Source organism: Somniosus microcephalus, chromosome 2 (assembly GCF_052327205.1).
Source record: "Somniosus microcephalus isolate GS21.2 chromosome 2, FLI_Smic_1.0, whole genome shotgun sequence".
Lineage (NCBI taxonomy): Eukaryota > Metazoa > Chordata > Chondrichthyes > Squaliformes > Somniosidae > Somniosus > Somniosus microcephalus.
Genome location: NC_140988.1, coordinates 245972265 through 246044353, shown reverse-complemented (window position 1 = coordinate 246044353; position 72089 = coordinate 245972265).

The following is a 72089-nucleotide window of genomic DNA, read 5'->3' as shown; positions in this document are numbered from 1 at the left end:
TTGTTGTGCCACTTGAACCTCGGCCCTGGGTTTGAAACAGAAACTGCTATCACCGACCGAACACCACTCGTGTTGTCCATATCGGTACTGAGGCGCTGCAGTGGTGACGCAGTATGTCCCACCCCCGATATATGCTACCTGTGGGGGCACATGGTCCTCTGCCATTGCCTCCATGGTGCAATTCACCGGCTTCGCGCTAGCGGTTCTGAACCCGCACTGTGGTTTCAAAAAGGCATTCAAGTGCTGGGGACACAGGATGATGTGTGCTCCCCGGCTCCGACATCCCGAGAGGTCGGTGCCTGTCATCGTACGCTCCCATCTGATGACGTAAGGCGGGACCACTGCGTAACGAATGTGTGCGCCCCCCTGAATGACTCCAATGTTCTCTACTCTGTATACCGGGGCGGGCTTTGCTGCGGGACCCAACACCGGCATTCTTACTACTATTCCCATAATAGTGTGATTCGAATGTCCGCAGTCCACTGGAACTGGGTATGCTTCTGCGGCTAGCCTGAGCTGGCACGGGCTTAATGCATTCTCAAAAGGGTGGAGCGCTTGCAAGTGCTTGTTGCTGATCCAGGACGGGACCAAACCCTGTTTTAAATCCTCAAGATTACTGCGGCCCTCGCCCAGTAACCATGCCCCGTACAGCACACAGGCCTCGTTTTGCGCAGCTTGATCGGACGCATTCCGATCCTCCTTAATGAGTGCATTTACCGTTCTCGCGTGTTTCTCCAGCTCAGCAATTATGTCCTTAAAGTGTAGTGTCATGGCCTGGTCCTCATGCAACTCAGAACCCACGGCCTTGTTTTCGTCTGTCAATATGTTCCTTAACTGGGCTTTTAAACCGTTGATCTGTGTCTGCAGCTCCACGTTATCCAGAGCGTTGACAACAGATGTCCCGGTATTAAAAGCAGTGAATATGTCATTTACAGTACCCCTTCTTTGCCTCCCGACTCGATCCAAAACTTCTGGCGGTGTGGTGTATAATTTGTCTCTGTCGATGTCGGCAAAGTCAAATTCGTAAAATTGTCTAAACATACGGGTTAACAGGACCTGGTATAATTGTTCCGTTTCTTTGGGACACCACTCCGGCAATCTTACCTCAGTGAGATTTAAAATCACTGAGGCCACCGCGTAGTGTACCCCTTGGTACAGCACCTGACCGGTGGGTACCAATACTAAACCGTTCCCGGGTCCCTTGGTGGTGGTTGGGCACCCTCCTTTCTGGGCTAGTGCTATCGGAAGCGTGGGCAGGGGCTTGCGTGGGCGGATGATGAGTTCAGTGGCGTTCACAGGAATAGGGGAGTATGGGGCTCCGCACGCTCGAGTGCTAACACCCCATCTCATCCCCTTCCCTTCATCCTGCCACTGCCTCTGGAAGAAGATGGACACGCCCTTGGGGCAGACGCGTCTCGAACCCCACATACAGACATATATTCCCTCATCCGGTTCCCACCATTTGTCCCAACACACACGTAATTGTCCGTGAGTTCCCGTAATAGTCCGATGGGTATTATTACCCAGTCGCTCCCACTCGACCGTAGAGTTTCTCATGTCCTTTCCCAGCTTTCGTAGCCACCACCATCGCCTTGGTGGTACGTTCCCATTGCACACCAGACAAATCCTCTTTCCCACGGTGACGCTGACTCTGGGCGCTAGGATCCTCACTCGAGGGCACGTTAATGAAGTCTCTTGGTAGGCAAAACCGAAATTGCTGGAATATTCCATAGAATTCGTTCCCAGCCAACCTGGCCATCTCCCTTGGTGGAAGTAGGTGGCGGTTTCCTCTACCTCTCGCTCCCCCGTCCCATCCGTTGCGATGGGGGCCGTGTCCCCGGAGCACCCGAAAATGATGACGTCCTTGGTGCGGCCTCGGTAGGCCCACCCGCACCCGATCGCCATGAACGCGACGACAATCCTTTCCATCGTATCCCAGGTTTCTGTAACCAACAAAATGATGTAGCCGGGCTCCCGATAGGTGCTGGCCTAAATTAATTGGACGCGCGGGTTCCTGGACCCCGCTCCCTAACAAACACACATACCGGGCAGACCTCAAAATTGTACTCTTAACACCATATACTTTACATTCCTTAAACTATGACCATAATTACCTATCTTAACTTATGTACAGCGCTGCCCTCCGTGGGGCGGCTTTCCGAATCCCTGTGAGGTCTGTCGTGTGCCACACCCTGCGGTGGGGCTGCATTGATCTTTGGCTTTGATCCCCCGCAGCCTGTCGCTGCTGAACGGGGATCATGTCTTCCTGGGGCTGCTTTAAACCATGGTTGGGGAGGATGGGGAGAATGTGGCCAAAATTTTCTGGGCTGGGGCGCTCGAGCCGACCTACGAGGGGCTGCTTTGGGTTGGGCTCCCGGGGCCGATGGACCTGGGGTCGTGACTGTTACCGTTACAGCCTGTGGTTCCTCCACAGCTGCCGGCTCCAGCTCCCCTCCCTCAGGCTCCGCCCCCCCGGGGTCGGGATCTGTGGCTTCCGACTCCACCTCACCTGTCCCTACAGGTAACGAGTCTCCACCCCCACTCCCTACCTCCCCCAAGCTTGAGTCGAGGGCGGGACTGCCGTCCTCTGACTCTTCCTCCTCCGTGATTGGGTCTAAAGCGAGGTTGAGCTGTTCGGGCTCTCCCCTGCCTAAATCCCATTCAAAAGATGAGACCTCCCACTCCAATGGGATGGCCTCTCCCTTCACGCAGGCTACTGCTCCAGCCTGTGTGGTCTGTGACTCTGTTACAGGCTGAGGATCTTTGTTCTCAGACCTGGTCCCCTTTGGTGGCCCTTGTGTACCCGGTTTAAACAGTTTACACTGGTTGATGTGAAACCAATTGGTACGTCGGGGCGTCTTCACTGCATAAACCATGGGGCTGGCTTTGTCTACAATGCTGTATGGCCCCATGTACAGTGGTTCAAAACTCCCTACCCTGGCGTAGTTTCGGACCATGACCTGGTCCCCGACTACCCACTCTTGTTGTTTCCGAGGTTCCAACAACAGTTTATTTCCCTGGTGCTGTCTTCCCATGTTCCCAGCCGCCTGCCCATAAATCTGTCTCAGGCGCTCCAAGAGGGTTTGGGCGAATTTGTCCCGTTTCACCTCTCGGAGCTGGCCCTCAGTGAGCACCGGGGCTAGCACATGGGTGGGTGTTCGCATGATCCTTCCAGTCATTAACTCGTGCGGGGAATACCCCGTGCTTTTGGACTGGCTGGCTCGGATCCCCATGAGGACTAAAGGCAGGAACTCCGCCCATTTCTGGGGCGAGCCCATTGTCTCTTTCCTCAGCTTTTCCTTGAGGGTCCGATTCATACGCTCAACAATCCCGGATGACTGGGGATTGTATGCTACGTGCCACTTTCCCTCAATGCCCAAGAGCATGAGGGCGTTCTGCATTACTTGACCGGTGAACTGACTCCCTTGGTCGGACTCTACAAAACGGGGGAGTCCCCACCGTGAGAACACTTCCCGAATCAAGATCTTAGCAGTACCCAGTGCCGTAGCTGTTCTGCACGGGAAGGCTTCTACCCATTTGGTGAACACATCTACCAGGACAAGGCAGTACTTATAGCCTCCCTGGGCGGCGGGCAGGGGCCCTATGTAGTCGACCTGAATCGACTGCCATGGTCCCTCTACCCTCCTGATGTGCCCCATGGGCACCTTCCTTTTGTGGGGGTCTGGGTTGTTAGCAGCACACACAAGACAGCTTGCGCAGAACTCGCGGACTTCGTCCCGAAGTCCCGGCCACCATCCCGCCTGCTCCACCCGTTGCCAGGTGACCTCAGGTCCGGGGTGTCCCGCTCCTGGACCCTCGTGGGCCAATTGCAGGAATTCCCTTCGGTGCTGCTGCGGCACAACCCACTGCTCCTCTTGGAACAGCATACCTTCTTTGACTGTGAGGGCTGCCGTACTGTACGGACCTTCTACCTGTTTGCCCTCTGTGATGGCTTTTAGGACTGCTTTTAGGGCGGGATCCAGGGTTTGGACGGTCTTTAGGTCTGGGGGCGGTGTCACCCCTGTGTTCCCGGGAATTCCCTCCCTGCCTTGGATCGCCGCCACGGGTCCGGGTTCGTATGGGTCCCAGAGAATGCCGTTGCGGGCACCCTCCCTGGCTAGCGCATCCGCTTGCTGGTTGCCCTGACTGCGGGGTTCTGTAGTGGAGTGAGCCTTCACCTTATGGATGAACACCTCTGCTTTCTCCCCCACAGCTGCTAGGATCTTCTCCAGCAAGGGCTTAACTGTTAAAGGCCGCCCGTCCGCGGAGGTGTACCCGCGTCGGGACCAGATGGCGAGGTACTCTGTACACGAATTGCACGTGAACATGCTGTCTGAGCAAATCGTGTATGGGGTTGGGAAAATCTCGGGGTGGGTAACCACGTACGCCACCGCGGACAGTTCAGCCTGCTGCGCGCTCATAGTGCTGGGGAGCTTAATTGCCAGGGCAATGTTTGCCGCAGGGTCATAAACTCCACACCCTGTGAGTCGCTTGCCGTCAGCTACAGTGCTAGAACCGTCTACGTAGGTCTCGCGGCCCGTGGGATGTATCCCGGCCCGTAAACCTATGTTAACTTCCCATACCCCTTCTACGGAACATTGATGGGCTGTCCCGGGATATGCCATATTGGCTGCGAGCCTTGGCGCGCAGAGGCCTTTAACTTTGAGATCCATCTGGGAAAGGAGGAGGGTCCAGCGCGCAATCCGAGCGCTGCTTACGGTCCCATCCTTAATCCTCCCGTCCAGAAGCATCTTCGTGGGGGTGTGATGGGTGAGGAGCGTAATGGGAGAGGTCCCTGTGAAGATCACTGATCTGTTCACAGCCCAATGCGTGGCCAGGAGATGCCGTTCGCAATTGGAGAAACTCCTCTCCACATCCGTGAGCACCCTGGAGGAATAAACTACTGGTCTTAGCTTGCCGTGCCGCTCTTGGAGCAGCACTGCGCTCAGGCTGTCCCCACTAGCGGCTACCTCCAGAAAGAACTCCTCTCCCCCATCTATGGCCCCTAGGGCTGGCGCGGTCTGCAGATCTCTTTTCAACTTCTCGAATGCTGCCTGCACCCCTCGTCCCAATACCACTCGACTCCCTTGTGTAAGAGTCGAAGTAGCGGGGCCGCTGTGGCAGCATAGTCCTCGATGAAATCTCTGCAGTACCCGGTCAATCCCAAAAAGGACCTTACACCCGTTACTGTGTTGGGAATCGGCAGATCTTGTATAGATTCCCGTCTGGCCTTATCTATGGCTCTTTCCCCAGCGCGGATGGCCAGACCCAGGAATTTAACTTCCTGCTGGCCGATCTGGGCTTTCTTTGGGTTTACTTTGAAACCCTTCCTTTCTAACAGTTCCAACAATTCGGCTAACAGTGGGCCGTGCTGCTCCCTTGTATCTGTGAACAGGAGTAAGTCGTCCACATACTGCACTATCTGGTTGGGCTGGCTGAACTCTTTCAAACTCCCTGCCATGCACTGATGGAAAATGCTGGGGCTGTTGTGAAAACCCTGTGGTAAGCAGTTCCAAGTGTACTGTTGCCCTTTGAAAGTAAAGGCAAACTTGTACTGGTCCTCCCGCCGCAGCGGAATGGACCAAAAACCGTTCGAGATGTCCAGCACCGTGAATGTGGTCGCCGATGCTGGAATACTCCCTATTAAGTCTGCAACTGCTGCTACCGTGGGCGCGCAGGCTGGGATATTACTATTGAGGACTCTATAGTGCACCGTGGCTCTCCACGAATTGTCCGGTTTCTTTACCGGCCATAATGGGGAGTTCACGTGGGTGGCTATCGTCCTCAACACGCCCTGCTGTACCAATGAAGATATTGCTGTCTCCATGTCGGGTTCTGCCTCCTTGGGGAAATTATACTGCTTTTGGGGTCGGATCATGGGGTCCCCGTCTACGCTGACTTCGAACCCAGTGATTCTCCCGCAGTCGTGCTTGTGGGTGGCGAACGCGGTCAGATTTTCTGACACACGCGCCTGCAAGTCCGTTGGGACGTTTGTTATCATGAGCTTGAGATCGTAACCTCCTGACGGCTTCATAGTGCACAGGGCCCCCTTTTCTTCCTTCCCCGGGATTACGACTACCTTACCTAAACCGCCCTCGGCTCCCCAGAGACAGTGATTTCTCAGGTCCACGAGGATCCCGTATTCCACCAAGAAATCAGCCCCGAGGATGCCTTTCCCCCCCCCCTCTTTCCACTTCAATAGGATGCACGTCCATGTGGTGTGGAGCGCTCCCAACTGAATGGAGAGCGGGAGGGAGTGCGCGCCAGCCTGTGCTCTACCTGTGAAACCCGCTACTAAATATGGAGCCTGGGCGGACAGAGGTGAGGCAAAAGGTTTGTCCGTGTGGATCACGGTACACGAAGCTCCCGTATCCAACAGGTAACTACCCCTTTGTTTCTCCACCTCCATCTCCACCACAGGTCTTCTCCAAGCGTCATAGCGGAGCGGACACAAGTAGATGGGCTGCGCGGGCGTCAGTCATTTAGGGGTTTCGGCTGGGGTCTCGGGGGCGATAGGGCTGTTAGCAACCGCTACCTTCCCCTGCCAGGTCATCAGAGACCGCATAGTCTCCAAGACTGACTCGATCGCAGCGGGGTCCACAACCGCACCACCCCCTTTATTCGGGGCAGAGGCTACGGTTGGGTTCTGGACTGGTGTTGGGGCAGCGGCCTGCACTTGTGGTTGTGCTGGTGTTGGGTAAACTCTCGGGCCGTTGGCGACTCGGGCTTGGGCTTGATCTTGGGCTGCGGCGAACGCTCTCTCCCTCTTATCCTTCCAAGGATTCCTACAGTCCTTGCGCCAATGACCCTCCTTCCCACACCCGTAACAACTGCTATTTGCTTGGGGATGGCGATTTCCCTCCTGACGCCATTCCTTTTTAGCAGAGGCTGCGGGTCTCACCTCATGCACCTTTCCTTTCACAACAGGCGTTTTCTTGCCCTTGTTGTTTCTATAACTGATCGTGAGCTGATCTAGTACTACTTCCTCCGTGGAGCGGGCGTTAGTGGGGTCAAACCATGCTTTGGCCTGTTCCTTCACTACTGGCAGGCAACCTGCTACCAGGCACCGAAGCCAGTGAGCCCTTTGTTCGCCATCCAGCCCGGCCCGGGCCGGCCCGCCCGGGCAGCTGCGCCGATACACTGGCCACAACCTGTCGGCGAAAACCCGTGGGGGTTCTTCCTCTAGCTGCACTGTCTTTTCTAAATGGAGGAACGGAGTTCCGTCCCCCTCTCCCATGATCTCCAGAATCTCATCCCGTAGCAACTCATAGTCCCTGTGTCCTCTCTTGCTCTCGTCAGGGAGACACTGGAGGAGCGAACTGTCCAGGGAGAACAGCAGCATTTTAGACTGTTCAACCCCATCGCAGTCATTGACTGCTGCGGTCTGCTCCACGTCCCTGAAATGCACGGAGGGATCTCCTGACTCGGAGAGTTTTGGGATGTGACTTATCATCTCTCTTAGCTGTCGTGCGCTATGAGGCATTATGATCTGACTCTCAAGGGGTCCGTCATCGCCATTTTCTTCATTTGGACCGATCCTCCGGTGTCTCGTTGGACACATTGGCGCCGACCCCGACTCTACTGTCTGGGGTTGCTCTACCTCAGGGCTCTCTTCCTCTACCGTCTCCGTCTCCTGTCCCGGAGTCCAAGACTCCTCATAGGCAGGAGGCGCAGAAGGTTCGGGGGTTGGTACCCCAACTGCCTCTTGTGGAATCGGTCTTTTGGATTCCTTGGCTAGCAACAGCTGACTCGCTGGTGGATTTATGAGACACACCAACCCGTTTGCCTTCGCTAGGGCCTTTCTCAGGTCCTCTAGCTCCCGGCGGCAAGTGCTGTGGTCGGTGTTCTCAGATCTATCCTCCATGGCCATCTTATATGCTGCCCTGGCTCCCAGGAGCTTTTCCTCTTGGGCATCTACTTGTTTGGCTAGACGGGAACACCTCTCTCTCATTCTACCTTCACTGGCCTTGGCCTCAACAACCTGACATTTTAAATATTCTACCCGGGTTTCGTGGCAGCGAATTACAGAGCGGCGTTCCTGGTTCAGCGCGTCAAGCGATTCAATCAGTTTTTGACCTCCCGCAACCTTTTCCTCTATGCCTTTAAGCAAGCCGTTGATCTGGACTGTCTGTGCTGCAACTACCTGGTCCAAAAGCTGGACTTGCTTCTTGTAGCACATCAGCCAGACCGCCTTTTCTACAGATTTCTTATGCTCTCTACCCGCTGTCCACTTGATGGCTGCGTCTAGCGGGCGCCTATCCCTTAGTAGATCAGATATCCATTGTTTTGTGAGGTTGACTTTTCCAAAAACATAATCTGCTATTCTTTCATCCATCACATTTCGTTTATTCAGATCTTGATCTAACACACTACTTTCCTGCTGCCAAGGTCCTGCCGCGGTCGCCATTTCTGTAGGGGGTTTTTCCTGCTCTCTTGCCCGTTCTGGCCCCCTGCCAGGCTTCGTGCAAGAATTACCCTTGAGTGGTTCGACCCACCCCCCCCCTACGGTTCTAGACCTTGGACTTAGATGCAGAGAACAGTAGTGCAGAGAAGAGGACTCAATAGACCAGGCTGAATAGCACGAAATGGATGCTTTTATTTTTGAACAGTTTGAAGCATTACAAAATACATGTCATAGGCACAGATTAAAGTAACTACAATCATGCACAAATTTATGAACTTGACTCTATGGAAATGGGGAACACACGGCACATCGTAAAAGGGGAAACACATTACAATTTCCCTTAACTCCCTCCCCTATACCTAAACCAAGTTTCGACCTGGGAAACTTAGGATCATGCTCACCACTCTCGAAATCGCGAAAAGGGGTTCGCAGACTTTTGACACCGCTTCCCGTCGTCACGTGGATTGGAAGCTTCTGGCGCAGTCGATATTCTCTCCTCCCTCGAGGCGGTGGGGTAGACCCAGCCTCGATGAGCGCTCGTCAAGGTTGAGATCCACTATCGTGGATTTTTGTTCATGGAGCAGACCTAGATGCAGGTTATGCACATGGGAGAATCTTGTGGCATCGATCGCCGGTTCTCCAGAGGGTTCCTTCTCCGTCGGCCTGGGTCGTCGATGATCTCCCGACCCCAGTACCCGGGCCACCCTTGTCGTCTTCTCGTCGTGGCCGAGCCTTGTTTGGCTGAACACCGGCCACGTTGTCCTTTTTCCGAAACCGTCCGTCTTTAAAAAGACGAAAACGTTTTCATCGATTCTGCATCTGCCGAAGTGGAAGAGGCGCCGATCCTGGCCCCGTCCGAAGAAGTTGAAGTCGTCCAAGAAGAAGAAGCAGCCGCCGTCCAGTCAAGTGAAGTTGTTCAAGTAACCCGAAGTCCGAAGTTTTTTAGGTGGACTTTCAATCCATAGTTATACTCTTTTGGGACAGTCTTATTTCCCGCCAAATCATAGTCCTGTCTTTGTATTAATTTTGGCGGGCAGAAATCTCTGCAGGGGCGCTTTGTCTTGTAACGGAGCCGGTGATAACTTAAACTGGCCTTCCTGGCCGATAATGTCTGTTAATGTCCTTTGCATTGTCACCGCGGCTTGGTTCGCATATTGATCGGTCCGGACATTTTCCTTGATGGCTGCTAAACGGTTTTTCCTTTGTACGATAAATGGGTATAAGTGTTTTTACATTGTCCGCCCATATCTTGATGGGCCCCATCCTGTACTTATAATCCATTGAATATGTATGCTGTTGCTCTGAGTTTTGGTTCCCAGATACTGGCTTTCGTGGGCTCACTGTCTTCAATCCACAAGCCTGTCTGGCTTGCAGTAACAGAAATAAAATGGTTCATAAACTGATCACGGGGCCTGGCGGCCATTTTGTATGCCCTTTTTATCAAAGGTTTTTCTGTGCAAGCTTACTTTGGTCAATAAACAGTCTTATTTTATCCAGTTTTCTTGCGTGATTTTTGCTGAAAATTGTGAATCTTACAGAGCGACTGGGGGGGAAGAGAGAGAGCAACTGGGGGGGAAGAGAGAGAGCGACTGGGGGGAAGAGAGTGCGACTGGGGGGGAAGAGAGAGAGCGACTGGGGGGAAGAGAGAGAGCGACTGGGGGGGAGGAGAGAGAGCGACTGGGGGGAAGAGCTAGAGCGACTGGGGGGGAAGAGAGAGAGCGCCTGGGGGGGAAGAGAGAGAGCGACTGGGGGGGAAGAGAGAGAGCGACTGGGGGGGAAGAGAGAGAGCGACTGGGGGGGAAGAGAGAGCGACTGGGGGGAAGAGAGAGAGCGACTGGGGGGGAAGAGAGTGAGCGACTGGGGGGGAAGAGAGAGAGCGACTGGGGGGGAAGAGAGAGCGACTGCGGGGGAAGAGAGAGAGCGACTGGGGGCGAAGAGAGAGAGCGACTGGGGGGGAAGAGAGCGAGCGACTGGGGGGGAAGAGAGAGAGCGACTGGGGGGGGAAGAGAGAGAGTGACTTGGGTGGAAGAGAGAGAGCGACTGGGGGGAAGAGAGAGAGCGACTGGGGGGGAAGAGAGAGAGCGACTGGGGGGAAGAGAGAGAGCGACTGGGGGGGAAGAGAGAGAGCGACGGGGGAAGAGAGAGAGCGACTGGGGGGAAGAGAGAGCGATGGGGGAAGAGAGAGAGCGACTGGGGGGAAGAGAGAGAGCGACTGGGGGGAAGAGAGTGAGCGACTGGGGGGGAAGAGATAGAGCGACTGGGGGGGAAGAGAGAAAGCGACTGGGGGGGAAGAGAGCGAGCGACTGCGGGGGGACGATAGAGAACGACTGGTGGGGAAGAGAGAGAGCGACTGGGGGGAAGAGAGAGAGCGACTGGGGGGGAAGAGAGAGAGCGACTGGGGGTAAGAGAGAGAGCGACTGGTGGGGGATGAGAGAGAGCGACTGGGGGGAAGAGAGAGAGCGACTGCGGGGGGGAAGAGAGCGAGCGACTGGGGGGGAATAGAGAGAGCGACTGGGGGGAAGCGAGAGAGCGACGGGGGTGGAGAGAGAGCGACTGCGGGGGAAGAGAGAGTGCGACGTGGGGGAAGAGTGAGCACGACTGGGGGGGCAAAGAGAGAGCGACTGGGGGGGAAGAGAGAGAGCGACTGGGGGGGGAAGAGAGAGAGCGACTGGGGGGTAGAGAGAGCGACTGGGGGGGAGGAGAGAGAGCGACTGTGGGGGGGAAGAGAGAGAGCGACTGGGGGGAAGAGAGAGAGAGAGCAACTGGGGGGGAAGAGAGAGAGCGACTGGGTGGAAGAGGGAGAGCGACGGGGGGGAAGAGAGAGAGCGACGGGGGGGGAAGAGGGAGAGCGACGGGGGGGATGAGAGAGAGCGCGACTGGGGGGGAAGAGAGAGAGAGCAACTGGGGTGGAAGAGAGAGAGAGAGCGACTGGGGGGAAGAGAGAGAGCGACGGGGGTGGAGTGGAGGGGGAGGGGGGCGAGGGGGGAGTGGAGGGGGGAGGGGGCTGAGGGGGGAGTGGAGGGGGGCAGGGGGCTGAGGGGGGTAGTGGAGGGGGGCAGGGGGAGGGGATGGGGAGAAGGAGTGGGGGGAGGGGAAGGGGGAGGAGTGGGGGAAGGGGAGGAGATGGGGAGAGGGAGGGGGAGTGGGGAAAGGGGGGGAGTGGGGGAAAGGGAAGGGGGAGGAGTGGGGGAAGGGGAGGGGAGGGAGGAGGGGGAAGGGGGAGGGAGGGGGGAAGGGGAAGGGGAGGGGTGGATGTGGGGAGGGGGGAGGGGAGGGGAGGAGGGGAGGGGGGAAGGAGGGAAGGGGAAGGGACGGAGGGAAGGGGAGGGAGGGAAGGGGAGGGGGAAGGGGAGGTGGGGGAGTGGAAGGGGGGAGGGGTAGGAGGGGGGAGTGGAAGGGGGGAGGGGCAGGGGACGGGAGGGGGAGGTAAGGGGGAAGGGGAGGGGGGAAAGGGGGTGGGGAGGGGGATGGGGGAGGGGGGAAGGGGGTGGGGAGGGGGGAAGTGGGGTGCGGAGTGGGTGTGGGGAGGGGGGTCGGGGGGGTGCGGGGGAAGGGGTGTGATGGGGAGGGGGGAGGGGGGGAAGGGTGTGTGGTGGGGGTGTGGGGGGGAGAAGGGGGGTGGGGGGGAAGGGAGTGTGGGGGTGTGGGGTGTGTGGAGGGGGGGTGAGGGGGGAAGGGGGTGTGGGGGGGTTGTGGTGGCTGTGGCGGGGAGGGGGCTGTGGGGGGTGGAAAGGGAGGGCGGGAGATAAACTTAAAGTACAGGAAACTTTGTGCTATCCGGCACCCACCGTCTCCAGAGTTAATGTTAAGAGGTACGGAGATTCTTATCTCCGTATTTGACAACAAACACTGTTGCTTAGCAACAGCTTCTAAACACTGGGTGTTGCCCGAAAGCTCTCTAGCTAAAGCTGTTGCTATAGCTACAGACCTTGCACAGCTTGACTGTTCAAACAAAGCAAAAAAAAAGAATAAAAAATGGCTGCTGATTTTTGCTGCTGGCTCCAGATTGCCGGATAGCTCACCTCCGGATAGCACAAAGTTTCCTGTACTTATAAAACATTTTTGGTAAATCTTTCTATAACATACACTTTACAACCTCACCAATCTTTTTATTAAAAAAGGGGTGCTCACCTCTGTGTTTTATCACAAACAATGGCCGCCGCTTGCTTTTCAGTTGGAAAGATTAGGCCCCGCCCACACAGTCGATTGTCTGTCACAGACACAGATTTGGAGCACAGAAGCCCCACCCACTCTCTGTTCCTGTACTAAGATGGCCACGCATGCACTCTGTTACACACTGAATCAAAATGGTGTCGCACTGAAACTTTTTGCCCTCCTTGACAAGGATGGCTGCCATTAACCTGGGACTGTCAGCAGAAGAAATTTCCTCAGCTGCAAACACAGGATCTTCAGATTATTATTCGGGGCTTGCGACCTACCCCAGTTGCTTATGAAGCCTCCCCACCTACTGACCCCGGGAATGGAGCTGAGGCAGCACACCCTCTCCCCTCTGCCAGTGTTTGTCTCTGTCTAGGCTGGGAGCCTGGGTCTGGAGTTGCACTGCTGGCAGTTGGAGAAGCCTAGGCCCCGGGCCTGGAAAAACGGTGAAAGGTAGGAGAATTACAGAGGTTAGAGAAAAGATTTACAAATTAATTAACTTTTTTTTAAAGCAATTTGTGTTTTAAAAGCAACTTTTTTTTTGCTGGAAATGTAGATTTGAAAAGAAACACGCAGAAAGCAGGAAAAATAAATGAAAAGTTTGGAATCAAGATGGCGGCGACTCACCTCGGTTCAGAACGATAAGGCCCGCCCACACAGGCACCGATTGGTCGACCGTTAGGTCACCGAAGCGTAGGATTGGTCAATCGTCTCGTCACTCGACCGTAGGAGGGCCCGGCCGCACGCGCCAGGACCCCGGCGTACGATTGGTCGACCTCGAGGTCACGCTACAAAAGGCCCCAGAGACCAGGTAAGGCCTACCAATCTCCAGTCTGGGAGCTCGGAGGGAAGGAGAGAGGCAAAAAGTAATCCAAGTGTGATGTCACCAGAAAGCGGGTAAGTGATTGGTTGGTGAGTATTTCTCCCTTTTAAGCTTAAATCTCTTTGGTTTATAGGCCTAGAAATTCAGTTGGCGCCGCGCCAGGGCTTTAGCACCGGAAAGTTAGCGCCGGCGCTAAGTCCCCCTGCGCGCGCCAAAAATTCAGTAGCGCCGCGCCCAAACAGCTGCCGGCGCTACTGAAGGGTGTTTGCGCCTAAAAATGGGCGCTACCTGCCGCATTGCGGTGCTATTCCGGCGCTGCGGCGCCCGATGTGGTGCGGCAGGCTCGGGAAGTGCAGGCCTCCTCCTTCAGTTAAGGAGGAGCTGCCTGCACCCGCCCGCTGGCCGGTAAAATCTTCACAAAAATGAGCCCGGCACCTCGGGGAAGTGTCGGGCTCGCAGCCCAGAAGCATCTGTTCCGCGGGGGGGGGGTGGAGGAGTCCGGGGAGGGAGGTGCGGGCAGGCGGCCGGCGGGAAAGCGGCCGGCCGCCGCGCGACCTTAATGCGCCGGCGCAAACTCCTGTAAGACTCGGTTGCCAGAGTCTTAGTTGCGGCTGTCACGGGCGAGGCGGCCGCAACTCAATTTCGGCGCTGGGGCCCGTCACCACGGCAACCGGGACGCTGCGCACACCGATGACGTCATCGGTGCCGGCGCAGCGCAACCGGTCTACCGCCGATGGTAGGGCCCCAGGGAATTTCTGAACCGGCTGTAAGTCCAGCGCAATGACCTCTAGCGCCGCAAAATGGGCGCAAAGCCCACTCAATTTCTAGGCCATAGTTTCTAAGGTGTGATATTCACCATCTAGAATCGGGGCAGAGGGTATTTAAGAATAATATTAATAAATTTAATTAATTACATAGAATGGGAGATCAGGTGATGTGTTACTGCTGCAATATGTGGGAGCTGGTGGACACCATTGATGCTCATGGTGATCACATTTGCAGTAAGTGTTGGCTGCTCGAGGAACTCCGGCTCCGTGTTGAAGAGCTGGAGTCCGAGCTTCAAACACTGAGACACATCAGGGAGGGGGAGAGTTACCTGGACTCTGTGTATCACGAGGTATTCACACCAATTAGATTAATAAATTCAGATGTAGTCCGTGGCCAGGGTCAGGATGGTGTGACTAGAAGTGAGGCAGGTACAGGGATCCAGGAGGTAGTGTTGGAGGAGCCGCAGCCCTTGCACTTGTCCAACAGGTTCGAGGCTCTTACTCCCTGTGAGGATGGGAACAGGGACTGCGGGGAGGATGAGCAACCTGGCCACAGCACCGTGGAGCGGGGGGCCATTCAAGTGGGGGGAGTTAAAAGAAATGTTGTAGTGGTAGGGGATAGTATCGTTACGGGGATAGATAGAGTTCTTTGCAGCCGAGAGCGAGAGTCCCGAAGGCTGTGTTGCCTGCCCGGTGCCAGGGTTAAGGACATCTCCTCTGGACTGGAGAGAAACTTGGAGTGGGAGGAGGAGGATCCAGTTGTCGTGGTCCATGTTGGTACCAATGACATAGATAGGACAAGGAAGGAGGTTCTGCTGAGGGAGTTTGAGCAGCTAGGGGTCAAATTAAAAAGCAGAACCACAAAGGTAATAATCTCTGGATTATTACCTGAGCCACGAGCGAATTTGGCTAGGACAAATAAAATTAGAGAGTTAAATGCGTGGCTCAAAGACTGGTGTGGGAGAAATGGGTTTTGCTTCCTGGGACACTGGCACCAGTACTGGGGCAGGAGGGAGCTGTTCCGTTGGGATGGGCTTCACTTGGCCAGTGTTGGGACTAGAGTCCTGGCGGATCATAAAACTAGGGCTGCAGAGAGGGCTTTAAACTAACTAGTGGGGGGGAGGTTCCTAGAGAGCAAATAATAAAAATGACAACAGAGAAGGTCATAGACTTAGGTAGCAGTGGGGAAATTAAAAACCAGAGCATGTCAGGAAGGGGCAGAAGGTATGGAGTAAAAGGTAAAGTAATAAAAAGGGCAAAAGCAGGAACTAAGTGTCACAAAATATCTTTGAAAGTTCTCTATCTGAATGCACGTAGCATTCGTAACAAAATAGACGAGTTACTGGCGCAAATAATTACATATGGGTATGATCTTGTGGCCATTACAGAAACATGGCTGCAGGGTGACAATGCCTGGGAATTAAACATACCAGGTTATTTAACGATCAGGAAGGACAGGCAGGAAGGAAGGGGAGGTGGGGTGGCTATGTTAATAAAGGAAGGAATCACTGTAATACAGAGAAATGATATTGGGTCAAAAGATCAGGATAATGAAACAGTTTGGGTGGAGGTAAGGAATAATAAGGGGAAAAAAACACTAGTGGGCGTAGTCTATAGGCCTTCGAACAGTGGCAACTCTGTTGGACGGAGTATCAATTAGGAAATAGTTGAGGCTTGTAATAAGGGAACATCGATAATTATGGGGGATTTTAACTATCATATTAATTGGACAAATCAAATTGGGCAGGGCTGCCTTGAGGATGAGTTCATTGAGTGTATTAGGGATGGGTTTCTTGAGCAGTATGTAACTGAACCGACCAGGGGGCAAGCAACCTTAGATCTGGTCCTGTGTAACGAGACAGGATTAATTAAAAATGTCCTAGTAAAGGATACCCTTGGAATGATTGACCATAACATGGTTGAATTCCATATTCAATTAGAGGGTGAGAAGGTTGGATCTCAAACAAGCGTGCTAAGCTTGAATAAAGCAGACTATGAAGGTATGAGAGCGGAATTGAGTAGAGTGGATTGGGAAAATAGATTAAAGGGTAAGACGATACATGATCAGTGGTGTACATTTAAGGAGTTATTTTGCAACTTCGTAAAAAAATATATTCCACTGAGAAGAAAAGGGTGTAAAAGAAAAGACAGCCATCCATGGCTAAGTAAAGAAATTAAGGATAGTATTCGACTAAAAACAAGGGCATACAAGGTAGCCAAATCTAGTGGGAGGATAGAGGATTGGGAAAACTTTAAAAGACAGCAAAAAATAACAAAAAGATTGATTAAGAAAGGGAAGCTAGATTATGAAAGTAAATTAGCTAAAAATATAAAAACAGATAGTAAGAGTTTTTATAGTTATATAAAAAGAAAAAGGGTGGCTAAAGTAAATGTTGGTCCCTTAGAGGATGAGACCGGGAAATTTATGGTGGGAAATATGGAGATGGCAAAAACACTGAATGAATATTTTATATCAGTCGTTACAGTAGAAGACACTAAGAATATCCCAACACTGGACAAACAGGGGGCTGTAGGGGGGGAGGAGCTAAACACGATCAAAATCACGAAGGAAGTGGTACTCGGTAAAATAATGGGACTCAAGGCGGATAAATCACCTGGACCTGATGGCTTACATCCTAGGGTCTTGAGGGAAGTGGCGGTAGGGATTGTGGATGCATTGGTAATAATTTTCCAAAACTCCCTGGACTTGGCAAAGGTCCCGGCAGACTGGAAAACTGCTAATGTAACCCCCTTATTTAAAAAGGGCAGTAGACAGAAGGCTGGAAACTATAGACCGGTTAGCCTAACATCTGTGGTAGGTAAAATTTTGGAGTCCATTATTAAGGAGACAGTAACAGGACATTTGGATAATCATAATTTAATAGGACAAAGTCAGCATGGTTTTATGAAGGGGAAGTCATGTTTGACAAATTTGCTGGAGTTCTTTGAGGAAGTAACATATAGGGTGGATAAAGGGGAACCAGTGGACGTAGTGTATTTAGACTTCCAAAAGGCATTGACCAGGTGCCACACAAAAGATTACTGCTTAAGATAAAAAATCACGGGATTGGGGGTAATATTCTGGCATGGATAGAGAATTGGCTATCTAACAGAAGGCAGAGAGTTGGGATAAATGGTTCATTCTCAGACTGGCAATCAGTAACTAGTGGTGTTCCGCAGGGGTCAGTGCTGGGTCCCTAACTCTTTACAATCTATATTAACGATTTGGAGGAGGGGACCGAGTGTAACATATCAAAGTTTGCAGATGATACTAAGATGGGAGGGAAAGTAGTGAGTGAGGAGGACATAAAAAACCTGCAAGGGGACATTGACAGGCTAAGTAAGTGGGCAGAGATTTGGCAGATGGAATACAATACTGGAAAGTGTGAGGTTATGCACTTTGGCAGGAAAAATCGTAGAGCAAGTTATTATCTTAATGGCAAGAAACTGGAAAGTACTGAAGTACAAAGGGATCTGGGGGTCCTGGTGCACGAAACTCAAAAGGTTAGTATGCAGGTGCAGCAAGTGATTAAGAAGGCCAATGGAATGTTGGCTTTCATTGCTAGGGGGATAGAATATAAAAATAGGGAGGTATTGCTTCAGTTGTACAAGGTATTGGTGAGACCGTACTTGGAATACTACGTACAGTTTTGGTGTCCATACTTAAGAAAGGACATACTTGCTCGCGAGTCAGTACAAAGAAGGTTCACTCGGTTAATCCCGGGGATGAGGGGATGGACATATGAGGAGAGGTTGAGTAGATTGGGACTCTACTCATTGGAGTTCAGAAGAATGAGAGGCGATCTTATTGAAACATATAAGATTGTGAAGGGGTTGGATCGGGTGGATGCGGGGAAGATGTTCCCGATGATGGGTGAAACTAGAACTAGGGGGCATAGTCTTAGAATAAGGGGCTGCTCTTTCAAAACTGAGATGAGGAGGAACTACTTCACTCAGAGGGTGGTAGGTCCATGGAATATGCTGCCCCAAAAATCTGTAGAAGCTAAATCATTACATAAATTTAAAACAGAAATAGACAGTTTCCTAGAAGTAAAGGGAATTAAGGGTTACGGGGAGCGGGCAGGAATTTGGACATGAGTCTAGGTTCGGATCGGTCATGGCCCTGTGGGTAGCGGAGCGGGCCCAGGGGCCGTGTAGCCTGATCCTGCTCCTATTTCGTGTGTCTAATTCTGTTAGATTCAGGAGATGGTTCTGTGATAGTGGATTGGCGGTTAGGATCAGATCAGCCATGATCTTATTGAATGGCGGAGCAGGCTCGAGGGGCCGATTGGCCTACTCCTGCTCCTATTTCTTATGTTCTTATGTTCTTATGTTCTATCGCTAATGAGCGGATAATGAGATGCTAATAAGCGGAATTTTGAATGTTTTTCGGATACCGCGGGCGCGATTTTCGTCCGGCCGAAACGTCAATATGCTTACGACCATTTCGGAACGGTAAGCTTTCTTTCGACGTAACGCACGCGTAGGTACGCTCTATAACTTTCGAGCGCATAGCCGGACAGACGCACACGTGAGGACAGACAGACAGACAGACAGACAGACAGACAGACAGAACGACCCGTTTATATATATAGATAAGCTGGGGTCCAAGGTCCGATCCCTGCGGTACCCCACTGCCTGCCACTCGGAAAAAGACCCGTTTATTCCAACTCTTTGCTTTCTGTTTGCCAACCTGTTCTCTATCCAAGTCAATACCTTGCCACCAATCCCATGTGCCTTAACTTTACATGCTAATCTCTTATGCGGGACCTCATCGAAAGCCTTCTGAAAGTCCAAATACACCACATCCACTGGTTCTCCCTTATCTATTTTACCTGTTACATCCTCAAAAAATTCCCGTAGATTAGTCAAGCACGAATTACCTTTTGTAAATCCATGTTGACTTTGTCCGATCCTGTCACTGTTTTCCAAGTGCTCTGCTATTACATCTTTTATAATGGACTCTAGCATTTTCCCCATTACCGATGTCAGGCTTACCGGTCTGTAATTCCCCGTTTTCTCGCTAGCACCTTTTTTGAATAGTGGGGTAACATTAGCTACCCTCCAATCCATGGGTGCTGTTACAGATTCCATCGAATGTTGCAAGATGATCAGCAATGCATCTACTATTTCTAGGGCCACTTCCTTAAGTACCCTAGGATGTAGATTATCAGGCCCTGATCTACATACAGGTTGGGCTAACCAGTTTGTAACAATAATGTGGAGGGGGAATTCCTAGAGTGTATACGGGATGGTTTCCTGAACCAATATGTCGAGGAACCAACTCGAGATCAGGTCATCTTAGACTGGGTATTATGTAAAAAGAAAGGATTAATTAGCAATATTGTTGTGCAAGGCCCCTTGGGGAGGAGCGATCATGATATGATGGAATTCTTCAATAAGATGGAGAGTGAAGTAATTGATTCAGAGACTAGGGTCCTGAATTTAAATAAAGGAAACTACGATGGTATGAGGCACGAGTTGGGTAGGATGGATTGGGGAATGTTACTTAAAGGGGTGACATAGAAACATAGAAGATAGGAGCAGGAGTAGGACATTCGGCCCCTCGAGCCCGCTCTGCCATTTAATGACATCATGGCTGATCATCCAAATTCAGTGCCCTATCCCTGCTTTCTCCCCATATCCCTTGATTCCTTTAGCCTCAAGAAATATATCCAATTACTTCCTCAATATATTTAATGAACTGGCCTCAACTGCCCTGCGTGGCAGAGAATTCCACAGGTTCACCACTCTCTGGGTGAAGAAATTCCTCTTCCTCTCAGTCCTAAATGGCTTACCCCTTATCCTTAGACTGTGACGCCTGGGTCTGGACTCCCCCACCATCGGGAACATCCTTCCTGCATCTAGTCAGTCTAGTCCTGTTAGAATTTTATAAGTTTCAATGAGATCCCCTCTCATTCTTCTAAACTCTAGTGAATATAAGCCTAATCGACCCAATCTCTCCTCATACGTCATTCCTGCCATCCCAGGTATCAGTCTGGTGAATCTTCGCTGCACTCTCTCCATGGCAAGAACATCCTTCCTCAGATAAGGCGAACAAAACTGCACACAATACTCAAGGTGTGGTCTCACCAAGGCCCTGTACAACTGCAGCAAGACATCCTTGGTCCTTTACTCAAATCCTCTCGCTATGAAGGCCAACATACCATTTGCCTTCTTAACCGCCTGCTGCACCTGCATGCTTACCTTCAGCGACTGGTGCACAAGGACGCCCAGGTCTCATTGCACGTCCCCTTTTCCCAATTTATTGCCATTCAGATAATAATCTGTCTTCCTTTTTTTGCCACCGAAGTGGATAACCTCACATTTATCCACATTATACTGCATTTGCCATGCATCTGCCCAATCACCCAAAATGTCCAAATCATACTGGAGTTTCTCTGCATCCTCCTCACAGCACACACGCCCACCCAGCTTTGTGTCATCTGCAAACTTGGAGATATTACATCTAGTTCCCTCGTCTAGATCATTTATATATATTGTGAATAGCTGGGGTCCTAGCACTGCCTTCCACTCGGAAAAAGACCCGTTTATTCCAACTCTTTGCTTTCTGTCTGCCAACCAGTTCTCTATCCAAGACAGTACCTTACCCCCAATCCCATGTGCTTTAACTTTACATGCTAATCTCTTATGCGGGAACTTATCGAAAGCCTTCTGAAAGTCCAAATACACCACATCCACTGGCTCTCCCTTATCTATTCTACCAGTTACATCCTCAAAAAATTGCAGTAGATTAGTTGACGGTGGCTAGGCAATGGCAAACATTTAAAGATCGTCTGGATGAACTACAGAATTTGTTCATCCCTGTTTGGCATAAAAATAAAAAAAAAAGGTGACTCAACCATGGCTAACAAGGGAAATTAGGGATAGCACTAGATCCAAGGAGAGGACATATAACTTGTCCAGAAAAAGCAGCAAACCTGAGGATTGGGAGCTGTTTAGGATTCAGCAAAGGAGGACAAAGGGATTAATTAAAAGGGGGAAAACAGATTCTGAGAGTAAGCTTTCAGGGAACATAAAAACTGACTGTAAAAACTTCTGTAGATATGTGAAGAGAAAACGATTGGTGAAGTGAAGCGTAGGTCCCTTGCAGTCAGAATCAGGGGAATTTATAATGGGGAACAAAGAAAAGGCAGTCCAATTAAATACATACTGTGGTTCTGTCTTCACAAAGGGGTACACAAATAAACTCCCAGAGATGTCGGGGAACATAGGGTCTAAAGAGAGGGAGGAACTGAATGAAATCGGTATTTGTAGGGAAATTTTGTTAGGGCAATTAACGGGATTGAAGGACGATAAATCCTCAGGGCCTGATAATCTACACCTAGGGTACTTAAGGAGGTGGCCCTAGAAATAGTAGATGCTTTGCAGGTCATCTTCCAAAATTCTATAGACTCTGGAACAGTTCCCATTGATTGGAGGTTAGCTAATGTAACCCCACTTTTTAAAAAAGGTGGTAGAGAGAAAATGAGGAATTATAGACCGGTAAGCCTGACATCAGTAGTGGGGAAAATGCTAGGGTCCATTATGAAAGATGTAATAGCACAGCACTTGCAAAACAGTGACAGGATCAGACAAAGTCAACATGGATTTACAAAAGGTAAATCATGCTTGACTAATCCATTGGAATTCTTTGAGGATGTAACTGGTAGAATAGATAAGGGAGAACCAGTGGATGTGGTATATTTGGACTTTCGGAAGGCTTTCGATAAGGTCCCGCATAAGAGATTAGCGTGTAAATTTAAAGCACATGGGACTGGGGGTAAGGTACTGAATTGGATAGAGAACTGGTTGGCAGACAGGAAGCAAAGTGTTGGAATAAACAGATCTTTTTCCGAGTGGCAGGCAGTGACTAGTGGGGTACCACAGGGATCGGTGCTAGGACCCCAGCTATTCACGATATATATTAATGATCTAGACGAGAGAACTAAATATCTCCAAGTTTGCAGACAACACAAAGCTGGGTGGGCGTGTGTGCTGTGAGATGGATGCAGAGAAACTCCAGTACGATTTGGACAGGGTGGGTGTTGGGCAGAAGCATGGCAGATGCACTATAATGTGGATAAATGTGAGGTTATCCAATTCGGTGGCAAAAACAGGAAGACAGATTATTATCTTAATGGCAATAGATTGGGAAAAGGGGAAGTGCAATGAGACCTGGGTTTCCTTGTGCGCCAGTTGCTGAAGGTAAGCATGTAGGTGCAGCAGGCGGTTAAGAAGGCAAATGGTATGTTGGCCTTCATAGCGAGAGGATTCGAGTACAGTATCAAGGATGTCTTGCTGCAGTTGTACAGGGCCTTGGTGAGATCACACCTTGAGTATTGTGTGCAGTTTTGGTCACCTTATCTGAGGAAGTATGTTCTTGCCATGGAGAGAGTGCAGCGAAGATTCACCAGGCTGATACCTGGGATGGCAGGAATGACATATGAGGAGAGATTGGGTCGATTAAGCTTATATTCACTAGAGTTTAGAAGAATGAGAGGGGATCTCATTGAAACGTAAAACATTCTAACAGGACTAGGCAGACTAGATGCAGGAAGGATGTTCCCGATGGTGGGGGAGTCCAGAACCAGGGGTCACAGTCTAAAGATAAGGGGTAAGCCATTTAGGACTGAGATGAGGAGGAATTTCTTCACCTAGAGAGTCGTGAACCTGTGGAATTCTCTACCACAGAAGGCAGTTGAGGCCAATTCATTAAATATATTCAAGAAAGAGTTAGATATATTTCTTAATGCTGAAGGGATCAAGGGATATAGGGAGAAAGCAGGGACAGGGTACTGAATTTGGATGATCAGCCATGACCTCATTAAATGGCGGAACAGGCTCGACGGGCCGAATGGTCCACTCCTGCTCCTATCTTTTATGTTTCTATGTTAACTCACTGCTGTTAAATTTCTATTTGTAAGCTTTTTAGAGAAACTTCAAACATCAATGTTGTCATCGCTTCTTTCTCCACTATCCTCATTTTCTCAGTAGTCACCACTTCAGATCAGTTCCATCTTTTGATTATAGTAACTTGCTTATTCTTAGCTGTCAAAGCTAAATATGCACCTACGCAGATCCAGACATATTGTTATCCTATTGATAATGATTCTTGTCCTTTGAGAATATTATCAGTAGAACTGGCTGCACTACAAGTCATATCATGAGCAGCTAGAATATCTGAATTACATTTGATTAGCATTTCAGAAACTTGGGTTAGTACAACTCCTCAAGGTTATGAGATGTGTCTGGATACAAAGTGTAACACTTATATATGAGGCACTTTAAAATGTTGAATAATAGATACCACTGAATATCGCCTGACCCTTGGATAAGATGTTATACAAAACAGTTCAAATGAGAGCGGGCAGACTGAAATTGTTAATTTGACTTGTTGGCAGACACAAAATTCATCAATAAGTGATGGATGAAACTGACACTATCAGCAGATAACATTCCCATTACTTACATTGGAACTCAAATAAACTTTTGCTTCAAGTACTGCCATTCTAGCCATCCAGATGGCAGTCAGATAGATGAGTTAGCAGACTTCAAAGACACATCTAACAGAGCCAAATATATTTTACAATAATGTTAATACATTTTTTCCATTTTCTTTCTTAAAATAACTTGGGACTATGGCCTAGAAATTCAGTTGCGTTCGCCAGCCGTTAGCATCATAAGAGGGGTAGATTTCGAGCGCTAGGCACTTAGCGCCCGGGCGCAGACCGATCTGCGCCTACGCCCAACTTCAGTTGACATTTAGCGCCGGCGCAAAGTGTTTGCGCGCGCTCAGCTGCGCGCGCAGCTTATGACGTCATTTCGTCGTGCAACGCCGTTTGTGCGCCCCAAACCGGAACTTCAGTGGCGCCCGCCCAATGTGGGCATGGCGCTGTTAAGAACTGTGAAGTGGAACGCAGCAGAGGCCCTGCGGGCCTCGGGGAGCGCTAATTAAAGGGCACTTAGACTGAACTATAATGGCCAGCCATTTTGCTGCAATGACTTTAGTGCTACGGATTTCTGGACAGAGACCAAGGAAGAGACCTTACTGAATTGGGCCAACATAGGAGAGGTATTTTTGGCTTCTGGCCAGAGCTTGCAAATTTGTCTCATTGTGATTTCACTGTTTGCAAGTATATTATGGGGGCTGCATGGGGTTCCAACCCTCAGTTCCAGCATTATGTGCGAAGGGCTCGCAGACGCTGTGTGAGAGGGGCAGCCATGCCTAGACGCAGAGGGGCGTCGGCAACGTAGGCCTTACCACTCAGGGAATACCGCCAGCAGGTGTCCTATCTCACCATGACTGCCGCGCAGTGTGTTAAGAGGCTGCGCTTCAGAAGGGAGGTGGTTGCAGAGATCTGCCAGCTGCTTCACAGAGATCTGCGTTGTTGAAGTGCCTTACTTCTTAGCTCTGGGTAATGACTCAATACACACTTGGATTCGTCAGACGGACAGGCCTTTTATTTTCTCTTCTTGCAAGGGGAATCAGCACCTCTACTCAAGGGGTGAGGCTACTATTCCAATGATACAGCGTAAGTGTTCCATATTTATACAGTGTAACAAACAAGTTTGATTGACATTCCTTTGTTCCTCTATCAGGATACATTTTAGATTAATCATCAGGTAGAAATGACATATTGACAGAAGGATCCTGGACACATAAGTCAACCGTTAATCTATAACAGGGCATGAATCGTGTAACCGGAGGTCCTCTTTAATCATATATTGGAAGGCTAGCTTTGCTTACGGTCACAAGTTATCAGGTCACTGGGTACATCAAAGGAACCCATTGTTTCATTTCTACATTCTCATTAGGTGGGCAGACATCTGTTCTTGGCTGTAATCCAGGTTCGTGCAATAGCTCTAGTTACACATCAACTCTTTACCTGTGTCAAGTCTGAAAACTTTTACCAAGCAAACACTTGAAATTAACCCCTTATATCATGTAGATTTCCTCATTCCCCCCTTTTGTCCTTTCTAAGGACAATCTATTTCGCTAAGTTTAAGAAACTCTACATCAAAGGTCTCACCCTTAATATCCTCATATTCAGACATCATTGGTACTGGAGGAGTTGACGTTAATAAGGAAAGGACTTTTGTACACAATAATTTTAAACAACCAATCAATAAACTAATTAAAATTATTATCATCACAATTGCGATTAAGGCTTCCAAAATTTGCTTTCCTAGTGCTCCTCCCCATCCTGAAATCCAATCCCACATGGACCATGGTTCAGGTTGACGTAGTTTCTCTACAGCCTCCTTTATGTGGTTTACCAGGTTGGTGATATTTTCTGAGCTATCTGGGATATAGGTGCAACATTCGGTTTTTATGATTGCACATGTGCCCCCTTCTTTTGCCAACAAACAGTCCAGAGCCATGCGGTTTTGTAAAGCAACAGTGCGCATAGCCACCATTTCTGCGTTTACATCACTAAGAGCATCAGCAGTATCATTGGCTATTTGTTCCAACACTGCTGCCATATTTATAGATTCTCTTGCTAGCTTCCCTGTTCCATACCAGGGAAATGCTATAGCAAAGAACCTTTCAGTTTCTGTAATGGCTCGTTTTACTTGTGTCCCAGGGTGGCTATCCAAAGATGAAATATGATGTATATAGGGCACTACATATCCCAAATAACATGACCCAGTCCAATTTTGTGGTAGCCAAGGGTATGCTCTATGCCCACAGATGAAATAGGTGTTATTATAGGCTTCAAATTTGTTCCATATCTGGTGCATCATTCCTATTCCTTGTTCTCCTTTCCAGATTTTTTTTTACTAGTCAAATTTTGTACTGTGGACAGGTTCCACCGTCCCCAATAGGGCCATTCGACTGCGCCCGGTGGTTTAGTAGTAGTTTTAGTCAAAGTGTAGTTACATTTGCACTCACTCCATCTATCTTCTTCTACTATCTTATCCTGCCTAATCCTAAGACTCAGGGGTTGATACGGGGGTACCTGCATAGTGTGATCCTGAAGCTGAACCTTCATAGTCTTGTTATAGCATATAATATAAAAGAAATCACTGTTTAAAAGTACACATTCTTCTATGCATGGTTTGCCCTTCAGGGGATCTGGGTAAATCAATATGGCAGTTTCAATTATCGTTGACAAAGAGAACAGTCTTGTTAAAGTCCAAATCCAGTTCATCTTGGCAGTGTATTATCTTCGACTGATGCCTTCTTACAATGGGACGCGTGTATCCATGTTGGTCGCTCCTTTACTTTTACAGTGGTGTTTGTGGTCAGGAGTACTTGGAAGGGTCCCTCAAATCTGGGTTGAAGGCTATTCTTTCGCTTGAAGATTTTTATATAGACGTTATCTCCTGGCTCGAAAGTATGGCACTTTCCGTCAGCGGGATCGACCTGGGCTTCCTTCACCTGTTGATGGAAACTAGAAATGCATTTGGTTAGTGCAATGCAATAACTCAACATATCTTCCTCCATTTTATGAATGTCCATTTGTTTAGCTGTTAAAGGTGCTGAAAAAGGCAATCTTTGTGGTCTTCCCATGACGATCTCGTGAGGCGACAATCCTGTAGTTCTGTTGGTAGCAGACCGCATTGTCATTAAAGCTATGGGTAACAAATCAACCCATTTAAGTCCAGTTTCTTTACACAGTTTTGCAAGCTTGTTTTTCAGCATCCCGTTATATCTTTCCACTAGTTCAGCCGACTGTGGATGATAACTGCAATGGAGGTGCTGGCTAATCTGTAAGGCTTTGCATAGTTCCTTAATCACTGTTCCTGTAAAATGGGACCCATTGTCACTTGACAGTTTTGCTGGTATCCCAAAGCGAGGTACAATGTCCTTCAATAAACATTTAGCAACAGTGGTAGCGTCATTCTTTCTGCAAGGAAAAGCTTCAATCCATCTTGAAAACATATCAATAATAACTAATACATATTTAAAGCTCATACATACAGGTAGTTCAATAAAATCCATTTGCAAGTGTACAAAAGGGCCCATGGGGTTTGGGTGGGATGCGGGCTGTACCTTCTTTATTTTCCCTGCATTCATGGTCTGGCAGATAGTACAATTTTCACATATTTGTTTTGCCAACTTTGAGATCCCTGGTGCATACCAGGTCTTGAGGATATAGTCCGCCATCCCCCCTTTGCCCGCATGGGTGAATTTATGAACACATCGGGCAATTGGTGATAGTAATGATTTGGGTGCCACCATGCGGCCGTCATGATGAACCCATAAGCCATCAGTGTTTTTTAAAACAATGATTAACAACCCATTCCTTTACTTCATCAGAACTGGCCCTATCTTGATGGGTCAGCACATCATCTAAGGACGGGGGCTGCGGTATCTCTGGCTTTTCCCTAACAGGGAAGGCTGAAACTTGTCGTTCAGTACTTGATATAGCTACTGACTTAGCAGCGCTATCTGCAGCAGCGTTTCCAAGCGCAACCTTGTCCAAATGCCCCGTGTGCACTTGGCACTTAATAATTGCAATCTGTTTACGTCTCTGAATAGCTAGTAAAAGATTTTGCACTTCTTGTGCATTTTTAATCTGGGTTCCCGAGGAAGTCAGGTAACCGCGAATTTTCCAAATTTGTCATGCTCATGTCTGGTTATTTCTGAATAGTTCAATATCCATTGTCTACAATAGCCAGTCATTCCTAGAAAATGCTTCATTTCTCTTTTAGTTTTTGGCAACGATATGTTGCAAACGACCTTTATTCTATCCGGCGTTAACTCCCTGTTTTAACAATGATTCCATCACTGGCTCAATTCCTTTTTCTGCTTTCTCTGACAATGGATACTGTGACCTTTTGGGTAATGGTGCAGCTGGATTAATTGTAACTTTATAGGGCTGTGCAGTCTAATAGTTAGGAGGTATTTTAAATTTAAAAACGGCTGATAATCTTGTCCTGTTTTGTCATAGCAGGCCGTGCAGTGCAATTTTGAATGCCATTTCCCTAGTTTCAGGGATCCCTGGTATTGTTTTATGGAGCTTGTAACGAATCCCCACGCTCCTAACAGACTGACAAGTTTGGGACTCAAACTTGGGTCGGCAATTTCCCATGCGTAAAGAACAGGGTGTTTTATTTCTGTTACTGGGTATGCATATGCCTTATCTACTTGGATTTCTACCGTTACTCCTGATGGGGAGCAAATGATTGTAGCATTCATTTTGCACAGCAAGTCTCTTCCACATAAATTCATAGAGACATCTCCTGATAACAGAAAGGAGTGTTCTTCCTCAAATTCTTCTACTTTTACTGTGAGGGGAGTCGATTGATTCAAGCATTGTAGTATTCCAGCCAATCCAGCTATCGGGGTCTTTTTCCCATTAATAGGCATTCCTTCAGAATATCCTTTCCCTAACACCGAAAAGGTTGCTCCTGTATCTACTAAAATGACATAGGTCTCCCAGCTATTTGCATTTTAACTTCAGGTTCGCTGCGTGAATTTAAAGAAACAACCGGCATTTGGTGGTCTGTGGCGCCTGGGGCTGCTGGTGTCAGTAAGTAATTCTGATCTCTATTTCTCCTAAATCCCTGTCCATTTGTAGGGTAGCCTCCTGACTGGTCCGAAAAAGGGTTATGGACAGTGAAATTAGGACCTTTATTCTCTAACGGAGGTCCATTATTGGAGGTTTGGTTCTGACAATTTTTCGCAGGGCATTGGTTTGCCCAATGTCCAGGTTGTCCGCAATTGTAACAATTACCAGATCGTCCATACCCTCTTATTCTACCACGTCTTCCTCTATATTCCCCTCTATTCATCCTTCTATAGTTACCTTGTTATCCTACTGTAATAGAGGAGAAAGGTGTTTCTTCGGGGTAATTTTTTTTTTCTTCTGACTCAACAAACATAGAGGCAGTCTTTTTATCTGGCTGTTCTCTATTTCTCTCTTGTCCGTTAAACATTCCTCGAGGCAAGTAATTCTTTCTATGTTAAATGACTATCTGAGGGAAAGGGCCTAGTCTTATTTACAGTCCATTTGGACCAATTTGGTAGGTGATCAATGGATGATTGACCAGTTCTTTAACATAAAGGCTGCTGGCGTGCCTTTCTCGGGTGGCTTACTGGTGCTAGCACCCATTTTAGCAGCTTAAATGGTTCACTTAAAACAATCTAAACTCCCATGACAATCCATGATCTGCATTGTACGCCCCTACAGATCAGATTAATAAACTATACATACGTATAAAACTCGAGGGTTCTCAACCCTCGTGGAAGGTATTTCTAACTGGGGAAAATACTGAATCCACAATAGCTTGGTGGATCATGTAAAAGACATCACTATTTTCTCAACCATACATTCCGCCGCGGGACTCACTTCCCCGGCTTGGGTCTTTTCCAACCCCTTCTGCAGTTTTTTTTTTCAGCTTAAATATTTTAGTTAAAACATACAACAATTCCGTAACACTCTATGATCTGCGTGGGACGCCTCTACAGATCAGACATGACTAAACATTAATACATATAACAATAAACAATAAACAATACACTTGTTAAACAACAACCAAAGTGTTACTAAATCCCCAACCTATGCAGCCTTACTGGACAAAGCTGCAAAGTTGATTGATAATAACAAGTAGTTAAATACTCACTCTCATAAACATTAAACATTGACACTGTGTTTCAGACAACCGCCCACTCTTCTCTCTTTTTTTTTACCCTATTCCCTTTAGCCAAATCTTTAGCAAAAAGGGCCTTCAATTTGTCCCAGCTAACTTCAAGCTCTTCTCTCCTTCTACCCTACTCCCTTTAGCCAAATCTTTAGCAAAAAGGGCCTTCAATTTGTCCCAGCTAACTTCAAGCTCTTCTCTCCTTCTACCCTACTCCCTTTAGCCAAATCTTTAGCAAAAAGGGCCTTCAATTTGTCCCAGCTAACTTCAAGCTGGAACCTTGCTAGTTCAATTTCCAGTAAATCGCTAGCTCCTTAGTTAATCAAATTCCTGACTTAACCTTCTCTCTCAGCAAGCTGGAACCTTGCTAGTTCAATTTCCAATAAATCGCTAGCTCCTTAGTTAATCAAATTCCTGACTTAAACTTCTCTCTCTGGTACCTTTATACAGTCCTTTTCTGCACGATCCTGTTCGCGGGGCGTCAGCGCCTCATGGCTGGTCCTCTGTTCCGTTTCTGAAAGGGAAGCAGTCACAACGGCAGTTTAACCTCCGAACCTTGTGAGTCAATTACCCGATGGCAGTACTGTCCAATGGAATAAACAGACTATGCGCAGCTATGCTTCTGGCAGGGAAAGTCCCAAAAATGTGGCAAAACACCACCTTCGGCCGATGGGATTTTCCCAACCGAGCAACGTACTCAGCGTCTGTTAACTCACCAATTGGTACAGCAAGCCATCTCGGTGGAACCTCCAAATTGTTGAAGTGCCTTACTTCTTAGCTCTGGGTAATGACTCAATACACACTTGGATTCGTCAGACGGACAGGCCTTTTATTTTCTCTTCTTGCAAGGGGAATCAGCACCTCTACTCAAGGGGTGAGGCTACTATTCCAATGATACAGCGTAAGCGTTCCATATTTATACAGTGTAACAAACAAGTTTGATTGACATTCCTTTGTTCCTCTATCAGGATACATTTTAGATTAATCATCAGGTAGAAATAACATATTGACAGAAGGATCCTGGACACATAAGTCAACCGTTAATCTATAACAGGGCATGAGTCGTGTAACCGGAGGTCCTCTTTAATCATATATTGGGAGGCTAGCTTTGCTTACGGTCACAAGTTATCAGGTCACTGGGTACATCAAAGGAACCCATTGTTTCATTTCTACATTCTCATTAGGTGGGCAGACATCTGTTCTTGGCTGTAATCCAGGTTCGTGCAATAGCTCTAGTTACACATCGACTCTTTACCTGTGTCAAGTCTGAAAACTTTTACCAAGCAAACACTTGAAATTAACCCCTTATATCATGTAGATTTCCTCAGCGTCCACAGCTGATGTGCAGGACGTCTCTGTCGGTGGAAGTGAAGGTCACGGTGGCTCTGAACTTTTATGCAAGTGGCTCCTTCCAAGCCGCTGCTGGGGACATAGCGAACATCTCCCAGTTCGCCGTGCATCGCTGCATCCGGCAGGTCACCGATGCCCTTTTCGCAAGGAGACACCAATTCATCTCCTTCCCCATGACCGTAGAGAGGCAGGAGCAGCGTGCAGTTGGATTTGCGAGGATCGCCGACTTCCCATGGTGCAGGGCGCCATTGACTGCACGCATGTGGCTATGCGGGCACCTATCGACAATGCCGAGGATTACCGCAACCGGAAGGGCTACCATTCCCTCAATGTACAGCTGGTGTGTGACCACAGGCAGCGCATCCTAGCTGTCAATGCCCGCTTTCCAGGAAGCAGCCACGATGCATTTATCCTGCGCCAGACTACTGTGGCTGACATGTTCCAGGCACAGCCTCCCCCAAGAGGATGGCTTATCGGGGACAAAGGCTATCCTTTGTGTACATGGCTCATGACCCCGCTCCGCGCACCCAGGACCCCTGCTGAGGAAGCATACAACGAAAGCCATCAAGCCACAAGGAACATCATAGACCAAACGATTGGCGTCCTCAAGCAACGGTTCCGCTGCCTGGATCGTTCCGGCGGATCTCTACAGCATTCGCCGGATAGAGTCTCCCAGTTCGTCGTCGTTTGCTGCATGCTGCACAACCTGGCTATCCGCAGGACTCAGGCACTGCCACCTCACGTTGGACCACCACCTCAGGAGGACGAGCAGGAGGACCATGAGGAGGAGGAGGAGGAGGAGTAACAGCCCAGGAGGGAGCCACAAGGTCCAAGGGCCGTCCGTCGGCGGCTTATTGAACGACACTTCTAGGCCCCCTGTCAGGGAATGGCTTGTGGCAATGAACGCACCTGAATGCAGCCGCTCCGCAAGCCCTCAGCCGGTTAACGCAACAACCACTTGAAACATCACACATGGACAAGCTGAATAAATAAAAAGCTTTATTGAACAAACTCAGGGCCCTTCCCACATGAAACCCAAAAACAGACAACACCCCCAAAAAACAGTCAAAAACATATCTCACTCCCACAACCTGGGGAGGAATAACAAAACTTGTCCATCCAAATGGCCTTCATCCTCGGCCTTACCAAGACAAACCGCCCCATAGAGAACACAAACACCCCCATATAAAAAAACATTTGGCAACACACTCTACTTTGTGTGCCGAGAGGGCGAGTCCTTGTCCAGGCTTTTCTGGCCCCTGGCCGACCTGCTGCTCCACCTCAACCTGGGCCCTGTGGGCGTTGCAAGGCTGGGGGAAGGCTCCTGAGGGGCACAATGCGTGACGGCAGATGCCCTTGGGGGTCGGCCTAGATGAGCTCCTGCCCTGGAGGGGCCGGCTGCTGACTGCTGCAGCTGTGGCTGGGCAGCATCAGTCTCTCCAGCAGCTCGTCGCAGCTTTGCTGGGGGAGTGGCAGTGGCGGCTGCAGCAATGGGGGCAAGCTGGCTGATGCTAGGCGCTCGCTGGTCGCCAGAGACACTGGCAGTCGGCCGGGCTGGCACTGCAGCAAGCGCAGCAATCTGGTGAAGCCCAGACCGCTGTGCTGCAGCAGCGCGGCGGGTGCCCTGGCGATGCGTGCGTGACACAGCGAGTGTGGCAGCAGTGAGTGCCCGTACTGCCCTGGTCTGTGCCCGCATCAGATCAGCCAGTGACTGCACGGCACCACTCATCAACTCTGCACTTGCTGCCTGTGCTGCCCTGAAATCGGCCCGACTCGCGTCCTGTGATGCCCTGAATTCATCGTGACCCCTGGCCTGTGCTGCCCCGAATTGTTCGTGACCCCTGGCCTGTGCTGCCGCGAGTTCTTCTAAACCCCTGGCCTGTGAGGCCCCGAAATCGGCCACACTATGAGCCAGGGACTCAATGGCCTCAGGCAACCGTCCCACAACCCCCATGAACTCGGTGTGCCGATGATCCGAGTCCGCGGACATTTGATCAAGGAGGCGCACCTCCTGGGCGAGGACCGTCTCCGGACTGGAGGCCGGACTCTCCCTCTGGGGAGAAGGCCGCCGAGCTGCCCGACCCTTCCCGCGTGGCTGGGCGCCACTGGGCCCAGCAACTGCACTCCCCTGCAACACTTCCCCCCTCTGGGAAGAAGGCCGCCAAGCTGGCCGACCCTTCCCGCGTGGCAGGATGCCACTGGGCACAGGAGCTACACTCCCCTGCAACACTTCCCCCCTCTGGGGAGAAGGCAGCCGTGCTGCCCGACCCTTCCCGCGTGGCTGGACGCCACTGGGCACAGGAGCTACACCCCCCTGCAACACTTCCCCCTGGCTCTCCTCCAGGCAAGACGTCTCCCCTCCATTGCCATCCCCTGGCGTGGTTGAGGGTTCCCCCGATGTGCCGCCTTCCTCTTGCTCCTCGTCGTCCTCCTCTTCCGAGGGACTGACACTCGCAGCCTCAGGGACCTCCTCCTCACCAGCTGAAAGCAGGAAGGCACAAGAGTAGCTTTAGAGTGAGGACAGGGCGTCAGCGAGGGAGGCATGAGTGGTGGCATTATGCGCATTGGTCGGACAGTGGCAAAGGATGTAGATCTGAAGCACAAGGGGAACGAGAGAGGTCCAAACGCTCATGTCCTTACCATTGGGGCCCAGCACAGGGTCGGCATCTCCAATTGCAATGGGGCCAATCACCCGGGCACCCATGAGTCGACCCACGCGCTCCTCCAGGTCACTGAGCTCCTGGAACTGGGCACGGCCTCCCCCGGTGACAGTCCGGCTCTTCAGATTCTGGGCCAGCTTGGCCTGCAAGAGAAAGGACGGCCTCTAAGTACAGTGTGGTGCCCTGTTGTTGTGTGCACTGCCTCCCATGGTCGAATAGCTTGGCCAGTGTGGTGCCCTGTTGTTGTGTGCACTGCCTCCCATGGTCGAATAGCTTGGCCAGTGTGGTGCCCTGTTGTTGTGTGCACTGCCTCCCATGGTCGAATAGCTTGGCCAGTGTGTAAAGTGCAGAAAGTGCTATTGATGTTCATGCCAGTGCCATAGCTGCTGGAGGAGGGCTGGCCATTAGGCCTTTGAGGTCCCTTTGCCCATAATGTGAGGTGCACATGCAAGGATGAGGAGGACAATGGAAAGGGTAGTCACCCTGACCAACCGAGTGAGGTCATAGATACATAGATACATAGAAGATAGGAGCAGGAGTAGGCCATTCGGCCCTTCGTGCCTGCTCCGCCATTCGATGAGATCATGGCTGATCCTTTAATTCAGTATCCCGTCCCCGCCTTCTCTCCGTAACCCTTAACCCCTTTTGCCCGTAGAAATATATCTAATTCCCTCTTAAATATATTTAATGAGCTGGCGTACACTGCCCTCTGTGGCAATGAGTTCCACAGGTTCACCACTCTCTGAGTGAAGAAATTCCCCCTCATCTCTGTCCTAAATGGTTTAGCCCTTATCCTTAAATTATGTCCTCTAGTTCTGTTTTCACCCGCCAAGGGAAACATTCCTTCTGCATCCAGTCTGTCTAGACCTGTCAGAATTTTATACACTTCTATGAGGTCCCCTCTCAATCTTCTAAACTCCAGTGTGTACATCCCTAAACTACATAGTCTCTCCTCATAGGTCATTCCCGCCATTCCTGGTATCAGCCTGGTGAATCGCCGCTGCACCCCCTCCATGGCAAGAACATCCTTCCTCAGATGAGGCGACCAAAACTGTACACAGTACTCGAGGTGTGGTCTCACCAGTGCCCTGTACAGCTGCAGCAAGGTATCCCTGTTCCTGTATTCTAACCCTTTTGCTATGAAGGCCAGCATACCGTTTGCCTTCTTGACCGCCTGTTGCACCTGCATGCTCGCCTTCAGTGACTGGTGTACAAGAACACCCAGGTCTCTCTGTACTTCCCCCTCTCCCAATCTATTGCCATTTAAATAATAATTTGCCCTCCCGTTCCTGCACCCAAGGTGGATAACTTCGCACTTGTCCACATTATAGTGCATCTGCCATTTATCCGCCCAATCGCCCAGTCTGTCCAAATCGCTCTGGAGCTTCCTGGTCTCTTCCTCTGAGCCCACCCCCCCTCCTAGTTTAGTGTCGTCTGCAAATTTGGAAATGCTGCATCCGACTCCCTGATCCAGGTCATTAATGTAAATTGTGAACAGCTGGGGGCCCAGGACAGATCCCTGTGGTACCCCACTTGTTACTGCCTGCCATTCAGAAAATGAGCCGTTTATTCCAACTCTCTGTTTTCTATCTGACAGCCAGTTCCCTATCCACGCCAAAACTTTCCCCTTTATCCCATGAGCCTCAATTTTCCATGCTAATCTTTTATGTGGGACCTTATCGAAGGCCTTTTGGAAGTCCAGGTACACCACATCTACTGGCTCTCCCCCATCTATTCTACCAGTTACTCCCTCAAAAAATTCCAATAGATTAGTCAAGCACGATTTACCCTTTGTAAATCCATGTTGACTCTGTCCTATCCTGTCCCCATTTGCTAAGTGCTCCGCTATTTCATCCTTAATGATGGACTCCAGCATTTTGCCCACAACTGATGTAAGGCTTACAGGTCTGTAATTACCTGCTTTTTCCCTACCCCCCTTTTTGAATAGTGGGGTAACGTTAGCTACCCTCCAATCCATCGGCACTGTTCCCGAGTCTAATGAATTCTGAAAAATCATCCTTAGTGCATCCGCTATCTCTAGGGCCACCTCCTTCAGTACCCTAGGATGCATGTTATCGGGCCCTGGGGATTTGTCCACCTTCAATCCCTTTAGCTTCCTTAACACCATATCCTTAGAGATATTGATTTGCGTCAGTTCCTCCTTTGCCAATGTCCCTATTTTTCCCGATATCCCAGGGAGGTTTTTTGTGTCTTCCTTCGTAAAGACTGACCCAAAGTATGCATTTAGTTGATCTGCCATTTCCTTATTTCGTTAAACTTTTTCCGGCATTGGTCACCAGTCCTGGGGACACCGCTGTTGGCTGTGACCCTCTGGGCGATTTCCCTCCAGGCTCTCCTGTACAGCCTCTTGGGAGCCTTCTTGCCACTGTCCGGGCACAAGATATCTCTTCTCTTCTCCAAACCCCTAAGCAGCACCTTCAAATCATGGGCAGAGAAGCGCTGCGCTCGCTCACGGGCCCTCTGCATCGTTGCTGGCACTATTTCTCTCCAGCAGCAGTGTTTAGGCCTAGCTGGAGGGCTGCAGTATCCAGGGCGTGGCAGCAGACCAAGTTGACCCTTCCCCCTTTAAGAGCTGGCCGGCGCCAGGGTGTCTGCTGTCAATCAAAACATGACCGCACCTGCGCTGCGCCCGGCCTCGGCGGTATCAGTCTGCACTGCCGGCTTAGCGCCTAAAGATAGGGGTGCAACGCCAGTTTTAGCGCTCGAGCAAACTCCTTGGCCAAAGCTACTGAATATCGGCGAAGTGGCCTCCACTTTCCGGCGGGCGCAAACTTTAGCGCCCGCCCGACTTTACCACCCCAAAAGTGGCTATACTGAATTTCTAGGCCATTACCTTTTATTATCAGCATTTTACTTTTTTCTTTCTATATGTTATTTTCATGCATCTTCATTATCTTCAGTACAGGGCCCCATTGTAGAATGTTGTTGATTGCATGCTGCCTTCATTTATGCATATGGTTATGAAAAATGTGGCACACATTCATATTAGCTTAAAAGAGATATAGGTTCAGTGTCTAAGAACTGAGTCCTTCAATCGAACTCTAAAGCCCAAATTTGAAGGACACAGAATGCACTAAAATCATCAGCCAGGAATGTCCTCAGAGCTGCTTCTGCTCCACCGCTGTAACTTCACTGGAAGTGCGGCAAAACCCCCTTTTCCTTTTGTAAATATGTTTTCCGCTGCACTTCCGGCAAAGTTACCGTGGCACAACGGGGGCAGCTTTGAGAAAATTCCCACCCAAGGTGATTGCCATTCCTAGTCTACATGAAATTGATCAGTAAAATAATAAAAAAGCTACAACCATGTAATGAACAGAAGTAAGGACTTACAAACTACATAGATGGATCACGACCTAAACTATGAGACCCCAGATACATGACTGCCACGAGACTACTTTCTTCCTTCCTATTAGACCTACAAGGATAAAATGGACACATCCTGTCCCTTCAATTTCAGCCATTTATGCTTTCCCTCTGGGAGTTTCATCAGTCTCCTGCTAAAGTTACCGCAGGAGACTGGGAGAAATTTTGTGGAATTTCAGAGCCCATTTCTCCTTATGCTGTTTATTTAAACAAATCCATCAAGCTTCTAGAAGTATCCAAATTGGAACAATTGGGCTTATTCCACATTTACAGGTTTGATGTTCATCCCTATTAGAATGTGTTACGTTATTTGCCTTGCTTTTTAGCTCGGTAGTTTCTAAAACATAACATTAATGATTTCATTTTTTTACACTGATAATGCTTGCAAATGAAGACATCACAAGTTTTTATTTATTGTAAAAGTACTTTCATGATCAGTAAAATAAAACAACATTTAAATGAATTTGTCAATATTTGATTATTACTTTGTGAAAATTGTAGTTTTGATGCTTAAACATCAGAAAGCAGAAGATATTTTATAACTTAATTTGAATTGCTACACTTAAAATAAGTGTATCGTGTTAGAAAATGGTCAGTGCAAAGTGAGAATCTCAGAGTTGTACCAGCATCACTGCTAATTGCACATAAATAAGAGTCTAATGTCAAAACTGCCATTTCTATGCATAGCCTGTTCTGTCACAGTTTATGGTCAGAATTTAGATGTAACAACTGCCCCAGGATTTGGTAAATTATGACAAGGTGACAAGTTGTCAATATGGCACAGTGCAGTCACTTTGAGGTTTATTGCTACACAAAGCGATGCATACCAATTCAGAGTCTTGTTGACTGTCACTTTTTTTAATCGGTCAATAGAACTCTGCATCTGCTTATGTGAATAACCTGAAATTGATCCAGATTAAGATCAACTCCACTTTAATACATTTTTTATTGAATTCATTCAAAGGCTGAACTCAAAGTGAGATGTTAGTCATCCAAGTGAAACCACCAGTGGGAATTTATTTAAATATGGTATCATAATTGCAAGATTCTAAACATGTAAACAAATGAACAAATAAAGATTGACAATTTTGCACTGGTGCATTGCAATATTCCAGTTGGTTTATTCATTGCTTTTTCCACGTTAGGTTTTGATCTGAATCTTAGGCAGGTTTTGATCTGAACCTTAGGCTGGAATTTTACCGGTGCTCAGAGTGTCGGTTTGGAGGCGGGTCCGCTGTCAAAATCACAAAGATTGACAGCGGGTCGGTATCCCGCTGTAAACTGTAGGCGGGCATCCTTTACCTGGTTTACGGTAATTTACCTGGTCAGGCAGCCTTTTGCCACTGCACTGTGACCAATTCCAATCAGCGGTTTCGAATCGCTAAACCCCCCTCCAGTTCTGACTGCAGGAACTTATAATTAATGATATATTAAAAACGGACAAATGGTCTGGATGCAAGAAAGTCAAATTTTATTAAAACTAAAGAAACTACACCACACGATCAAAGTAATCACGGTAAAATTGCTTAACAGGGGAAGGCAGATGGCAAAAACGAGGGATAAATGGCTACAATGTTAATTTTACAATCTTAGCAACAGTTCCCTTAAATTACCACCCCTTTACTTCTCACTAGATTGTCTTGCTAGTGGGTCAGAAGCCTTGCTCACCTGCAGTCCAAAGAGTAAAAGAGAAGAGAGAGAGAGGACTTCCTGGGCTTAATCTTTATACCCTGGGAGTCCCTGCTGTTTTCGCGCCGAAAAGGTCCGTGCGCAATTTTGCGCTGAAAAGTCCGAATGCACAAGAGAAGGGCTTTTAGCTTCCTCCATTCATACATGGAGACATCATGTAGTAGAGTCAATTTCAGTGAATGGATGTGTGTAAACAACCCATTGTGCTTGCTGTCCGATGATTGGCTGATTCAAACGGGCTACTCCCCAGTGTAAACAAGCAGCTTGTAGGTTACCAGACCCGCCCAATACCACAAGGTGACTGACAGCTCGGGCTCCATTCAAACTTGCTTTCGGGCAGTGCTGAGCTTTTCATATGCTAACAGCCTGTCTGTCCTGTTCTGCTGCCTTTTTATAATTCTGTTTCCATGAGGTCTGTTCAGCCATTTTTATGCCCTGGACAATTTAAACAGTCCAAACTCAAGATTACATCTTTTAATAAAATGTACAATCTTAAAGTGTGCGATTTTCACAAAGTTCTTTGATTCCAGTGTCCAAGTGCTGCCTAGCTTACGAGCTTTTTAACACAGCCTTTTGCGGTTCTGGGTATGTTTTAAAACATTGTCCAAACCAGAGATAATTTAAATCACACAGGTCTTCGTCCATGATGTGGATTAATATTTCCCAAACTTCGGGGGCTGAGGGGATTTTGCGACCCCTACATTCCTCCCTTGGATACTTCCAACTTGCTTGTAGTATCCTCTTGAAGAAGTGAGCAAAATTTTCTGACCCCCCACAAACAATCATCCCCTGTATTTACCTATAGCTACCTATCACTGATCCCCTGACCCATCTATTCCCCTCAAATCCAAGAAAAACCGTGGTACGGTAGGCATCTACAGATACATCAATTACAAAATGTTACAATAGTGGTCTCATACCCCTGCACCACTTGTTACCTTATAACATATTACAAAATGTTGCAATCTTGGTTATACAATGTAATCAAAATGATCCCAAGCATGGAAAGGGTCCTACGCCTCTGCACCACTTGGAACTGTAACACAAAATACAAAAATCTTCATTAAACATTTGAAACAAAATGCTGAAATAAACCCCGACCATCACGTGCCAATGATGGGTCGCGAAATTCGAGTGGGCATTGCTCCTCCCACCCGGGCAGTAAATGTTCCTTCCACCCCCCCTTTTAATGGTCTTAAACCTTTAAAACATACAGAATGGATTTTACAGAACAGTCTGATCCGCCAGCCCCGAGCCGTTCCCTTGTCCCTTTGTGGAGGCGGGGTACCCCTCATGTTTTACAGACCGAGACCGGGGAGTATGGGATTGTGACTTCCAGTCCCTCCCCGTCCCGTCTTCCCTCGACTGGCTGCAGAAAATGATGGGTGCCTATGTGGCGGCTCTCACTGGCCCCACACTCAAACTTGGATCCCAGATCCGGCCACCCACTCATTCCTCCCAGCCACACCTACACTCTAACTTTGCCCGTGGGCCCCGGGTGAGTTCCTCCCTTCCCCGAATGCACCCACGTGACTTTTGGGTCTCCCCCTCCCCTTTACAATCTTTCCCGGGCCATCACCACCCACTCCTGGGGAACGCATCCCTATCTGACAAGGTGCCCGCGCTTCTCCACCATGACTCCTTAATAGCGAGGTCTCCCGCAAGTGAAATTCGGTCAAGATAGTGCTGGGTTGGGTCCGTGCCCCACCCAGCTGGGGCCATCTCTTCCGCGTAGGATGAGTAGGCAGGTTCCTCCGGACCCTGTCTGGTTTCTCCCGAAGATCACTGCGGGGTCTCCTCCTGGATTTGTCCAGTGGCGAGGTGATCCCCAACATTCTGTATAACCATATCTTCATTCCATGCCCAGCTTGGGCTGGACGAACAGCGCTGCTCCTTTGTCCACTCTCCTGCAAAAGAACTTAAAAGGACATGCAGCCAGGTCTCTCACTGACCTGCTGCCTTAGGTGGAGACATGGTCGGGTCCCTCGACCTCGGACCAAAATACAAGCATTTGGCACACTTATAAACTTAAACTTTAAACTTAAACTCAAAACTACTAGTTACATTCTAAACTTAAAATTTAAACACCTTAAAAGCAAGCTATAAACATTGGTAACTTAACACAAAGCTATAATACAAATGCCGCCCGTCTCCGGACGGCCAGGCTAATCTCTGGTGTCACTGTCGCAGATTACTGCTGCCTGCAGCAAAGCTGGACTGCCTACTGCTTCTAGTCCCTGGCAGCTTATGGCTGCAAGTTGGGGACCTCTGTGATCTGTTTCCTCCCGGGCTCGGGAGATTGCTCTTTGTGGCGGGTACTCTGGTGACCATCTTATCTTGGGCTTGCGGACCCGCTGAGACCTTCTGAGGGGCGTCGCTGTGGGGGGAACTTTGGCTGACGGACCCTGAGCCTGGGTCACAGCCCTAGCTGGCTGGGAACCTTCTCCCCCTGATGCAAACAGCCCGCACTGTTTAATATACCTGGCAGCCTGCCAGTAATCCAGGTTTGTCTCCTTTTCCCTACCCACTCCTGTACTGGGGGCAGGTATCCCCTCACCACCCGCTGCTGGTGGCTGAAAATCTTCCTCTCCAGGTTCAAAACCTGGTACCAGCTCCTTCCATAAGTCCCCTGCAAGAGGAATTGCTATCCCTTCCTCCTCAGAGTCCCACACCATAGGGGGAACCACTCTAGAAGTGGGCTGGGAAGCTTGTCCCTTTAAACAGGTGACTGTACCTGCGTGAACCTCCTCCCCGGAGTCCCAGGGCAGAGGCTGTGAAATCTCTGTATTCAAACAGGCGACTGCACCTGCGCGGGAAAACTGAAGAGAAGCCGCTGTGGTCACGGGCTGGGGAACTGCGCCTGCACGAACAGACCGTTCAAAAGACTGGGGAATTCCTGTCTCCAGACCAGCAACTGCGCATGCGCGGGCAGTCTCTTCACAGGGCGGCTCCTCCCTGGGGCCCCCCAAGTGATTTTCTGTGAATGAACTCGCAGCAGCCTGCAAGTTTCTACTCTCAGGTTGCTGTTTCTCTGTTTCTGAACTAAATAACTGGTTCAAATTTAAACTTTGGCCAAAACTTAGGTCCCACTGGGGCGGGGACGTGTCCCAATTGGTGGGCCGGACAACTTTTCCCTTGAAACAAGCCACAGTGCCTGTCTTTACAGCCTGTGAACTTGAACTTGTATGGTCAGATTTATACAATTTACATTAGTTGGCGTGGAATCACTTTGTGCACCGGGGTAGTTTTACTGCATAGACCATGGGGCTGGCCCTATCAACTATACTATAGGGTCCCATGTAGAGTGGCTCTAAACTTCCCACCCAGGCATAGTTTCTTACCATCACTAGGTCTCCTATCTCCCACTAGTGGCTCTTGCTAGGCTCGAGCAGCAGCCAGTTGTTCCGATGTTGCTTCCCCATGCTGTCTGCTGCCTGCCCATAAATTCATTTGCGGTGTTCTAGGAGGGTTCGGGCAAATTTATCCCAGTTTATTTCCTGCAGTTGTCCTTCAGTGAGGACTGGGGCAAGGACATGAGTGGGGGTCCTCATAACTCTGCCGGTCATGAGCTCATGTGGTGAATGCCCTGTACTTTTGGACTGGCTGGCCCAGATCCCCATGAGGGACAGAGGTAGGGTCTCTGCCCATTTTTGGGGCAACCCCACGGCCTCTTTCCTCAATCTTTCTTTGAGGGTACAGTTCATACGCTCCACAATCCCTGAGGACCGCGGGTTGTAGGCTACGTGCCACTTCCCTTTGATACCGAGCAGCATGAGGGTGTTCTGCATGACTTGGCCAGTGAAGTGGCTTCCCTGGTTGGACTCCACGAACTGGGGCAGTCCCCACCACGAGAACACCTCCTACACCAAGATCTTTGCAGTCCCCATTGCTGTGGCCGTCCTGCAGGGGAAGGCTTCCACCCACTTGGAAAACACATCCACCAGGACGAGGCAGTATTTGTAGCCTCCCTGGGTGGTGGGCAAGGGCCCTATATAGTCAATCTGGATCAACTGCCATGGTCCCTCAACCCTCCTAATGTGTCCCATGGGCACCTTCCTTTTGTGGGGAGCGGGGTTATTTGCTGCACACACAAGACAGCTAGCACAGAACTCGCGGACATCACCCCGGAGTCCTGGCCACCATCCCGCCTGTTCCACCCATTGCCAAGTGGTCTCAGGCCTGGGGTGTCCTGCTCCTGGCCCCTCATGCGCCAGCTGAAGGAACTCCCTCCGGTGTTGCTGGGGTACTACCCACTGTTCTGCCTTGAACAGCATGCCCTCCCTTACGGTGAGATGGGCTGTGCTGTAGGGGTTCTCTATCTTTTTGCCCTCCATCACTGCGCTAATTATTGCCTTTAGGACGGGGTCCTGTGCCTGGACCGTTTTAAGGTCTGGGGCCAACACTATTCCTGATTTTCCCTGTGTCCCATCCCTGCCTGTAATCGCTGCCACTGGCCCAGACTCATATGGGTCCCAGAAAGTGCCTGCACGTGCACCCTCCTTGGCCAGCATATCGGCTTGCTAGTTGCCCTGGCTGCGGGGTTCTGTGGAGGAATGGGCTTTCACCTTATGGATGAAAACTGCACCTTCCTTCCCCACAGCTGCCAGGATTTTCTCCAGCAGGGGCTTTACTGTCAAGGGCTTCCCGTCGGCGGAGGTATACCCACGACGGGACCAGATGGCCAGGTACTCCGTACACGAGTTGCAAGTGAACATACTGTCAGAGCAAATCATATACGGGGTAGGGAAGATGTTGGGGTGTGTAGCCACGTACATCACCGCAGACAGTTCAGCCTGCTGGGCACTCATGGTGTTAGGGAGCTTGATTGCCAAGGCAATGTCTGGCGTTGGGTCAAAGATCCCGCAACCCGTGAGTCGTACTCCAGCAGATACCATGCTGGAACCATCTACATAGATCTCACGGCCCGTGGGATGTATCCCGGCCCATAAACCTATGTTCACTTCCCATACCCCATCTATGGAACATCGATGAGCTGTTCCAGGGAATACCATATTGGCCACAAGCTTTGGCTCGCAAAGGCCCTTTACCTTCAGATCCATCTGCAAGAGGAGAAGGGTCCAGCGCGCAATGCGGATGCTGCTGACAGTCCCATCTTTAATCCTCCCATCCAAAAGCATCTGAGTGGGTGTGTGGTGTGTGAGGAGGGTGATGGGAGAGGTGCCTGCGAAGATCCGGGATTTCTTCACAGCCCAATATGTGGCTAAAAGGTGCCTTTCACATATTGAGTAGCTCCTCTCTACATCGGTGAGTATTCTGGAGGAATAGACCACGGGTCTCAGCCTACCATGCTGCTCTTGGAGTAGCACAGCACTCAGGCTATCCCCACTGGCTGCTACCTCCAGAAAAAACTCCCTTTTCCCATCTATCGCTCCTACGGCTGGTGCGGTCTGCAGGTCTCCCTTTAACTTAACAAATGCCGCCTGGCATCCCTCATCCCAGGACCACTCCACTCCCTTGTGTAGGAGACGGAGCAGAGGGGCCGCTGTGGCAGCATAGTCCTCTATAAAATCCCTGCAGTACCCCGTCAATCCCAGGAATGACCTCACCCCTCTTACTGAATTGGGAACCGGTAACTCCTGGACCGCTTCCCTCCTTGCCTTATCTATAGCCCTCTCTCCTGTGTGGACAGTCAGACCCAGGAATTTAACTTCTTGCTGACCGATCTGCGCCTTCTTGGGGTTGACTTTAAAACCCTTTCTCTGCAGCAGCTCCAGCAGCTCAGCCAATAGTGGGCCATGCTCCCCGACCGAGTCGGTAAATAAGAGCAGGTCATCCACATACTGCAGTAACTGAGTGGGCTGACTGAACTCTTTTAAACTATCCTTCATGCATTGGTGGAAGATGCTGGGTCTGTTGTGGAAACCCTGTGGCAGACAGTTCCAGGTATACTGCTGTCCCTTAAAGGTGAAGGCAAACTTATATTGGTCCTCCCGTTTTAAAGGAATGGACCAGAACCCATTCGAAATGTCCAGCACCGTGAATATGTTCGCGGATGCTGGAATACTGCTCAGAAGATTAGCCACTGCTTCTACTGTGGGGGCACACACGGGGATATTACTCTTAAGCACCCGATAGTCCACCGTGGCTCTCCATGAGTTGTCCGGTTTCCTAACCTGCCAAAGTGGAGAATTAACATGAGTGGCTATGGGCCTCAACACTCCCTGTTTAACTAAGGAGGTGATGGCTGCCTCCATGTCGGGTTCTGCCTCCTTGGGGAAATTGTACTGCTTCTGTGGTCGGGCCATGGGGTCCCCATCTATTTTAACCTCAAACCCTGTGACCCTCCCGCAGTCGTGTTTATGGGTGGCAAACGCTGTGAGGTTTGCCTGCACGACTGCCTGCAGTGCCTCCGGTACACCATTTACCATGAGCCCGAGGTCGTAACCTTCTTTGGGCTTCAGGGTACACAAGGTCCCCTTTCCCTCCTTGCCCGGGATGACCACTACACCTTCCCTGTCTGTGCTAGCCCCCCAAAGGCAATGGTTGCGGAGATCCACGAGGATCCCATGGCTCACCATGAAGTCGGCCCCTAGGATCCCCTTTCCTTCCTCCTTATTCCACTTTGCCAGGATGCACATCCACTTAGTTTGGAGCATGCCCAGACGGACTGAGAGGGGTCTGGAGTATACCCCCGCCTGCTCCTGACCGGTGAATCCCGATAGTATGTATGGAACCCCGTTAGACAGAGGTGAGGTGGTGGGATTTTCCGTATGGATCATGGTGCATGATGCCCCCGTATCCAATAGATAAGTCCCTGTAACCTTCTCTACCTCCATCTGTACGAGCGGTCTCTTCCATTCATCGTACCGGAGATTACACAGATAGACAGGCTGCGCGGGCTCCAGTCATTGTGGGGAGGCAGAGGTGGGCGAGGGGGATGCAGCACCCCTGATGGCTGCTACCTTTCCCTGATTGGCCCTGAGGAATGATTTTATCGACTCCATGATGGACTCGACTGTATCGGGAGGAGTTTCTGTCTCTGCCTTCTGAGTTGGGGCTGCGGTGGTTCTGGCTTTATCGTCTCTCCCAGGCTTTTTACAATCCCTGCGCCAGTGGCCATCCTCCCCGCAACTGTAACAAGTGACCTTGTTCTGGGAGGGACGGCTCACCTCCTGGCGCTACTCTTTCTTGTATTGAGCCCCAGGTTTAACCTCGTGGACCTTACCCTTTTGCTGGGGGGTCCCACTATTCCTACCATTCCTATATGCTACCGTGAGCTGCCGGATTACAGTCTCTTTGGTTGCTAGGGCGTCTCGGTGGTCAACCAAGTATCAGCCTTTGGTTTTATCTGGGGCAGGCAATTGGACACCAGGCAACGAAGCAATTGGGTCTGCTGCCGCTGGTTCAGGTGTGCCCTATCTTGTCCCCCTGTACACACGCTATTGTAGACTGGCCACAGCCTGTCTGCAAATGCCTGTGGGGTCTCCCTTTCCTTCTGCAGTGTTTTCCCTATGCGATCGAACGGACTGCCGTCGCTCGCACCCATGGCTTCCAGTATTTCCTCCTTTAGGTCCTCAAAACCCTTCTGCCCTCTCTTAGCCTCATCTGAAAGGGTCTGATAGAGCTTACTATCTACAGAGAAAAGCAACATTTTGTCTTTCTCTTCGTCATCACAGCCGTTAACACAGGATGCCTGTTCTATCTCTTGAAAGTGCATTGAGGGGTCTTCCTTTTCGGAGAGCAGGGGAATATGTTTCACCAGGCCTCTGGGCTGTTGGGTATCATAGGGTACCAGATAGGTGTGCTGAACAGCCCCTGGTTCATTATCGTTCATGGGTGGACCGTACCTCGGTTGTCAGAGGGGGTACACTGGTCCTGGTCCCCGCCTGCCTAGCGGGACCTGCTGGCATTCTCCTACCACCCCATTGTCCACTCCTTCTTGCTGCCAGAGCTCCTCAAAACTCAGAGCTGTGGGCTGCGGTCTTGGGATCTCTAATTCCCTAGCCAGCTCTTTTCTGGGTGCTGCCTGTGGGGTGGTTTGATTTGGGCTGCTGGTACTGTCCGACGGACTTCGCTTCGGACTTATGAGACAAACCATCCCTTTAGTCCTTAATAACTCCACACCCAAACTCTCTATCTTTCTGTTACATGGGGTATGATCTGCTCCACTAAACCTTTGGTCGCAGGCCAGCTGATAAGCTGCCTTTACCTCCCTAACCATTTCCTCCTGCTCTGTTACTTCTGAGGTGAGGCGGGCATTCTCTTCCAGCAGTCTCATCTCGTTACTCTTTGCTTCTGTAATTTGGCACTTTAGGAACTCTATCTTGTGCCTCGCATGGCTTTTGCTCTCGCTAGCTTCTTGGGTGAGGTGTGCGTTTTCCTCCTGTAGCCTCATCTCACTGTCCCTAGTCTCTGTGACTTCCTGCACAAGGTGCTCTATCTCTGCCTGGCATTTCGTGACCTCTAGTGTGAGGCGTGCATTTTCTTCCCACACCCTCATCCCACTATCTCTGGCCTCATTCAACTCTCTTATGAGGCGTTCTACCTCCGCCTGGCATTTTTCAAACTCTGACTCCCGATTCTTGGCCTCTGTAACCTCCTCCCGCACCCTCAACTCACCCTTCTTAACCCAGCCACCTATACTATAATAGGTCAGCTGACACACTGCTGCTAACTTCTGCAGGGCTACACACAGACTGAAAGCAAGAAAAGCAAGAGCAGATGCTTTCTGCAGATCCAGACCACTTATCATATCAAAAACTGCCTCCAGTCCTGCCGCAGTCGCCAATTTGTAGGGGGGCATCCTTTACCCGGTTTACGGTATTTTACCTGGTCAGGCAGCCTTTTGCCATTGCACTGTGACCAATTCCAATCAGTGGTTTCGAGTCGCTAAACCCCCCCTCCAGTTCTGACTGGAGGAACTTATAATCTATATATATATAAAGAGTTTGTCTGTTTGTCTGTTTGTCTGTCTGTCTGTCCGGCTATACAATCAAAAGTTATAGAGCGTGTTATACTAAAAGAAAGCTTTTCATTAGGGGAGTCTCATAGGCATATTTACTTTTTGGTCAGGCAAAAATTTTTCGGACAGTATACAAAAAAGTTTTAAAAATGGCAAAATTCCGCTCATTAGCGTTGAGTGACGTGATGGTTGACCAATTGTACAGGGGATAGCGTTGAGTGACGTGATGGTTCACCAATCGTACAGGGGATAGCATTGAGTGATGTGATGGTTGACCAATCGGTGCATTACGGGGGGGGGTTCATTGTGTGTGTGGGCGGGCCATCCTACAGGGGATAGCGTTGAGTGACGTGATGGTTGACCAATCCTACAGTTGAGTGATCTGATGGTTGACCAATCGGTGCGTCACGGGGGGCATTTCATTGCGTGTGTGTGCGGGCCTAATCCTTCTGAGCTGAGGTGAGTGGTCGCCATCTTGATTCCTAACTATTGATTTATTTTTCCCACTTTCTGTGTGTTTATTTTGAAATATAGGTTTCCAGCAAAAAAAAAGTTGGTTTTAAAAGAAAAAAAAATCCTTTTGCAAAGGGGACTCGGGCTTCCCCCCCTCGGAGGTGGATGAGCTGCCTGCAGGCCTCAGGCCACGAAGCCTCGGCCTCTCCTCGCCAGCCACGCCCGAGCTAGGCACCGACTGTCCCGCTAGGCCCGGTTCCAAACCAACGGCCCGTGATCGCCGCCATTTTGGTAAAGGCTGGCGCGGCGGGACTGAGCCGAGTGCAGTCATCACCGCCATCTTGGTAAAGGCTGGCGGGGCGGGAGACAGCTAGCGCGTGAACGTCGGCGGCGGCCCAGTGCGGGACCTGAGAGTCAGCCCAGGCCTCACGCGTCGGCCGCGCACCGGCCGGCCCTGAGGCGCTGATCCACACATGGGGGCTTCGGCTCACCGCGTCCAGGCTCGGAGGAAAGGGAGAGAGAGAGGGGGAGGGAGGGAGAGAGAGGGCGGGAGGGAGGGAGAGAGAGAGGGGGAGGGAGGGAGAGAGAGATGGGGAGGGAGGGAGAGAGAGGAAATCAGGGAGAGACAGGGGCAGGGAGAGGACAGGGGGAGGGGGAGGGAGAGGAGAGGAGGAGGGGGAGGGAGAGGAGAGGGGGAGGGAGAAGAGGGGGGAGGGAGAGGAGAGGGGGAGGGAGGGAGAGGAGAGGGGGAGGGAGAGGAGAGAGGGAGGGGAGAGGAGAGGGGGAGGGAGGGAGAGGAGAGGGGGAGGGAGGGAGAGGAGAGGGAGGGGGAGGAGAGTGGAGGGAGGGAGAGGAGGGATTGAGAGGAGGGAGGGAGGGGAGAGGAGAGGAGGGAAGGAGGGAGAGGAGGGAGAGAGACGAGAGGGGGATGGAGAGAGGGAGAGAGAGCGGGGAGGGAGAGAGAGGGGGAGGGAGAGAGAGGGGGATGGAGGGGGAGGGGGAGGGAGGGAGAGGGGGAGGGAGGGAGATAGAGGGGGAGGGAGGGGGAGGGAGAGAGAGGGGGAGGGAGGGGTGGGAGAGAGAAGGGGAGGGAGGGGGAGGGAGAGAGAGGGAGGGGAGGAAGAGGAGAGGGGTGGGAGGGAGAGGAGAGGGGGAGGGAGGGTGAGGAGAGGGGGAGGGAGGGTGAGAAGAGGGGGAGAGAGGGGGAGGGAGGGTGAGGAGAGGGGGAGGGAGGGTGAGGAGAGGGAGGGAGGGAGAGGAGTGGGGGAGGGAGAGGAGAGGGGGAGGGAGGGTGAGGAGAGGGGGAGGGACGGTGAGGAGAGGGGAGGGAGGATGAGGGGGGAGGGTGAGGAGAGGGGGAGGGAGGGAGAGGGGAGGGGCAGGGAGGGAGAGGAGAGGGGAGGAAGGGAGAGAGAGTAAACAGGGATAGACGGGGAGGGACTGAGGGAGGGAAAGAGTGAGGGGGTGGGAGAGGGAGGGAGAGCTCGCCTTCTTCCTTCCGTCCTTCCTTCGCAGGGGTCCATTGGGCCAGGCCTGAGGTGTTCCTTCCCCCCCCTCGCTCTCCAGGCTAATCCCAAACTAAATCCAGCAGTCTCTCTCTCTCTCTTCCCCCCCATCTCTCTCTTCTCCCACCAGTCTCTCTCTCTCTCCCTCCCCCTCTCTCTTTCCCTCTCTCTCTCTCCCCCCCAGTCTCTCTCTCTCTATCTTCCCCCCAGTCGCTGTCTACCTCCTTTCCCCCAGTCGCACTCTCCCCCCCCCCCAGTCTCTCTCTTCTCCCCCCAGTCTCCCTCTCTCTCTCTTCCAACAACAACATGCCCTCAATAAACCCTCGGCACTGCCGGGCACTCAAGCTAGTTAATGATATATTAAAAATGGACAAATGGTCTGGATGCAAGAAAGTCAAATTTTATTAAAACTAAAGAAACTACACCACATGATCAAAGTAATCACAGTAAAATTGCTTAACAGGGGAAGGCAGATGGCAAAAACGAGGGATAAATGGCAACAATGTTAATTTTACAATCTTAGCAACAGTTCCCTTAAATTACCACCCCTTTACTTCTCACTAGATTGTCTTGCTAGTGGGTCAGAAGCCTTGCTCACCTGCAGTCCAAAGAGTAAAAGAGAAGAGAGAGAGAGGACTTCCTGGGCTTAATCTTTATACCCTGGGATTCCCTGCTGTTTTCGCGCCGAAAAGGTCCGTGCGCAATTTTGCGCCGAAAAGTCTGAATACACAAGAGAAGGGCTTTTAACTTCCTCCATTCATACATGGAGACATCACGTAGTAGAGTCAATTTCAGTGAATGGATGTGTGTAAACAACCCATTGTGCTTGCTGTCCGATAATTGGCTGATTCAAACGGGCTACTCCCCAGTGTAAACAAGCAGCTTGTAGGTTACCGGACCCGCCCAATACCACAGGGTGACTGACAGCTCAGTCTCCATTCAAATTACTATTGGGCAGCGCTGAGCTTTTTATATGCTAACAGCCTGTCTGTCCTGTTCTGCTGCCTTTTTATAATTCTGTTTCCATGAGGTCTGTTCAGCCATTTTTATGCCCTGGGCAATTTAAACAGTCCAAACTCAAGAGTATATCTTTTAATAAAATGTACAATCTTAAAGTGTGCGATTTTCACAAACTTCTTTGATTCCAGTTGGTGGATCCGTGATTCAGAGAGTATGATGTTTTTCAACAACCACACGGATGCTGTAACTTAACAATCAACAGGTATTTACTGGAGTAGGGTAGTCTCAAGACTGGGGTACAGAGGCATGCTCAAGGCTTATATACAGGTGTGGTCACTGCCGGTACTACAGTATACAGCAGCTGTAAAAGTAGTTCTCTCTTAAAGGTACATACACTACAATTCCTCCCCTTTTAGATTAGTAGTACCCATAATATTCAAATAACAATTAACAATTTAACATGTGCATTAAACAACAATAGTCCATTTATAGATTCAGTCTTTGGGGCGGCTTCCTGATCCTTTCGGGATAGCGCCTTTCCTGAGGTTCTTGTTCTTGGTGCGGAGGCGATTCTGGCCCCTTTTCATCGGTTATTTCATCCGTTTCCACTGCTACTGTTTCTGCAGTAAATGCTACCGGTATGTCGGGTTCATCCCCAGGGACGCGAGACATGGGGTTGACTCATTCCTGTGACGCTAATATCTGATCGACGTGGCGTTTCACAATGTTCTCCCCGACATCCACTGTGTACATTAATGGCCCCTGCCTTGTGCATATCGTTCCGGGTTGCCATTTCTCCGTTCGGTAGTCACGGGCCAAGACTGATTGTCCTACCTTGAAGCTCCTTGTCGGCTTCTCATTGATGTGCTGGAATTGTTTATCTTCAACATTTCTTCGCACATTTGGTCTGAGCAAGTCCAGACGAGATCTCAACCTTCGGTTAAAGAACATCATGGCCGGGGTCTGGTTGGTAACTGCATGTGTCGCGTTTCGGTAGGCTAATAAGAAATTGTCCACCTTATGCTGTAGTGGAATTTCATCGTTGCACATGGCCTTTATCGCCTTCTTAAAGGTTTGTACGAACCTCTCAGCCAATCCATTTGTGGCTGGATGATACGGGGCGGATGTGTAATGCCTTACCCCATTCCTTCTCATAAATTTTTGAAACTCTTCGGACACAAACTGTGGTCCATTATCAGAGCAAATCTGCTCTGGCAAGCTGTTCCTGGCAAATATGGTCCGTAGGACTGCAATCGTTTTCTCTGTAGTGGTTGAAGACATTTTTATCACCTCAGGCCATTTCGAATGAGCATCCACGGCTATTAAGAACATTGAGTCCATGAATGGACCAGCAAAATCAATATGCACCCATTGCCATGGAGAGGAGGGCCACTCCCATGGGTGTAGAGGGGCATGTGGTGGTGCATTTTGGACCTTCTAACATCCTGAGCAGCTCTTGGTTAGGTCTTCGATTTGTTGATCGATTCCCAGCCACCACACATAAGCCCTAGCAAGGCTTTTCATTTTCATTCCCCCCAGATGACTTCATGAAGCTCATTTAGCACTCTCTCCCTTAACTTGGGTGGAATCACCACTCTGGATCCACACATCACTGTCCCCTGGCATACTGACAGCTGTTCTCTTCTGGATGAGAATGCTGGCAACAGTGAGTCGCCATGTGTTGGCCATCCCCTCACCATCAAATCATATACCCGAGACAGCGTCGGATCATTGCGGGTCTCCTTCAATATATCCGCATTCGTTACTGGCAATCGTTCAATTATTGACGAATAAAATATCTTGATCGGGTACACTGCTGGTGCTTCCTCCACAGTAGGCAGTGGCAGGCGCGATAGCCCATCAGCGTTTCCATGTTGTTTCGTGCCTTTATATTCTATTTCATATTGATTCGCCCCTAGAAACAGGGACCATCTTTGTAACCGTTGTGCAGTCATCACTGGAACGCCCTTCTTAGGATTAAAGATGGAGACAAGTGGTTGGTGGTCACTCAGCAAGGTGAACTTCTGCCCATGCAGATAGTGGTTGAATGTTTTTACTCCCCATACTAGGCTGAGGGCCTCCCTGTCAATCTGGGTGTAGTTGCGCTCGGCTGAGGTTAGTGACCGAGACGCAAAGGCTACTGGCCTCTCCAACCCGTCTGGGAATTTGTGCGACAGCACCGCTCCAATACCATAGGGTGATGCATCACATGCCAAACGAATTGGTAGTGCTGGGTTGAAATGGGCCAACACCTCTTTTGATGTGATCAATTCTTTACACTTCTGGAAAGCTCGTCTACGTTTGTCATTCCACTTCCATGGTACCCCTGTTTGCAGTAGGGTGTTCAGTGGGTGTAATACCATGGACAAATTTGGTAAGAACTTATGGCAGTAGTTTACCAGCCCGAGGAACGACCTCAGTTGTGCCACATTTTCCGGTGCTGGAGCCTTGACTACTGCCTCAATCTTTTCAGGGGACTTATGTAACCCCTCTTCATCGATGACGTGGCCACAATACGAGATCTGCTTTTGGAAAAATTCGCACTTGTGGCGATTAGCTCATATTCCTTTAATCTGGTGAGCACCTTCTCCAAGTTGGCGAGGTGATCACTGTCATTTTCGCCCGTGACCAGGATGTCGTCCAAATAACACTGGGTCCCTGGAATCCCTTGCAGGACTTGATCCATCGCCCTTTGCCAAATAGCCAGAGCCGAAGCTACCCCGAACACCAGCTGGTTGTATTGATAGAGACCTTTACATAGAAACATAGAAGATAGGAGCAGGAGTAGGCCATTCGGCCCTTTGAGCCTGCTCCGCCATTCAACGAGATCATGGCTGATCATCCAAACCCTAGCACCCGGTCCCTACACCGACAGCCATCCCACCCAAGCCCTATCCCCGTAACCCCACGTATTTAATCCCCCCTAACTCTAAGGGCCAATTTTTATCATGGCCAATCAACCTCAACCGCACATCTTTGGACTGTGGGAGGAAACAGGAGCACCCGGAGGAAACCCACGCAAACACGGGGAGAATGTGCAAACTCCACACAGACAGTCACCCGAGGCCGGATTTGAACCCGGGTCCCTGGCGCTGTGCAGCAACAGTGCTAACCACTATGCCACTGTGCTGCCCTTTATGAGTGTTAATCATAAGGTATTGTTTCAAGGCTTCTTCTACCTCCATTTGCAAGTACGCCTGGGCTAGATCAATTTTGGCGAAGCGTATACCTCCAGATAGCGAGGCGAAAATATCCTCAATTCGTGGAAGCGGATATTGTACCGTGTGAAGGATTGGGTTCACTGCTGCCTTAAAATCCCCACAGATGCGGACCTTCTTTGGTTCCCCAGGCGTATTACTCAACGACCTCTTCATTACAGGAACGATGGGTGTACCCACTCGCTCCAGTCTACTTTGGACAGTACTCCTGAATGTTCCAACGCTTCCAGCTCTGCTTCGACAGCTGGTCTGATCACATAAGGCACTGGTCTGGCCTTAAGAAACTTTGGGCTTGCATTTTCCTCTATTTTAATCGTTGCTGTTATGCCTTTTAGTGTTCCGAATCCCTCCTGGAACACTTCTTTTGCGTCAGTTAGCATTTTTGACAGTCGTCCAGGTGTGACGTCGTCATCCTTTTTGGCCTCAACCTTCAGTGCCTGTATGGAATGCCAATCTAATTGTATCTTCCGGATCCATTCACGTCCTAGTAGTGGTGGTCCTCCATCTGGCAATACATATATATCCATTTTAGGTATTTCCTTATGTAGTTTCAGACAACCCAGCTCCTTGCTTCCAGAGTCTGTGTCACTTTTCTGTTCGTCTGAACTACTGTCCATTACCTTGTGTACCTTTTTGTACTTCTCCTGTGGAGATTTCTTACTGTTGGTTTTCTTCCCAGACCTGCAGACTCTTGCTATGTGTCCTGCTTTTCCACACTGTCTGCACACTTGGTCCTTGAACCAACAATCCTTCTGGTCATGTGTTGTTCTGCCGCAGCGATAGCACTTCCCTGTTCCATAGGACATTTCATTGGTGCCATATTCTTGCGGTCTCTGTTGTATCTCTGCAGTGCCCCTTGCGGCTGCTTCGTGTGATACTGCCATACTGAAAGCCTTGTCCAGCGTAAGATCCTTTTCTGATAGAAGCCGTTTCTGGGTTCCTTCACTTTGCAGCCCACACACAAACTTGTCCCTTAACGTATCTGCTAGTCTCACTCCAAACTCGCAGTGTTTCGATAGCTTGCACAGTTCCGTTAAGTACTCAGCATTGCTTTCGTCTTTGTGTTGGTTCCTTTTATGGAACTTAAATTGTTCTGCTATCAGCAGTGGTGTGGGGTTTAAGTGGTCCTGTAGGATTTCTAGTATACTTTCGAAATTCTTGTCCACAGGATTCTCTGGGGTTATTAGGTTTCGCAGTAACCCATACATTTTTTTACCCATGGAATTTAACAAAACCAGTGCATTCCTAGCATCTGGCACTTCATTCGCCCTGCAGTACACCTCAATACGTTCCACATATGTTGCCCAATCTTCAACTTCATTGTCGAATGTAGAGATACTGCCACTCTTCGGGATCCCTGGGGGTGATTTAACTGTCAAAAATGGCGTCTCCCGCGCTTCCGCTTCTTCTCCGCTGGCACAAAATGGTGTCTCCCACGCTTTCCTTCCTTCCCGCGCTCGCCCTTCTTCTCCGCTGCGGCTTCTAAAAATGGTGTCTCCCATGCTCTTCCTTCTTCTCCGCGGCTCAATGGCGTCTCCCGCGCTCTCCCTTCTTCTCCCCGCAGACACTGTTCAGCCCTTGAGCCCTGGTCTGCGCGTTTTGTTCTTTTTTTTTCTTTCTGTGCGCCTTTCCCGTTTCCGCCACTCGGTCCTTAACCCGGCTGCTGCTTTACCCTCTCTCTCTCCATTTTGTTTTTCCTCGACGCCGCTCGGTTTTCAACCCCCGGCTGCACCCTGTGCGCTTCCCCCTCTATCTTACCCCATCGACGCTGCTTGGCTTTTTCTCTGCCGTCGGTCGGCTCCAGCCGCTGCTGTCCGGGAAGGTTCTGCGCTGTACCTGTCGTCAGTCTGTTGCTGATCGTCGTGGCTGGGGAACCAAGCCCGGCTCTCCACAGCCTCCCCTGCGATGTTCACTCTCTGCCGGATGACTGGGTGGTTGCTCGTGGTTGACGCCCGTGCTTCTGGCCTCGACTTTCTTCCACCGCCCTCCGGTGCGAATCCTCGAAGGGAAATGCAGAGTTGCAGGTAGATTCGAATCGACACTTGTCACCACTGTTAGATCCGTGATTCTGAGAGTATGATGTTTTTCAATAACCACACGGATGCTGTAACTTAACAATCAACAGGTATTTACTGGAGTAGGGTAGTCTCAAGACTTGGGTACAGAGGCATGCTCAAGGCTTATATACAGGTGTGGTCACTGCCGGTACTACAGTATACAGGAGTTGTAAAAGTAGTTCTCTCTTAAAGGTACATACACTACACCAGTGTCCAAGTGCTGCCTAGCTTATGAGCTTTTGCAGTTCCGGGTATGTTTTAAAACATTGTCCAACCCAGAGACAATTTAAATCACATAGGTCTTCGTCCACGATGTGGATTAATATTTCCCGTTCTTTGGGGGCTGAGAGGATTTTGCAACCCCTACAAAACCTGCTTCTTGCCATTCCTGAACAGACCCGACACCAAGTGGCGGGTCACCCAATTTAGATACTTAAAAGCATGTTAAAAGGTACTTAAGCACCATTGTAACATGTACTTACCATTTTACCAGGTTTTTAATGAGGTTCCCAGAGAGCGGGTGCCACGTCAGGTGAATATGTCGTGTTCTCAATGACTCTCAATTGCTGTGAATAGGTGACAGCTGCAAAAGTGGTCTAAAACCTATCGTTTCACAGCTGTACACTTCCCAATCTTAGAAGCTGGAGCCTTCATGATTTGATACCCACTTTTGAGCTTTATGCAGTTTGGAAGTGTTTGTAGTAAACTCTCTATCCACTGTCACCTCCTTGGAGCAAGCTCTCTCACCATTTACAGCTCGCTTCTGTCAACTCAACTTCAGCTGCCATCTATTCCAGCAACATCGGTGCCTTTGAAAAAATCTCACCTTGGTCCTCAGAATCCCACCACGATCAGCCCCAACACTAACATCACCAGGCACACCAGCAGCAGCAACAACAACACCAACCTTCTCCGCAATCACCTGATGCTGCACAGGACACAGGGCATCAGCACCCGACCACATTGCTGCCCGGGAGGCCAGCGATTGCATCACCATGGCCAGATTTACTTCACTTGATGCGCCAAGTTGGCACCACCCCACACCAGCACCATAAAGCATCCCTACAAAGTCTAAGCCATTCCTTCCACACCCATTGCGGAGGGGTACCCTTATGTCTCACCATTCAACTGCAATCCATGCCTGATGTAATAAAGACTCACTATGCACTTGGTTGTACATAAAGCAAGGCTTTAATTGACTTGTAACAAAACATGGAGGTCTAGTTAGTAGTCACTAGCTTCCTGTTTCCAGACTGTCTCTGGTCAAGGTGGGCCCACGCCCGAGTATTTATACTCCTCGGACGGCACCCTCAGCTGGCCGTTCAGTAGTACTTCCTGAGTTACTTCTTGTAGAAGTTGTGATTTATGACAATGCCCGCATGCAACCAGACCTGGGCGACGTTCAGGCTTGGGCTGATAAGTGGCAGGTAATATTCGCGCCACAGAAGTGCCAGGCAATGACTATCTCCAACAAGTGAGAGTTTAACCACCTCCCCTTGACATGCAATGGCATTACCATCGCCGAATCCTCCACCATCAACATCCTGGGGGTCACCATTGACCAGAAACTTAACTGGTCCAGCCACATAAATACTGTGGCAACAAGAGCAGGTCAGAGGCTGGGTATTCTGTGGCGAGTGTCTCACCTCCTGACTCCCCAAAGCCATTCCATCAACTACAAGGCACGAGTAAGGAGTGTGGTGGAATACTCTCCACTTGACTGGATGAGTGCAGCTCCAACAACACTCAAGAAGCTCGACACCATCCAGGACAAAGCAGCCCATTTGATTGGCACCCCATCCACCACCTTAAACATTCACTCCCTCCACCACTGGTGGCTGCAGTGTGTACCATCTACAAGATGCACTGCAGAAACTCGCCAAGGCTTCTTCGGCAGCACCTCCCAAACCTGCGACCTCTTCCACCTAGAAGGACAAGGGCAGCAGGCACATGGGAACATTACCACCTCCAAGTACAGGGCCTTGGTGAGATCACACCTTGAGTATTGTGTGCAGTTTTGGTCACCTTATCTGAGGAAGGATGCTTTTGCCATGGAAAGAGTGCAATGAATATTCACTAGACTGATACCTGGGATGGCAGGAATGACGTATGAGGAGAGATTGGGTCGACTAGGCTTATATTCACTAGAGTTTAGAAGAATGAGAGGGGGTCTCATTGAAACATTTAAAATTCTAACAGGACTAGACAGACTAGATGAAGGAAGGGTGTTCCCGATGGCAGGCGAGTCCAGAACCAGGGGTCACAGTCTAAGGATAAGGGGTAAGCCATTTAGGACTGAGATGAGGAGGAATTTCTTCACCCAGAGAGTGGTGAACCTGTGGAATTCTCTACCACAGAAGGCAGTTGAGGCCAATTCATTAAATATATTCAAGAAGAAGTTAGATATATTTCTTAAGGCTAAAGGGATATGGGGAGAAAGCAGGGACAGGGTACTGAATTTGGATGATCAGCCATGATCTCATTAAATGGCGGAACAGGCTCGAGATCTGAATGGCCTACTCCTGCTCCTATCTTCTATGTTTCTATGTTTCCAATCACACATCATCCTGACTTAGATGTATATCGCTGATCCTTCATCGTCGCTGGGTCAAAATCCTGGAACTCCCCACCTAACAGCACTTTGGGAATACCTTCACCACACGGACTGCAGCAGTTTAAGAAAGCGGCTTACCACCATCTTCTCAAGGGCAACTAGGAATGGGCAATAAATGATGGCCTTGCCAGCAATGCCCAGATCCCATAAGCGAATAAAAATACCTCACTAAGCCACTTCCAAAGATGCACGCAAATCTGCCCAAGAACGCAAAGTGTTGAAAATAAAGGGGGAGAAATTTGGTTTTGCCCCGTTTGGGTTGCAACTATCAGCCGGGCGCAATGTTTAGCGCCTGGCGTTAATTATCGTCTCCGACTGCAAACTTGGCTTCTATAGCCCCTGGAGTTGATTTGAGTGCTAAGTCAGGCGCTACACACCTCTCTTAAGGAGCTAACGCCGAGGAGCGAGGCGCTACCTCAGAGCGCTGGCGAAGCTCATGTGATGTCAGTCAGTAATGGAACACAGGCACATTGATGCCAGCCAGTTCTTAAAGGGAAGGGTCGATCTTGCTCTCCATCCACACCCTGCTCATTGCAGCCTTGAATCTCAGCCTGGAGAGACCTGTACATAAAATCTGCTGGAATGAACAATGGAGAGGCTCAGGGAAAGAGCTCAGAGTGCAGCCCCTATAGTCTCTTCTAAATCGATGCAAGGAAGATCAAATCAAAATGAACCTGCAAAGTGCTGCGTAGTACCCAAAACTCCTTCACACAGCATTGAATCTCTCCAGAAGTCTCTCTCTCTCAGAATGTGTGGTGCAAAAATGTCACCAACAAAAAAAGGCAGGAAGCAGTCGCCTTTAAATAACGCTCTCCCAGTCCCTTCACGACTGCAAAACGCTCCCCTCAACCTGTCATTGCTAGCGGCAGGTGGCAAGGCAGGGGGTGACATTCAATATCCAGTCCGTGGCGCTACCGGGGCATTGCAAGTTCGACTGATGTCACGGTCTGCGGGTGCAGGAGATCGTGGCGGTAGTGTTTGGTGCCGACGCAAGATGTCTGGTCAGTATCGTGAATGCCACAAACATCGCCGAGCCTGGGCGCTAGTTGCTTTGCGCCCCATTAGCGGCCTCTTAAGGCGCTAACGGGAGGCGCAAACCAACCGAATTTCCCCCCCAAGTTTTCAATGTTTGACAGCACATTACCAGAACCTTTACATGATCATTGGCTAAACCACTCAAGTGCCTATCCTTGTGTGTTCTTAGTTGGTATGCTTGCAGTAGGATGAGGGTGAGTGGGGGGAAGGGGGGGTTGGCTAGTGAGATGAGGAAGTGATAATGTAGATAGAAAGGGATGGGTGGAGGTGCAAGGTAAGTTGGTGTGAGTAAAGATGTGCAGGAGTAGGGTAGAGAGGCAGAGTGATGGGGATGTGATGAGTGGCACAGCAGGATGAGGTTGAGTGTGGCTTGGCATTAACTTTTCGTGATCTACTGAGATCATTGAAAGGTTTGCGCCACTGCAGCCTGGTCCTCCCGCCGACATCCCTGCTTATGCCCTCCTGTGTAATGTGCAACCAGGCTGCGTTGGTCTCCTGAGGAGGTCTCTTCTGCCCATTGTAAGGGAAGAGAACCTCCCTGTGTGCTGTGACTCCCTCCATAAGCATATGGAGGGAGTCATGGGAGAACCTGGGTGCAGCCATGCACTTTTATGCAGTGCTTGTCAGTGTTTGCAGCATCTCAATGCTGCAGAACACTGACAGCACAACTGTCAAAATTAATTTGGACATGGCCCCTTTAAGGAAACTGGCTGATGACGCGTCATCAAATAACATAATCAGACCTGCTTCTTTTTAATTGGCTGGGAACCTCGCAGGGCAGGCTTAACAATCCCGATCAATGGAAAGTTCTTCTCACAGAGCGGGATGGAGCTGGGAGCAGGGTCGCAACCTGCCACCTACCTCAGCCCCAGTGAGCCCACCTCGGTAGGCGAAATTGCAGCCAGACTCTTTGCTTTTCGTGCTGTCTGAGCATATGAATTGTTTAATGAAGTGTTGTGTTAATGCTAAAGTTTGTTGCACGTGATGTTTCACCTTTTTTATTGGTAGACATTGTTTTGTGCAATCTAGACATCATTTCACCTGATATGACCCAGTATTAACAGGGGTTAGCAATATACAAACAACAGAGACTACTGCAGCAGAGCTGAGGGTTGCATTGTGATTCTACTCACTGGCAAAGCAGGAGATTAATCCTTTGAATTGCAGCCTTTCTGTGGTCATATTTGGTTAGATTTAGTGCCAGCTTTTTAGGCAGCAAATCCCCTATGACAGAATGATCACCTATTTATGTTTTCTACCTAACAGTTAAGGACTGACAATAATGGGTATCACCGGAATCATTAAGAAGCAATTAAAGCTATGGCAATTAAGGAGTAGGGAAATAACTGGCTATAATTTACAATTACAATTACCACTGCTGACATTGACACTTGAGGCTGCCTCAAATGTGTGCACAGATTGGCCAGCTGGCACCTTGGGGGAGATCTGACAGATTACATCCTTGAGGAGAGTGGAAGCAAGTGGCCGGGGGTGTGTAAAGAAGTTGTGTCATCAGGTTGACTAGCGAGCCAACTGTGTCCAGCTGGACTGCATGCTTGCATGCATGTTAGTAACAGTCCGACCCAGCTGAGTAAAGCTAGACTGACGTGCTGCGCCGTGTGCTCGACAGCACTGCTGTTCACCATAGTCCTTCATAACTGCGCTGAGCAGAGATTATGGTGGAAATCTTCAAGGTGTCAGTGAAATCTTTGCCTGTTTTTCAGCAGGCGGGAAACTGTATTTCAGTGCAAATCTGGGATTTTTTTGCTGATTTACCACCATTTTCAATCATACACAATTGTTTTATTGAACAGAAATTGTTTGCTACATAATATCGAAATCCACCAATTTACTCCCGGCTGGAATTTCCGTGGGGGTTCTCCTGATTTTCTGTATTCCATCATACACCAGACTTGAGTCTCGCAGATGCTGGAGAGGTTTTGAAGGGTCAAGAGGTGACACACACATCACAGAGCCTCTGCCCTGCTCTTCGAGCCATGGTGTTGATATTCTTGATCCAGTTAAGCTTCCAGTCAATGATGACTCGCCCCGCTAGATGTTGACGGTGAGGGGCTTTGTAATAGTGGTGCCACTGAACATCAAGTGAGGTGGTTGGGAATGCATGCTTCCCAACCACCTTACAACTGCATCTTGCAAGGTATTGGCGTAACTATTTATAAACAAAAGGTGACTGGACTTCATGTGGGTAATATTCGACAGCTGCCTGGGTGGTAATGTGGCGGAGAGTAGATCGCTCACCCGTTGATTTTTTGAGGGTGTAACTCGTAGAATAGATAAGGAAGAACCAGTGGATGTGGTGTATTTGGACTTTCAGAAGGCTTTTGATAAGGTCCCGCATAAGAGATTAGCGTGTAAAGTAAAGCACATTGGATTGGGGGTAAGGTACTGACTTGGATAGAGAACTGGTTGGCAGACAGGAAGCAAAGAGTTGGAATAAACAAGTCTTTGTCCGAGTGGCAGGCAGTGACTGGTAGGGTACCGCAGGGATCAGTGCTAGGACCCCAGCTATTCACAATATATATTAATGATCTAGACGAGGGAACTAGATGTAATATCTCAAAGTTTGCAGATGACACAAAGCTGGGTGGGCGTGTGTGCTGTGAGGAGGATGCCGAGAAACTCCAGTATGATTTGGACAGGTTGGGTGATTGGGCAGATGCATGGCAGATGCAGCATAATGTGGATAAATGTGAGGTTATCCACTTTGGTGGCAAAAACAGGAAGGCAGATTATTATCTGAACGGCAAGAGATTGGGAGAAGGGGAAGTGCAACGAGACCTGGGTGTCCTTGTGCACCAGTCGCTGAAGGTAAGCATGCAGGTGCAGCAGGCGGTTAAGAAGGCAAATGGTATGTTGGCCTTTATAGCGAGAGGATTCGAGTACAGGAGCAAGGATGTCTTGCTGCAGTTGTACAGGGCCTTGGTGAGACCACACCTTGAGTATTGTTTGCAGTTTTGGTCGCCTTATCTGAGGAAGAATGTTCTTGCCCTGGAGGGAGTGCAGCGAAGATTCACCAGACTGATACCTGGGATGGCAGAAATGACGTATGAGGAGAGATTGGGTCGATTGGGCTTATATTCACTGGAGTTTAGAAGAATGAGAGGGGATCTCATTGAAACTTATAAAATTCTAACAGGACTAGACAGACTAGATGCAGGAAGGAAGTCTAAAGATAAGGTGTAAGCCATTTAGGACGGAGATGAGGAGGAATTTCTTCACCCAGAGAGTGGTGAAGCTTTGGAATTCTCTACCACAAAAGGCAGTTGAGGTCAATTCATTAAATATATTCAAGAAGGAGTTAGATATATTTCTTAAGGCTAAAGGGATGAAGGGATATGGGGAGAAAGCAGGGACAGGGTCCTGAACAGCCACGATCTAATTAAATGGTGGAGCAGGCTCGAGGGGCCGAATGGCCTACTCCTGCTCCTATCTTCTATGTTTCTATATGTTTCTATGATTTCAATGGGGCAAACTCTGTGTTGGATCTACAACAGGCAGTCCTCTCCAGCAGATAATGGTCAGGTGGCAAAGTGGACAATCACCACCAAAATGCGCAGATGTCACCCACTACCTCTCACGAAAGTCAGAGCCGCCTTTGGCACTGCTGCTCAGATATGTTGAGGAAGCTGACCCTGTGTCTGTAGACCCTGTTTGGGGGGTATAACCTGCGCCGAGGGGCTTCCATGTGCTGGCCCCTTCTGGCCATTTGAGCTTAACAGATGGAGCAGCATTTTGTTTAAACTCTGTTTTTTAAGTCCTTTGTTAATTCTTTTAATACCATTGAATTTTTTTGAAGAGAAACCTCTTTATTTTATTAGAAGTCTGAAAGACCATGCTTCTACTGTTATGTTTGCAACTGATTTGAAAGCTTCATTATTTTAAAAGGATCCTTTGCTTGCCGTTGATTAATTCAACATATCATTTGGTGACATGAAATGTCATTCATATTTTTCAAATAGCTCTTCACCCTTGTTCTCAGCATGAATATATTCAACCTTTGGTAAGTGGATGACTCACCAATTTATTACATTTAACAAATCAGAGGGCACTGCTGTTCTTCGCACTGAAAATCATTTTTATTGAAGAGCCATTCAAAATTATCAAGGTTGTTCCAAGAGTGTTTGGGGGTAGGGAGAAGAAGTGAGTTTGGAAATTTCTATCTGCTTTTTTTGGCTTTGTGTAATTTCAAGAGAACTTAAATTGCGTTACTGGTGAAAAGTGAAAAGCTGAGATCTTCTGCTCAGCTGTTAAGCCAGAAGTGGAAGGAGGGGGCAGAAAAGGAGGCAATGTTGAAGACAACTGGGAGGTAATTAAAGGTGATCGTGAGCAAGGGGGTAAGCTACAGACAGTACTACTTTGGATCAAAATCGCTAATGTTAAAACATCCAAGCTAACACTAGGGGCTGGATTTTGATACTGGGGCGGGCTGGGGTCGTGTAATCTGCATTTCGTGTTAGCCACCCGATTCTAAATCGATGTGGGAAACTGATGCCATTTTAACTTAATTGGCCAATTGAGTTCCAACCTGTGGGATCCCATGGCCAATGAGTTTTTCCAGTCTGAAAGTCACCTCCGATGACGTCATCGTTGCTGCTGCATTTAAGGTCTGCAACAAGCCTTGCTTCTTCTGCAGACTGCTAAGCTTTTGCCCTTGCATGTTAGAGGCACCTGCAGGAAGAATGGCCAGCCAGAGACCTAGTTCTGCACTCTGCTTTGATAACGTTGCCCTGCAGGCTTTAGTAGAGGGAACAAGAGCAAATAAAAAGGCGCTCTTCCCTTCTTCAGGGAGGAAGAAGCCTACCCAGCAAACCAAGGCTGTGTGGATCCAGGTGGCAGAGGAGGTCAACTCTTTGTCAATAACCCGCAGAACCTGGCTTCACTGCAGGAAGAGGTTTCATGACCTTCTGCGCACTGGAAAAGTGAGTATGAATTTCCCATCACCCTCAATCAGATCCCCATTGCCCCTCCTCACCAGCACTCAGCTTTAGCAATCTCTTCCTCCACATCCCACTTGACACTGACATCCATGCACTCTTATCCATTCCCTCTCTCTCTATGGTCACATTCACCTAACCATTCGACTAGGCAGCCCTCACACTCCCTATCGCTGTGATGCAATTACAACTTACAACACACAGGGAGGGCCCTTGGTCTTGCCACCTCACTCCATCTTTGTCTCCTTCTAAGCATCTATGCTATGGATTCTCTACACGGACTCCTTCATTCTCACTCAAACTCCACTTGTCTCCCTCATTGCAGGAAAAGAGAGCTCACAATAAGAGGGAAAGGGCGAGGACAGGAGGAGGGCCACCCTCAGTAGCCCAGCTCACCACCTGGGAGGAGGCGGTCCTGGAGATCGTGGGAGTGGAGGAAGATTTCCAAGTGGGGGACGGACAGACAGGCACATCACAGCAAGCTGGTGACAGAATAGTTTTCCATCTCTCTCAATGACATTGCATGAGTCGCTGATAATGATTCTGAAGCTCTAACAGATGGACTTATGATCATCTGCAATATGCAATGTGCATGTAACCTTGGCCTCACATCTCTAACTCTTTCCTTTACTCCCCCACAGGACCATCGCAAGCACCTGTCCCCACTATCCAGGAGAAAGAGCATGAGCCTCAAGACTCCTCAGAGAAAGCTGCAACCTCTGAGGGCGCAGCGTCAGCAGAATTCAGTGCACCCAGCACCAGCGCAGACACTCACACCTCGGAGGGAACATCGTGAGATAGAGTAGTGTTGTCACCTGGTGTATCACAGCTCACAAGTGAGCATCAGCAGATTGTGGAGACAGGGACAGCAGTGGAGAGTCCTAGTCGGAGGGCGCAGGACTCTCCCAGCTCGGCTCAGCTGCATGTCGACCCTCTGCCTCTGGGTCCATCCACAAGATCAGCGGTGCTGGAACTCCAGGAACAGATGCAGGAGTCTCTGGCAGGTTTTGTCTCCAGGGTCGCTGCGAGTGTGGAGTGAATCGAGGAGTCCATTGCAAACATGAGCAGAGCCTTTGTGGAGTCATTGGCGCATGAACGCATCACCATGGAAAGGATGGCAACCTCCATGGAGGTGATAAGTCGCTAACGTGCAGAAAACATGGTGAGTGTTCTGAATAGAATGACATCTCTGGAGGAGCGATGGTCATCTATTGAACAGAGAAACCAGACCTTCATGGAAGTCCTTCTGAGTAGGACTCCAGTGCAGAAATGGGTCCCCATGGCCGCCCTGATGTGCAGCAAGGTGCTCTCAAGCCACTTGCAAGCGCTGAGGGGGACCTGACCCATGAGAGGGAAGTTGGTGGAAGACATCAAGGAAGTGGGGGCTCCTCTCCAAGTGCTCACACTTCCATGCCACTGCAGAGCCCTCAGTCAGAGCCCCACCAGAGTCCACATCCAACTGAGATCGGCATCTCAACCCCTGCACAGCTGCAGGAGCAGCAAAGTGTTGGCGAGCCCTCACAGGTTTGCAACCCCAGAGGACGCCCGCCAAAGGTGTCGAGACAGGAGCAGCAAGAAAGTGAGCAAGGGGCCTCTACATCTGCTGAAGCCACAGGGGAAGCACCACGTAGGAGCACTGCACAAATAGTCACAAGGGTAGTCACTTGGGTGAAATTTGATGTTTTATGTTAAAAAGCCATCAGATGATTACTGTAAATAAAAAATCTGATGGCTACTGCTGTAGTGTATGTACTTTGCAGAAGGAACTATATTCTGCAGCCCCTGTATACTGCAGTACCAGTAGTGACCACCCCTGTATATCAGCCTGTGTAGTAACATTTGCATAGTAGTTCCAGGTTGCCTCCATTCAGTAAAGACCTGTTATAACCAACTCCTGCAGTCCGTGTCTCAATTATACACGGACATAATACTGGCGACGAGCAGATACGAACTTACCTACAGTCTGCACCACCTCATGGGGATCCATCCCTGAAGCGAAGTTATCAGAGGTCGAGGCCAGAAGGAAGAAAGAAACAGAAGAAATGGGCGTCGACAGTGGGCATCCGCCCCTGAGTCAGCGGAGTTGAAGATTTGCAGGAGAGGCTGTCGAGAGCGGGGCTTAGTTATCCTGTCGATGGTGCTTCAGCTAATCGGGCTGGTGGCAGGTAGTACACTGATCCTTCCTGGGCTGCGGCGGTCTAGAGCTCGAGCGGGTGGCTTTGCAACGGGGCCGAGCAGCGTTGTCGGGAAGAGGAGAGAGAGAGAGGGTGGAGCACACAGGGCGCGGCCGGTGCTACGAAGCCAGGCAGCGTACAGACCCGAGAAGAGGGAGGCAAGAGTCCCACAGGGTTGTTCCGACGATGGGGAAATAATAAAAATTAAACGCGCAGAAAGCCGCGAGGAGCTGCAGTTTGCCACGGGAACCGCGGAGAGCGGCGTTAGCAGCAGCACGGGGGGAAGTGCGGGAAGACCATAGGGCATCGCCATCAAGGCATAAAACGCCAGCAACAGCGCTAGCAACAGTGGAGAAGACAGAAAGCGCGGGAGGCGCCATCTTAATCCAGCGGGGAAGGAGGCAAAGCGCGGGAGGCGCCATTTTGTTAAATCGGGGAAGAAGGCAAAGCGTGGGAGGCGCCATCTTAGATTTCCAAGATGCCGAAGACTGGCAATATCATTGCCTTCGATAATGCAATAGAAGACTGGACCACGTATGTGGAAAGAGTCGAGGTATATTGCGAGGCAAATGAAGTAGCAGATGAGAAAAAGGCATCGGTACTGCTAAACTTAATGGGCGCAAGAACGTACGGCCTATTGCGGGACCTGATTACTCGAGCCAAACCGAAGGCGAAGAGTTTTAACGAAATTGTTGCTATCCTACAGGAACACCTAAATCCTACACCGCTGCTGATAGCAGAAAGATTTAAATTCCACAGGAGAAATCAGCATAAAGATGAGAGCAATGCTGATTACCTTACGGAACTACGCAAGCTATCAAAGCACTGCCAGTTCGGAGCAGGACTGGCAGATACCTTACGGGACAAATTTGTCTGTGGACTCCTGAGTGAAGGAACCCAGAAGAGATTACTCTCAGAGAAAGAGCTGACGCTAGATAAGGCTTTCAGCGTGGCAGTATCGTACGAAGCAGCAGCAAGGGGAGCTGTGGAAATACAGCAAAAGCCACAGGAATACGGCACCAAGAAATGACACGGGGATTTGCAAAATGTTATCGCTGCGGCAGAACAACCCATGACCAGAAGGACTGCTGGTCCAAGGACAAAATATGCAGGCAATGCAGAAAGATGGGACACATTGCACGAGTTTGCAGGTCTGGGAAGAAGACCAACGACAACAAAAAGGCTACTAAGGAACCGTACAGGAAAGTACAAAAGATGACGGACAGTAGTTCCGAAGACCAGATGAGCGATAGTGAAGCCGGGAACAAGAGACTAAGCTGCCTCAAACTTCACAACGTAATCGCAAAAGAGGATCACCGAACCATTTGGGTCACCCTCACGATAGCAGGGTCCCAAGTCAAAATGGAATTGAACATAAGAACATAAGAACATAAGAAATAGGAGCAGGAGTAGGCCAATCGGCCCCTCGAGCCTGCTCCGCCATTCAATAAGATCATGGCTGAATTGGATAAAGGATCCGCTCTAACCGTCATGAATCAACGAGACTACGAGCGGCTATTCTCACACATACCCTTGAAAGAGACATCCATTGTCTTGAAGACGTATACGGGGCAAAAATTATACCCCAGAGGAAAAATAAGGGTGCCTGTCGAATACAACGGCAAGGAAATACAGAAATTGTATCTGTACATACTGCAAGATGGTGGACCACCATTATTGGGGCGTGAATGGATCAGAAAGATAAGTTTAGACTGGCACTCCATTCAGGCACTGACGGTGGCTGGTAAAAAGAATGACGACGTCACTCCTGGACGATTGTCAACAATCTTAGCTAACGCCAAAGAGGTATTTCAACAAGAACTGGGAACTCTTAAAGGCGTAACCGCCTCGATAAAAATAGAAGAGAATGCAATTCCCAAGTTTTTCAAAGCAAGACCGGTACCATATTTAATTTGCCCAGCCGTCGAGGCAGAGCTGGAGAATCTGCAGAATGCAGGCATGTTATCTAAGGTAGGCTGGAGCGAGTGGGCGACACCCATCATTCCTGTCATGAAGAAAACGTTAAACAATAAGTCTGAGGAGCCAAGGAAGGTTCGCATCTGTGGGGACTTCAAGGTGAAGGTGAACCCACTCCTTCACACAGTACAATATCCTCTTCCAAGGATAGAAGATATCTACGCCTCACTATCTGGAGGGAAGCGTTTTACAAAAATTGACCTAGCACAAGCATATTTGCAGATGGAGGTTGAAGAATCCTCCAGGAAGTATCTCACGATAAACACTCACAAAGGTCTTTACCAGTATAATCGACTGGTATTCGGAGTAGCATCAGCTCCGGCGATATGGCAAAGAGCGATGGAACAAGTCCTGCAAGGAATTCCGGGGACTCAGTGTTACTTGGACGACATCCTAGTGACAGGTGAAGATGACAGTGAACACCTTGCCAACCTAGAGCAGGTGCTCACTAGACTACGTGAACATGGGCTACGGGCCAATCGCCCCAAGTGCGAGTTTTTTAAGAAACAGATATCGTATTGTGGCCACGTGATTGATGAAGAGGGGTTACATAAGTCCCCTGACAAAATTGAAGCGGTAGTTAAGGCTCCAGCGCCTGAAAATGTGTCGCAACTGAGGTCATTCCTCGGATTGGTGAATTACTACCATACGTTTTTGCCGAATTTGTCCACAATTCTGCACCCACTGAACGCCCTACTACAAACAGGAGTAGCATGGAAATGGAGCGATGAATGTAAACGGGCCTTTCAGAAGAGTAAGGACCTATCACTTCAAGAGAAGTATTGGCTCACTACAACCCATCATTACCGATAAGACTGGCGTGTGATGCGTCTCCCTACGGCATTGGGGCGGTACTGTCACATAAATTCCTTGATGGTTCTGAGAGGCCGATAGCTTTTGCGTCACGCTCGTTAACTTCAGCCGAGCGTAACTATGCCCAGATTGACAGAGAGGCCCTCAGCCTGGTGTGGGGGGTGAAGAAGTTCAATCACTACCTGCACGGTCAGAAATTTAGTCTACTAACTGATCATCAACCTCTTGTCTCCATTTTCAACCCTCAGAAGGGCGTACCGATAATGACAGCACAACGGCTACAGAGGTGATCCCTTTTCCTAGGGGCACACCAATATGACATCGAGTACGAAGGAACTAAACAGCATGGGAATGCTGATGGATTGTCGCGCCTACCGCTGCCAATGGTGGAAGAAGAACTTGCAGTGGATCCAGTGGAGATATTCCACTCGACCATCGTCAAATGTCTCCCTGTGACGAATGCAAACATAGAAAAGGAAACACGAAATGACCCGACACTCTCCTGGGTCTATGATTTAACGGTGAAGGGATGGCCAGCACATGGTGAACCACTGCTGCCAGCATTCTTGCCAAGAAGAGAACAGCTGTCAGTGTGCAGATGAACATTGATGTGTGGATCCAGAGTAGTAATTCCACCCAAATTGAAGGATAGAGTGCACAATGAGCTTCATGAGGGTCATCTGGGAGGGGTAAAAATGAAGAACTTAGCCAGAGCATTTGTGTGGTGGCCGGGAATCGATAGAGAAATTGAAGAGATGACCAAGAGCTGTACAGGATGCCAGAAGGTCCAAAATGCCCCACCACAAGCCCCTCTACATCCATGGGAGTGGCCCTCATCTCCATGGCAAAGGGTACACATTGATTTTGCTGGTCCCTTTATGGACTCGATGTTTCTAATTGCGGCGGATGCACATTCAAAGTGGCCAGAGGTAATAAAAATGTCCTCAACCACCACAGAAAAAACTATCACAGTCTGACGAACCATATTCACCAGGAATGGGCTGCCTGAACAGATTTGCTCCGACAATGGACCACAGTTTGTGTCTGAAGGGTTCTGGAGGTTCTTAAAGAACAATGGTGTTAAGCATTACACATCCGCCTGTAACGGCTGCAGCGGCACTTCCCTCTACTCGCCGCCTGAGGGCGGTTTTTGAGGCCTAGGTGCACTGCTGCCGTGCCTTTGGGCCCCTCTCCTCACCTGTTTCTCGAGTAATTGATCTCATCAGAGTAATCAGGCTAGTTAATAAAGTTGTTTGGTTTTGTCCCTGTTTTGTCTCTGTGCCTCTGGCCTCACCTGTGTGTTGTTAAAGTATTTGTCTCCCTGTCTCATTTGAATAATTATGTCACATGACCACTCTGGCCTGTATTTAAGCTTCCTGTTTCCTGTCCTCTTTGCTCAGTCCTGGGTTCGCCTGCCTGCAAGTAACAGCTCTTGCTGTGTCTCTGGCGTTCTCGAGTTTCTCTGTGTTTTCGAGTCTCAACTGAATCTCCTTTCGAGTGTTACCATGTCTCTGTGTTTTCGAGTCTCAAGGAAGCATCTTTCGAGTTCTACCCGGTCTCGAGTCCTTGGGTAGGTTTCCTGCACTTGGGTCCACTACCGAAACCCTAGCAAAACAGCCCCGTGAATGCACGGCCCCGTGACAGTAGGACTGAGCCATTCATGGGCCCAGCAGAAACGAACCAGCCAAGGTTTGAAACTCTAAAGTTAAATTTTCGAGCTCTCTTGGGCAATATTTGGTCTCCTAGGAAGAAGACTCCCCGCTGTGTCTTTGTGTTTAATTTTCAAGTCTCCGAGGGAGAAGACCCCATCTGTGTTAAATTTTCGAGTGAATTTTCAAGTCTCCTGTGTTAAATTTTCAAGTGAACTTTCTAGTCTCCTATGTTAAATTCAAGTGAACTTTCAAGTCTACTGGGCCTTCATAGTGTCAAATTTTCGAGTGAACTTTCAAGTCTACTGGACCTTCATTGTGTTTAACATTCAAGCTTCCTGGCCCTCTACTGTGTTAAATTCTCAAGTTAAATTTTCGAGTGAACTCTCAAGTCTCCTGGGCCTTCGTTGTGTTTATATTTTCAAGTCAACTTTCAAGATTCCTGGGCCTTCGCAGTGTTAAATTCTCAAATGAACTCTCAAGTCTCTTGGGCCTTCGCTGTGTTAAACTCTCGAGCTCTCTTGGGCAAATATTTGGCCTCCTAGGAAGAAGACTCCCCACTCTGTCTTTGTGTTTAATTTTTCGAGTCTCCTAGGAAGAAGACCCCCACTGTGTTAAATTTTCGAGTGAACTTTCAAGTCTCCTATGTTAAGTGAACTTTCAAGTGTTTTGGGCCTTCGTTGTGTTATATTTTCAAGTCAACTCTCAAGCCTCCTGGGCCTCTACTGTGTTAGACCCTCAAGTGAATGCTCAGGCCTCCTGTTGGCCTTCATAGTGTTAGATTTTCGAGTCAACTTTCAAGTTTTCTGGGCCTCCCGTTGTGTTAAACTTTCAAGTCAACTTTCAAGTTTCCTGGGCCTTCATAGTGTAAAATTTTCGAGTGAACCCTCAAGTCTCCTGGGCAAATTAAGCTTTCAAGTTCTCCTA